Raw genomic sequence first — 66,892 nt, 5'->3', positions numbered from 1 at the left:
CCCCATATTAAGAGGGAGCCCCCAGCACCCCCATATTAAGAAGGAGCCTCCCCAGCACCCCACATTAAGAGGGAGCCCCCCCAGCATCCCCATATTAAAAAGGAGCCCCCCAGCACCCCGATATTAAGAGGGAGCCCCCCAGCACCCCCATATTAAAAAGGAGCCCCCCAGCACCCCCATATTAAAAAGGAGCCCCCCAGCACCCCCATATTAAGAGGGAGCCCCCCAGCACCCCCATATTAAGAGGGAGCCCCCTCAGCATCCCCATATTAAAAAGGAGCCCCCCCATCATCCCCATATTAAGAGGGAGCCCCCCCAGCACCCCCATATTAAGAAGGAGCCCCCCAGCACCCCGACATTAAGAGGCAGCCCCCCCGCACTGCGCAGCACTCACCTGACGCAGCACAGGTACACGGAGTGCAGGACAACGGCCGAAGCACAGAAATAATCCAGTTTCTATGGGACGGGACAAGATGGGAAGGGATGGATGGGATGGGATAGGATGGGACCGGATGGGATGGGATGGGACGGATGGGATGCGACAGGATAGGATGGAACAGGATAGGATGGGATGGGACGGGACGGGATGGATGGGATGGGGTAGGACGGGATGGGATGGATGGGATGGATGGGATGGGACAGGGCAGGATGGGATGGGATGGATGGGATGGGATAGGGCAGGATGGGATGGGGTAGGACGAGATGGGATGGGATGGATGGGATGGGACAGGGCAGGATGGGATGGGGTAGGACGGGATGGGATGGATGGGATGGGATGGGGCAGGATGGGATGGATAAGACGGGATGGGATGGGATGGGACGGGGCAGGATGGGATGGATAGGACAGGACGGGATGGGATGGGATGGGACGGATGGGATGGGGCAGGGCAGGATGGGATGGATAGGACAGGATGGGACGGATGGGATGGGACGGGATGGATGGAATGGGACAGGGCAGGATGGGATGCATAGGACGGGATGGGATGGGATGGAATGGGATAGGGCAGGATGGGATGGGACGGGGCAGGATGGGATGGATAGGACAGGATGGGATGGGATGAGCCCCGCGCCCAGCCCCTGCCCGGAGCAGCGCTGGCCACCAGCACCCAGCCCAGCTCTGGGGACAGGAGGGGCCGTTCCCCCCCCGGGGGCGCCGCTCACCTCCGTCAGCGCCGTGTCCCTGGTGTGGAAAACCGTGGACCAGAACCAGGCGTTTAAGGAGACCTGGGGGAAAGGGGGGGGGGGGTGAGAGCTGGGAACCCGGAGCTGCTGCCAACCCCCCCCCCCCCGAGCAACCCCGGGGCTGCTGCGCCAGCCCAGGCTGTGCCCCCCAGCCCTGCCTTCAGCCAGAGGACCCCGCTCAGTTCAGGGGTTTAAGAGAGAGCCCCCCCCCAGCATCCTTATTTTAAGAGGGGACCCCCAGCACCCCCATATTAAGAGAGAGCCCCTGGCACCCCCATTTTAAAAGGAAGCCCCCCCCCCAGCATCCTCCTTTTAAGATGAAGACCCCCATAACCCCCCATTTTAAGAGGAAGCCCCCAGCACCCCCATTTCAAGAGAGAGCCCCCCACACCCCCATTTTAAAAGGAAGCCCCCCCCAGCATCCTCATTTTAAGATGAAGCCCCCCATAACCTCACATTTCAAGAGGGAGTCCCCAGCACCCCCATATTAAGAAGGAGCCCCCCACACCCCATATTAAGAAGGAGCCCCCCACACCCCCATATTAAGAGGGAGCCCCCCGGCACCCACCCTTAACCCCCTATTTTAAGAGGCAGCCGCCCCATTTAAAGAGAGAGCCCCCCAGCATCCTCATTTTAAGAGGGAGCCCCCCATTTCAAGAGGAAACCCCCAGCATCCCCATTGTAAGAGGCAGCCCCCAGCCCCCCTCACCCCCCCCCTTTCAAGCGATGCTGTGGGGCAGGGATGGAGGTCGGGGGGGGGGGTCCCCATCTCACCCAGGCGAAGGCGACGCAGGTGGGGTACATGGGGGAGGCGGGGGGGACGGTGGCTTTGTAGCGCAGCAGCATGAGGAAGCTGGCCAGGCCATTGAGGAAGGAGGCGAAGGCAGAGGCCGGCTCCTGGAAGAACAGGAACCTGGAGAAGGGCCACTGCAATGGAGAGCAAAAAGATGGGGGGGGGGTCAGGGGGTAAAAGTGGGGACCCCCCACCCCTCCATCATCTGCCCTCCCCTCCTCACCTTGCCATGGAACTGGGGGACCCGGTGGCCCCGCTGCAGGTAGAGCCGCACCGTCAGCCACATGCACTCGTACTTGCAGTCGTCGCGGCAGGTCCAGCCTATGGGCATGGGGGGGTAAGGGGGGGGGGTCCCTGGTACTGGGTCCTTCCCAGTCCCTCCCAGTATGGGCCATGGTGGGTACTGGGAGGGCCAGGAGCCAGCTCAGAGGAGGCTGGGGAGGGGGGAATTCATCCCTGTGCGGTGCTGGGCAGAGGGAGGGCACCCAAGCGGGTGCCAGTGGCTCCCAGTGGGTGCCGGAATGGTCCAATAGAGGCCCCCAGTATGGGTCAGGGTCTTCCCTCCAGTATGGCCCAGTGAGCCCCAGCACCTCCCAGCACGACTCCAGCACAGCCCTGAAGCCACCAGTATGGCCCAGTGCCTCCCAATATAGCCTGAGTGACCCCCAGCTCGGTCTAATACCCCCCAGCACTGAACCACAATACCCCAGTGCCTCCCAGCACGGCCCAGCAGGCTCCAGTATGGACCAGTGCCCACCAATACAGCCCGAGTGCCCCTCAGCATAGGCCAAGCACTGCCCAGTACAGAACCAGCATGGCCCAGTGATCCCCAGTATGGTCCGGTGCCTCCTGGTCCAGCCCAGCAGCCTCCCAGTGAGGCCTCAGGACAACTCAGTGCTTCCCAATGCATCCCAGCGCTTCCTAATCCATCCCAGCTCTTCCCAACCCATCCCAGCTCTTCCCAATCCATCCCAGGGCTTCCCAATCCGTCCCAGCTCTTCCCAGTCCATCCCAGCGCTTCCCAGTCCATCCCAGCGCTACCCAATCCATCCCAGCGCTTCCCAGTCCATCCCAGCGCTTCCCAATCCATCCCAGCTCTTCCCAGTCCATCCCAGCGCTTCCCAACCCATCCCAGCTCTTCCCAATCCATCCCAGGGCTTCCCAATCCATCCCAGCGCTTCCCAGTCCATCCCAGCTCTTCCCAGTCCATCCCAGGGCTTCCCAATCCATCCCAGGGCTTCCCAGTCCATCCCAGCTCTTCCCAATCCATCCCAGGGCTTCCCAGTCCATCCCAGGGCTTCCCAATCCATCCCAGGGCTTCCCAGTCCATCCCAGCTCTTCCCAATCCATCCCAGCTCTTCCCAGTCCATCCCAGGGCTTCCCAATCCATCCCAGGGCTTCCCAGTCCATCCCAGCTCTTCCCAATCCATCCCAGCTCTTCCCAGTCCATCCCAGGGCTTCCCAATCCATCCCAGGGCTTCCCAGTCCATCCCAGCTCTTCCCAATCCATCCCAGCTCTTCCCAGTCCATCCCAGCGCCTCCCAGCGCTCCGCCCTCCACGCCAGCCCCTCCCAATCACCCGCCCCGAAGAGAGGGGGGCGTGGCCTCCCATCAACCCCGCCCCCCGTGGGCGTGTCCCGCGGTCGCGGGCCGCGGCAGCCAATGGGCGCGGGGGGGCGGTACCTGTCAGCCCCATGTAGAGCGGCTGCCGGTTGCGGAACCCGCGCAGCGCCGCCCCGGAGCAGTTGTGGCGCTCGCAGCGGCTCAGGCACTCCCGGTACAGCGGCTCCCGGTCCCCCTGCGAGCCCCGCACCGGGGCCGGGGCCGCCGCCGCTCCCAGCAGCAGCAGCAGCGCGGCCCGAGCCGCGCTACAGGCCGCCATCGCCCCGCACCGGCCGCTTCCGGCACCGCCCGGAAACGGGGGCGGCGCGGGGCATGGTGGGATACAGTGTCCCAACGGGGCGGAGGATCATGGGATATATCCCCCCCACAAGACACCTTCCGCAGGGGATCATGGGATATGTCCCGTTCTCCACCCCCTTATGGCCGATGGGGGGCTCGGGGTCCCCTATGGCTGATGGGGGCTATGGGGTCCCCTATGGCTGATGGGGTCTGTGGGGTCCCCTATGGCTGATGGGGGCTATGGGGTCCCCTATGGCCGATGGGGGGCTCGGGGTCCCCTATGGCTGATGGGGGCTATGGGGTCCCCTATGGCCGATGGGGGCTCGGGGTCCCCTATGGCCGATGGGGGCTGTGGGGTCCCCTATGGCCGATGGGGGCTATGGGGTCCTCTATGGCCGATGGGGGCTGTGGGGTCCTCTATGGCCGATGGGGGCTGTGGGGTCCCCTATGGCTGATGGGGGCTGTGGGGTCCCCTATGGCCGATGGGGTCTGTGGGGTCCCCTGTGGCTGATGGGGGCTGTGGGGTCCCCTATGGCCGATGGGGGGCTTGGGGTCCCCTATGGCCGATGGGGGGCTCGGGGTCCCCTATGGCTGATGGGGGCTATGGGGTCCCCTATGGCTGATGGGGTCTGTGGGGTCCCCTATGGCTGATGGGGGCTGTGGGGTCCCCTATGGCCGATGGGGGGCTCGGGGTCCCCTATGGCTGATGGGGGCTGTGGGGTCCCCTATGGCCGATGGGGGCTATGGGGTCCCCTATGGCCGATGGGGGCTATCGGGTCCCCTATGGCCGATGGGGGCTATCGGGTCCCTTATGGCTGATGGGGCTCAGGGTCCCCTATGGCCGATGGGGGGCTCGGGGCCCGGCCGTGGCCATGGGGCTCGGACCCCGAGGTGGCTGCTTGGGTTCCAAAGCGGGGGGTCCCCGGCCCCGCTGTGCCACCCCCTTGGCTCCTGCTCGCACTCCCCCCTGGGGGCTGCGGGTGGTCCTTGGGGATGAGGTGGGAGAACCGTGCCCGTGCGCACCCTGCTCTGCCTGGCCGGGGGGGGCTGGATGGGGCTGGGCACATGCGGGGTCCCCGTCGTGACCCCACGTGCTCACCGGGAGCAGCGGCTGAGGGAGCACCGATGGCTTGTGCCCATGGTGGGGGGCAAGCACCGGCTCCGGCCACCTCACTGGGGGCTCATGGGGTGATGCTGGAGTGGCCCCATGGCCCTGTCCCCTAGAACTGGCCCGGTCCGTGAGGATTGTCCCTGGATCCCAAGAGTGTCCCCCCATGCCCCGGACTCCCTGTACCCCAGGAGTGCCCCCATGTCCCTGTCCCTTAGGAGTGTCCTCATGTCCCTGTATCCCAGGATTGTCCCTGGATCCCAAGAGTGTCCCCATGCCCAGGACTCCCTGTACCCCAGGATTGTCCCTGTACCCCAGGAGTGCCCCCATGTCCCTGTACCCCAGGACTGTCGCTGTACCCCAGGAGTGCCCCCATATCCCTGTCCCTTAGGACTGTCCCCATGCCCACGACTGTCCCCGTACCCCAGCGCTGTGCCCCCCATCCCCACACCCCACAGGGGCAGCATCACCGCCCCTGCCCCGGTGACCGTCACCCCGAAACGGGCCCATTGAGCGCTCAGGGACCGAGCTCTTGTGTGTGCGTGTGTGTCCCAAAGCCTCCGCACCCCGGTCTCTGCAGCCGGTGCAGCCCCCGCCGGGGGTTACGGGGACGAGCACCCCATGGTGGTGTTGGTTGGGGGGGGGGGGGGTCCGGTGCAGCGGGAGCGCGCACGGAGGAGCTGGCAGCGGGTGCCGGGCCCGGGACGCGCCCTCGCCCGGGGCCGGGAGCGCGGCGCGGCCCCGTGAGGCGGAGCCGGGAGCGGCGGGAGGCGGCGGCTCCGCTCCGCAAACTTTCCCGGAGCGGCCGGCGGGGGCCATGGGCCGCGGCCCGCGCTGAGCACCATGATCCCCGCCGGGGGCTGCCTCCGCGCCGCGCTGCTGCTGCTGCTGCTCCTGCTCCTCGCCGCGCTCTGCCCCCCCGCCGCCGCCGAAGGTGGGTCCGGACCGAGCGGGACCGCGACGGGGGCGGAACGGGGCATGGAGGGGGGGGGGACGGGACCGGGAGGACTTTGAGCAAAGTTTTGCACGGGGGGGGGGGGGCACGCACAGACACAGACACCGGGTCCGGTGCTCCCGAGGGTCTCTCGGTTGGGAGGGACCGGACCGCCCCCTCCCCGCTTCTCCCCGCCTCGGGCCCCCCCTCCCGCGCCGAACGGGACGAGTCCCGGTCCGCTCCCCCGGGCGGAGTTTGGGAGTCCCGGTGCCGCCCAGAGCGGGGACCCCCCCCCCCCCCACCGCTGTCCCGGTAGCACCGGGGGAAACGGGTTCCGGGGGGACCCCAAGTTCTCGGGGTTCCCTTCCCGCAGCCCCGGGGGGGGGGTTCGGTGCGGGCGCGGTGCCCACGGAGCGCGGGTGGGTGGCGGTGGGTGCGTCCCCGTCGCTCCCATCCACATTCTCGACGTGCCGCACCCTGCCCTGCCCGGCCCGGAGCGAGCGGTGGAGCCGGGGCAGGAGCGGGGGGCCCCGGAACGGGCGTTAACAACGCCTCCCCCCACAAAAAGCGACCGTCGGGGTTTGACGCCGCAGCCCCGTGTTGGGGGGCAGGTCCCGCACTGGGGGGGGGGGGGTGTCACTGGGTGCTCTGTGCTCCCGGCACCCCACAGCTCGCCCCGCTCTGAGGGTCTGCGCTTGGGGAAGCGCCCAGCTCCGTGTTGGGAGCGCACCAGGGTGCTCGCACAGACCCAGCCCCATCCCTGCGGCTGGATCCATGCGTTGGGAATGAGCGGCGGCACCAGCTCGGGGAGCACCGGGGCAGCCCCATGGGCATGTGGCTTTGCTGGATGCTCTGGTGGTTGCCCTTGAGCGGACAGGGTCATCCATGGAGATCGGGGTCCAGGCAGCGTGGATCACTGACCTGCCTGGGTCAGTGAGCCTCAATGGAGGAGCAGCCAGGCCCGAAGCCCATGGGATGGAGCCGGGATCCCACCAGGATCCGGCCCTGCCACCGTCCCGCCTGCCCTTCTCCCTGGGGAAGCCCTGGCATCCCCAAGCCGCGCTGCGGGGCCGGTGCAGCGCAGACCTGGAGCTTCGGCTGCCGGCTCCGACAGCTCAGAGCCCCCCCCGGTGCCATGGGGCGAGAGCTGAACCCCAGCCCCGGGGGGGCTCCCCCTTCCTGGCCATGCCAAGGGGGTGTTTTCCTTGGCTCGGCCGCCCTGGAGGCGGCTCCATGCGCAGCTGCCCGCACCGGGGGCTGTCACTCAGCCGTGGCGCAGCCGCCAGCCCCCGGGGGACACCGGCCCCGAGGACACCGGGCACGGTGGCGGCACACGGGGACCGCTGGCGCTGGGCTCCGCACCGGAGCCGCTCCGTGGGCTCCGCACGGTGCCGGGGGCCGCGGGTGTGCCCGGGGCTGCGCCGTGCCCTGCGTCACCGCTGCTCCCCAAACACGCCCGACCTGAAAAGGCGGTTCCTGCCGGGGCCCGGTGCCACCCGCGGCCGTGACTCACCGGGCCCGGGCCGCCCGCCCCGACGCCGCGGGGATGGTCGCGCTCCGGCGGCCATCGCCGCTCAACAACAATCAGGGCTTGTCTCTTCCACACGCCCCCCCCCCTTCCCTTCCCTCCCCTCCCCTCCCTCCGAGCAGCGTGGGCAGAGCAATTCCTGCCCCCCGGCCCCCGCTCCGCATGGCCGGGGTTATGGGTCCCTTCCCCATAACCCAGCGTGGGCACCGGGGTGATGTTGGCCCCCGCTTGTCCCTGGCATGGGGCCGGTTGCCAAAGCCGGAGCAGCCTCGCCGCGTGCCGGGGTGGAAGCAGCCATCCAGGAAGCCCATCGGAAGCTGTTGGGAGCAGCCCCGGAGATAAACGGCGGCCGGCAGAGCCGTGGCATTTCCTGCGGAGGCCGGGGCCGCTTTCCCGCAGGGATGAGGACGGGATGGGGGCGAGGGGAACCCCACTGAGCTCCTGCTCCTTGCCCGCAGTGTGCACGGGGACCGACATGAAGCTGCTGCGTCCCTCCAGCCCCGAGAGCCACTACGAGACCCTGCGGCACCTGTACCAGGGCTGCCAAGTGGTGCAGGGCAACCTGGAGCTCACCTACCTGCCCGCCGACGCCGACACCGCCTTCCTCAAGGTGCGCAGGGGGGAGAACACCCCATGGGGGGCACGCAGCGGGGTCCATCCGGCTCCTCACCCCTGTCCCCGCATCCTTAGGACATCAAGGAGGTGCAGGGCTACGTGCTCATCGCTGAGAACCAAGTGACGGGCCTGGAGCTGCAGAACCTGCGCATCATCCGGGGCACGCAGCTCTTCCAGGACCGCTTTGCCTTGACCGTGGTGGGCAACGCCGGCCCCGGCGGCGCGCAGGGGCTGCGCCAGCTCGGCATGCGGCACCTCACGGGTCAGGGCCCCTTCCCTGGGCTTGGATGATGCTCCCCTTGGGGTCGGCAGGGCCGTGGCCGTGCTGACCCCGCCGTCGCCGCGCGTCCCTGCACAGAGATCCTGAAGGGAGGCGTGCGCATCGAGGGGAACCCGCAGCTCTGCTTCCAGGAGACCATCCTGTGGGCAGACATCTTCCACCGGCACAACGAGCTCCGGGGCGAGATCCGCGTGGAGAGCACCCGCAGCCGAACCTGTGAGCCCCGTGGCTGGGGGTGGTACCCGGGGAGCGGGGTGCAGGGGCTGCCGTCCCCCCCCCATGGCATCACCCGCTCACGGCATTCCCGGCGCAGGTCCCGACTGCCGGGCGCTGTGTGCCGAGGGGCACTGCTGGGGCGAGGGGCCGCGGGACTGCCAGACACGTGAGTACGGAGCCTGCAGCCCCCCCCGGGACCCCCGAAACCCTTGGGAAGCCTTTCCCTTTGCGTGCTCCTGCCTCGTTGATCCTATGGGATCAATGGTCCTGCTTGGTCCTGGACTTCCTCCTTGGTTGTCCCTGTCCCACTCGCCCCTATTTGGCCCCCTGCCTGCGCATCCCCACTTGTCCCCTCAATCCCTGCCCCACCACCGCCACCCCCCCATAGATCCGTGCCTTGGAAACCCACCTCCTCACACAGGGCACCCCCACATCCCCTTATCGGGGTCCCCATCCCCACCAGCTCCCTCTTTCCCCCCCCCCGCCCCATCCCAGTGACCAACAGCATCTGCCACGGGTGCCCGCGCTGCAAGGGCACAAAGCCGACCGACTGCTGCCACGAGCAATGCGCCGCCGGCTGCACCGGCCCCAAGCACTCCGACTGCCTGGTGCGCACCGGGACGGGGCGGGCACACCGGGACCGGGCCGGGATGCCGGGATCTCACAGCAGCCATTGTGCATCTCCCCCCCTCCAGGCGTGCCTGAACTTCAACCGGAGCGGGATCTGCGAGCTGCACTGCCCCCCCCTCGTCATCTACAACTCGGACACCTTCGAGTCGGTGCCCAACCGCGATGGACGTTACACGTTCGGAGCCAGCTGCGTGAGCCAATGTCCCTGTGAGCGCCGTGCCAACGGGGACGGGGGGGGGGGGGCCGGTGCTCACCGTGGCCCTGACCCCCTCTTTGCCCCCCCCCCCAGACAATTACCTCGCCACCGAGGTGGGCTCCTGCACCCTCGTGTGCCCCCACAACAGCCAGGAGGTGACGGTCAACAACGTGCAGAAGTGTGAGAAGTGCAGCAAGCCCTGCCCCGAGGGTGAGCAGCACCCAGAGCCGTGCGCAGGGCGTGCATGGGGGCTGTGGGGCAGGAGGAGCAGGGCTTTGGGGGGTCCCGATGCAGCGCCCCAGCCCTGCCGTTTCCCCCCCCCCCCCCCCAACAGTGTGCTATGGGCTCGGAGTGGATTTCCTCAAGGGCGTCCGTGCTGTGAACGCGTCCAACATCCAGCACTTCACCGGATGCACCAAGATCTTCGGCAGCTTGGCCTTCCTCCCCGAGACCTTCGCTGGGTAACGCCTGGTCCCCCCCCTCCTCGGGCCCATGGTGGGGACCCCCTCCCAACCTCCCTCCCTCCTTCCCGTCCTGGCAGGGACCCCAGCACCAACACAGCGCCCCTGGACCCCAAACTGCTGCGCATCTTCGAGAGCCTGGAGGAGCTCACGGGTGAGAACCGGGCGCTGCGGGGGGGGCTTTGCATGTGGAAAGGGGGGGGACACGACGGCGCGGTGACACTCGGCTCCCCACAGGCTACCTGTACATCGCTGCCTGGCCGCCCGGCTGGCAGGACCTGGGGGTCTTCCAAAACCTGCGCATCATCCGGGGCAGGGTGCTGCACAAGTGAGCGGGGATGGGGACATGGGGGATGTGGGGATGCAGGGGGGGATGTGGGGAGTGGGGGGATGTGGGGACCAGGGGGATGTGGGGACATGGGGCGGATGTGAGGACCAGGGGGGATGTGGGGAGCACGGGGATGTGGGGACCAAGGGGATGTGGGGACCAGGGGGATGTGGGGAGTGGGGGGGATATGGAGTGATGTGGGGACCACAGGGATGTGGGGACATGGCGGGGATGTGTGGACCAGGGGGATGTGGGGAGTGGGGGGGATATGGGGACACAGGGCGGGATGTGGGGACATGGGGGGGGGATGTGGGGACCAGGGGAATGTAGGGACACGAGGGGGGATGTGGGGATGCAAGGGGGGGATATGGGGACATGGGGGGGATGTGGGGACGCAGGGCCACGCATGGACACACGGCGGGGATGCGGGGGCACGCACGTGCCGCACACACGTGCCCACCGGCGCTGTCCCCGCAGCGGTGCCTACTCGCTGACGCTGCGGGACCTGCCGGTGCGGGCGCTGGGGCTGCGGTCCCTGCAGGAGATCAGCAGCGGGATGGTGCTGGTGCACCACAACCCCCAGCTCTGCTTCCTCCAGAAGGTGCCGTGGGGCAGCATCTTCCGCAACCCCCGGCAGCGCCTCTTCCAGACCCACAACAAGCCCCCCGAGCAGTGCGGTCAGTGGCACCCATGGGATGGCGGGGATGGGGTTGGGGGGGGAGCTGGAGGAACCCCCCCTTGATGCTCATTGTGTCCTGCAGAGAGCGAGGGGCTGGTCTGCTTCCACCTCTGCGCCCACGGGCACTGCTGGGGCCCCGGCCCTACCCAGTGCGTGGCCTGCGAGCGGTTCCTGCGGGGCCAGGAGTGCGTCGCCTCCTGCAACCTCTTGGATGGGTGAGGACTGAGCCCAGGGCACAGCGCTTTGGGGGCCCGGGACCCCCATCCCATGGTCCCTTCTCCCTGCAGAGCCATCCGGGAGCACGCCAACGGGACGCGGTGCCTGCCCTGCCACCCCGAGTGCCAGCCCCAGAACGGCACCGAGACCTGCTTCGGACCGGTGAGATGGGGACACCCAGAGAGGGGGTGTCCCGGAATTCCCTGCTCCCTCCAACCTCCCCATTCCCGCAGGAAGCGGACCAGTGCGTGGCTTGTGCCCACTACAAGGATGCGCAGCAGTGCGTGCGCCGGTGCCCCAGCGGGGTGAAGGCGGACGCCTCCTTCGTTCCCGTTTGGAAGTATCCGGATGAAGACGGCGTTTGCCAGCTCTGCCCCACCAACTGCACCCACTCGTGAGTTGGGGGGGGGGTCCCAGCACAGACAGGGGGCTGTGGGGGGCTGCTGACGGTGGGAGTGCTGCCCGCTGTGTCCCTAGGTGCACGATCCGGGATGAGGACGGCTGTCCCGTGGACCAGAAACCAGGTACGAGCGTGGGTGCCCTGTGCCACCCTGACCCCCATCACTGTGGGTGCCGGCGGCTCCTCCAGCCTGACCCCCCCCCCCCCCCCATCACCATCTCCCCCCTGCTGGGCTGCCCTGCAGCCAGGTCACGTCCATCATCGCTGGCGTGGTTGGGGCTCTGTTGGTCGTGGTCCTCCTGCTCATCACCGTTGTCTGCGTCAAGCGCCGGCGGCAGCAGGAGCGGAAGCACACCATGCGGCGCCTGCTGCAGGAGACCGAGGTGGGGATGCTGGGACCCGCGTGGGATGGACCCCGCAGCACCCAGGGGTGCCGGGAGCGTGGTCCCCCCCTCATCCATCTGCACCCCGCAGCTGGTGGAGCCGCTGACGCCCAGCGGGGCCCTCCCCAACCAGGCCCAGATGCGGATCCTCAAGGAGACGGAGCTCAAGAAAGTCAAGGTCTTGGGCTCCGGCGCTTTCGGCACCGTCTACAAGGTGAGGGGTGGTGGGTGCCGCCGGTGGGCTGCGACCGTCCCCGCTCCGCACCCCTCACCCCTGTGTGTGTCCCCTCGCAGGGCATCTGGATCCCCGATGGGGAGAGCGTGAAGATCCCGGTGGCCATCAAGGTCTTGCGGGAGAACACATCCCCCAAAGCCAACAAGGAGATCCTGGACGTGAGTGTGGCCGCGGCGCCGGCGGGCGAGCGGTGGCCAGCGGCGGCCCCTGCCCATCCTGACCCCCCTCTTTGCTGCCCGCAGGAGGCCTATGTGATGGCAGGGGTGGGCAGCCCCTACGTGTCCCGGCTGCTGGGCATCTGCCTGACCTCCACGGTGCAGTTGGTGACACAACTGATGCCCTACGGCTGCCTCCTGGACTACGTGCGAGAGAACAAGGACCACATCGGCTCCCAGGACCTGCTCAACTGGTGTGTGCAGATCGCCAAGGTGAGGCGGGGAGGCTTGGGGTGCTCTTGGAAGGGGGGGGGGGATCATGGACCCAGCCTGACCCATGGTGCCCCCCCCAGGGGATGAGTTACCTGGAGGAGGTGCGGTTGGTGCACCGGGACCTGGCCGCTCGCAACGTCCTTGTCAAGAGCCCCAACCACGTCAAGATCACCGACTTCGGGCTGGCGCGGCTGCTCGACATCGATGAGACCGAGTACCACGCCGACGGCGGCAAGGTGGGAGCTGGGGGTGCAGCGATGGGGAGCACAGTGCCCCCTCCACGTCCCGCTCACCTCTGCCTCCTCCCTGTCCCAGGTCCCCATCAAGTGGATGGCGCTGGAGTCCATCCTCCGCCGGCGCTTCACGCACCAGAGCGATGTCTGGAGCTATGGTACATCGGGGCGGCCCCACATTGGTACTGGTGGGGGGGGTCAGGGGCATCGCTGACCCATGTCCCCATCCCTGCAGGCGTCACCGTATGGGAGCTGATGACGTTTGGGGCGAAGCCCTACGAGGGGATCCCTGCCCGGGAGATCCCGGACCTGCTGGAGAAGGGCGAGAGGCTGCCGCAGCCGCCCATCTGCACCATCGACGTCTACATGATCATGGTGAAATGTACGGGACGGGGACACGGGATGGGGCCAGGAGCGCCGCGGTGGCACCTGGCTCCTGGTCCTGATGGCGCTGGGCTCTGCCCGCAGGCTGGATGATCGACTCCGAAAGCCGGCCCAAGTTTCGGGAGCTGGTCACCGAGTTCTCCCGCATGGCCCGGGACCCGCAGCGCTTCGTGGTCATCCAGGTACCCGGGTCCCCCGGGGTCCTGTGTCCCCCCCCCCCAATTCAGCACCCCAATGTGGGCACTGAGCCCTCTGCTCCCACCCAGAACGACCTGGCCGGGCTGCCCGGCTCCATCGACAGCACCTTCTACCGGGCCCTGCTGGAGGAGGAGGACATGGAGGACCTGGTGGATGCTGAGGAGTACCTGGTCCCTCACCACGGCTTCTTCAGCGCCGAGACCTCCACCACCTACCGCAGCTGCATCTCCTCCACGCGGGTGAGAGGGTTTGGGGTGACCCCGCGCCACGCGGGGCTGGTACCCACGCTGCCGGTGCCCTCGGTCCCGGCTGCCGGCACCCAACCGCGTCCTCTCCTCACCCAGAGCACAGCAGAGACCCCGGTGGATGCAGAGGAGGGGGGCGAGGCTCGGCCCCCTTCCCCTTCCCGGCGCAGGGCCCGGTGGAGGGGCCGGAGGGCCCCGTGCTGGCGGCCGCAGAGGGGGATGCCGGGGTGAAGGCTGCCCTGCAGAGCCCGCTGGCGGTTCGGGAGCCCATCCCCGTGCCGCCGCGCTACAGCGAGGATCCCACCGCGCCGGCGGCCGAGGACATTGAGGAGCCCCAGGGCTTCAGCCCGGCGCCCCGCGGCTCCATGCCAGGTAGGGAGGGGACGATGGGGCCGTGCAGGAGCCGCTGCCCCGTCGGCAGCCTCCATCGCCCCTAATGCAAGCCCTTGTTCCCCGCAGAGTACGTCAATCAGGCCGAGGAGCGGCGGTCGCCACCGCGGCACCCCCGTGCCCCCCCGTCCCCCCCGGACAAGCTCAAGGGGCACCAGGGCTTGAAGAACGGGCTCATCAAGGAAGCCAAGCACCCCTTTGGGCACGCCGTGGAGAACCCCGAGTACCTGGCACCCCCCGGGGCCCCCTTCAGCCAGGCCTTCGACAACCCCTACTACTGGAACCAGGACCCCCCCAAGGCTGCGGCCCCGAGGGGGCGCCTGGCACGACACCCACGGCCGAGAACCCCGAGTACCTCGCCTGGCCGGCCCCGACAGCGCAGCAGCGTAGGGCCACGGAGCCCCCCATCACTTCACAGAGGCAGCTTGGGGAGGGCCAGCACGAGGCGAGACACGGACGCGGGGCCGGCGGCTGTCCCCACCGCTGTGGGGTGACACTGGGCACGGATGCTGTGGGGCAGCAAGCGTGGGGGACAAAGAGGGGTCATCCCCCCCCAGTTGGTGTGACCCGCAAGCTGCATGGTGCTGGGATTGCAACCGGGAGCAGCTCGGCCTGGAGCAGGAGACGCTGTCAGCATCACCCCAATGGCTCCTCTGGCACCAGCGCTCAATCCTGTGACTGCCACCGCTGCCCTCCTTCCCCGGTGCGCAGCAGCACCGGGACACACGGACTTGCACTGAGGCGGGCGCCGGCGCGTGTCCCGGTCCCCCCCCCCGGGTTCTTTGGAAGCCGAGATGTATATTTGATACCTGTACATTGGGTTTTTCTACTCCCTGGTCTCTGTGGTTCCTGGCCAGCTCCCAAGCGTGTCCATCCATCCCTGCCCGCTGCCGGCACCCCTGGGGCAGCGCAGGGCAGGACCCACCGCACCTGCAGGGGTACGAGCCTTGATCTCCCCTTTCCCCCCGCCAAGGCAGGAGCCAGGAGCTGCTCTGACCCCCCGCTTCCAAGCCTTGGTGCCCGTGTCCCCCCCCCCCCCCGGCTCAGGGACACAAGAGGGGCCACGTTCTCCTCCATCCTTTATTGAGCGCCGGGCCGCTGCCTTTATACCCGGTATAGAATAAACAGGGGCCCCTCGTGGCAAAGGGCAGAGTCATTCCAGGCAGCAAGGGAGAGCCAGGAGCCAGAGAACGGGCAAGGGAGGGGGGAGCTGGGGGGGGGGGGCATTAATTAAACCTCTTGCCGTGGGGCCGGGGCTCCCATGCCCTCGCCCTGGTTTAAACAGTGACAGGAGAGGCTTTAATCATTAACAAAGCCCAGCCAGCGCCTGCCCCTCAGCAGGAACCCTGCAAGCACCCAGCCTGGCTCCTCCTGACCCCCACATCCCCCCCCAGCCCTGCTGGGTGCTGCAGGGGAACCACGCTTACACCCCACAGCAGGGACGGGGCCCCCCGGCACAGCCGGTACCGCAGCTCTCAGCCCCGGGGCCCCGCCGGCACTCCCAGGCAGGCTCCTTAAGCTCCCGATGTCCTTCCCAGCCGCGCAGGGAGCCGGGGAAGGCGTCGAGGCCGAAGCAAGGGGGGGGCCCCGAGGCCGCCGCGAGGTCCCCGCTGGCTGCGGGCTACAGGAGGGTGCAGGGGGGGCGGCTGTTGGTGATCTTCTCCAGGGGTTCCCCATTCCTCGCCCTGCGAATCGCTTCGATGAGCTGAGGAGGCAAAGGGGAAGGGGTCAGGCTCTGGGCTGGCCCCACCGCGAGGGTGAGAAGCCCTTGGAGAGGGGGGGTACGCAGAGGCTGGGATGCAGCACGGGCTCAGATCACGGCCACGCTGGGGCCCACGAGCAGCACAGCACCGAGCACCCGGGACCCCATCGCTGAGCACCCCGGACCCCATCCCCGAGCACCCCGGGACCCCATCCCTGAGCACCGGACCCCATCCCCGAGCACCCGGGACCCCCATCCCCGAGCACCCGGACCCCATCCCCGAGCACCCGGACCCCATCCCCGAGCACCCGGACCCCATCCCCGAGCACCCAGGACCCCCTCCCCGAGCACCAGGGACCCCATCCCCAAGCACCCCAAGCCCCATCCCCCGAGCACCCCGGACCCATCCCCGAGCACCAGGGACCCCATCCCCAAGCACCCCAAACCCCATCCCCAAGCACCCAAGACCCCATCCCCGAGCACCAGGGACCCCATCCCGAGCACCCGGACCCCATCCCTGAGCAGCCTGGACCCCATCCCGAGCACCCCGGACCCCACCCATAGCCCGCAGCCCGCAGCGCCGGGCACTCACGTCCTTCTCATAGGGGAAGCCGCCGTTCTCCAGCTTGGAGAACACGAGCTGCCCGTTGATCTCGATCTCGAAGGCACCTTGGGGGCAGACGGGCTGTGACCACGGCCCCGGTGTCCCCCCCCCAAACCCCTGCACCCCCCCCGCCCCGAGCCCTCACCGGTGCCCCCCAGCCGGGACTCGATCTCGATGTCTGGATACTCCTCCCGCACGGCGCTCGCCCAGCTCCTGGTACGTGGGCTCGAACCCGCAGGGCTCGCTTTGGGGGGGAAGCGGAGGGGGGGGGCAGCGCCGGCACCACCCCCCCCCCCCGTATCCCATTCACCCCCCAACTCCCCCCACCCACATCCCCCCGTTCACACCCCTCCTGCCCACACCCCCCATCCAGCTCCCCCCTTCCCCACCTCCCTCATCCCCCCACGGCCCCTTCGCCCCCCAAGTGCCCCTCTCCCCCCCCTCGCCCCCCAAGTGCCCCTATCCCCCCAAGTGCCCCTATCCCCCCCTCGCCCCCCAAGTGCCCCTATCCCCCCCTCGCCCCCCAAGTGCCCCTCTCCCCCCTCGCCCCCCAAGTGCCCCTATCCCCCCCTCGCCCCCCACGTGCCCCTATCCCCCCCTCACCCCCCACGTGACCCTATCCCCCCCTGACCCCCAAGTGCCCCTATCCCCCCCTCACACCCCGAAGTGCCCCTATCCCCTCCCTCACCCCCAAGTGCTCCTATCCCCCCCTGACCCCCCAAGTGCCCCTCTCCCCCAAGTGCCCGTATCTCCCCCTCACCCCCCAAGTGCCCCTATCCCCCCCTCGCCCCCAAGTGCCCCTATCCCCCCCTCACCCCCCTTAAGTGCCCCTATCCCCCCTCGCCCCCAAGTGCCCCTATCCCCCCAAGTGCCCCTCTCCCCCCCTCGCCCCCCAAGTGCCCCTATCCCCCCCTCACCCCCTTAAGTGCCCCTATCCCCCCTCACCCCCCAAGTGCCCCTATCCCCCCCTCGCCCCCAAGTGCCCCTATCCCCCCCTCACCCCCTTAAGTGCCCTATCCCCCCTCGCCCCCCAAGTGCCCCTATCCCCCCAAGTGCCCCTCTCCCCCCCTCGCCCCCCAAGTGCCCCTCTCCCCCCCTCCCCCCCCAAGTGCCCCTCTCCCCCCCTCGCCCCCCAAGTGCCCCTATCCCCGGTACCGGAGCTCACCAATACTCCACCACGATGCGGACCGGCCGCTCGGCCCCCTCCCCGCTCTCGCTCCCGTCGCCCATCGCCGCCGGTCCCGTTGCTTCCGGGTGCCGGCGCCCTGCGCGGAGAGTCCCGACGCGCTGCACCGCGCCCCCTGCTGGCGGGGAGGACCGCCCAGCGCCGGGACCCCCATCGCCCCCCGTAGGACCCGCATCGACCCCATGGGACGTGCTGGATGTGGTGCCATGGGCATCACCCACAGACCCATAGGACCCCCGCTGACCCCCCCCTCAACATCCCCCTGGGAGTCCCATAGCGCCTTGGGCACCCCACAGCCTGCGGGGACAGACCCACGGACCCATAGGACCCACATGGGGTCCTCAGCATCCCCACTGGACCCCCTGAACCATCCATGGGGACACCCGTGGGGGTCTTTGGCCCCATGGCGACCCCAAGCACCCCATGGAGACAGCAACCTCCCATAGGAACATATGGGGGGTCCCAAGGGATCTCAAACCCAAACCCCACAACCTGGGGGTCCGGTGACCCACAGTGGGGACAGGTTGGGGCGAGCCAGACCCACACCCCCAAAACAGCCAGGGTCCTCTGTGTGTGTCGTCGTCGTTGTCCCCCCGCAGTTTGGCCACTTAAAAGGGGTCACCCCAGTGCATTGTGGGAAACTCCCCATCACCACCATGGGGTGGTGGGATGGGGCTTTGTGGGGCTGGCCCCATCGGGGCTGGCACGAGGCCGTGCTGGATGCCCCATCCCAAGGCCGGGAGGGGCTGGGGGGGGGCACGGCTGGGTGCTGGCGGGCGGCCTGGGGCAGCAATGATGTCAGGCAGGGGCGGGAGCTGGCGCAGGTAGATAAAGCCGTGGAGAACAGGAATCCCCGTCCTGCGGGAGGGTGCCGGGACACGGCGGGCGCCTGCAGGTAGGAACGGGGCCGGGCCGGGCCCCCCCCACCTCGCCGTGGGGCTGCGGGGACAGCCCCGGATATCGGCCCCATCCCAGCGGCACGACCCCGGCCCCCCCCCGACCCTTGCTGCGCCTCCAACCTCTTCCCTCCCACCTTCCTCCCGGCTCTTCCTCCTCCTCTGCCCGCCCCGGCACGGCCCCGCTGCTGCTGCCCCACAGCCTCGGCAACCTCAGCCCTGACCACAGCTGGGGGCCCTGGCTCCCCATCCCAGAGCCCTGCTGGCCCCAAGCCTCCTGCCCTATAGCCCCGCTGGCCCTGGGACCCTGTCTCCTAATCCTGGTGGCCCTGGGAGCTTGCCCTATAGCCCTGGTGGCCCTGGGACCCCATCCCTTAGCCTGAACATCCTCCAGGCCCCCTGCCCCACAGTTCTGCTGGTCCTGGGAGCTCATCACTCAGTTTTGGTGGCCCTGGGACCCTGTCCCCTAAAGCCGGTGGCCCTGGTTCCCCCGGCTCCATAACCCTGGTGGCCTTGGTCCCCTTGATCCACAGCCTCTGGTCCCCCCCCTGTTTGTCCCAGCCCCTGTGGTCAGCTTATGGTCCCCCATCATCATCACATCCCCTCAGAGCCCTGTGTCACCGCCACCAGGACAAGGGCTGGCATTGGGGTGACCTGAGGCCACGGTGATGGGCTGGCGGGTTGGTGGCAGGGCTGTGCCACTGACCCAGCACCCTGTGGGCTCCCCTGTCTGTCACATCCCCATCAACCGCTCCGGTGTCCCCTGCGTGGCCTTCTACCACATCCCCCCTCAGGCAGCATCACCCCACATGACCCCATCTGTCCCCTGTGTCCCTGTGCTCACCCTGGGGCCTGGCCAGGCAGGGACACCCGAGCCCGCGCCTGCAGCACAGCCAGGGCTGAGGGTCTGTGCCGGTGGGAGCAGCCGGGGCAAGGATGGGGACGTGGCGGGGACAGGGATGGGGATGATGGTGGCAACCGCGTGATGGCATCGGTCCTGCCCGGGCCTGGACTTGGACCCTGAGCAGGCCAGGGAGCAGGGAACGGGCACGGGGACAGGCACGGGGATGGGGATGGGGACGGGTGAATGTTCAACCTGGTCCCGTGCGTCATCCTGGGAACAATGGGACCTGGTGTCTGCGTTCCTGCAGCTGGTGGCCCTGGGACCTTTGGTTGGGTGGCCCGGGACCCCATCCCTTTGGTTGGGTGGCCCTGGGACCCCATCCCTTTGGTTCGGTGGCCCCGGGACCCCATCCCTTTGGGTTGGGTGGCCCTGGGACCCCATCCCGTAGGTTCGGTGGCCCTGGGACCCCATCCCTTTGGCTCGGCGGCCCTGGTCCCCTGCCCCGTGCCCAGCTGGGTGCCGGTCGTGCTGGCGGGCGCCGCGCGTGTGTTACGTGTGCCACGTGCGGACGAGCGGTGCCGTGGGGATCCCCATGGCGGGGACATCGCTGCGGGGCCGGAGCCGGTGTCCGTGCCCCCCGTCCCGTCCCCCTCCGAGCACCGCGTGGGCACCGGCACCGGGCGGCACCGGGGTGGGGGGGAGCCGGGGCCGGCGGCTGAGCTCGGGGCCGTTCCCCCCGCGGCGCCCGGCCCGGATGCCAGCGCGGGGAGGTGCGGCCGGGAGCGGCCTCCAGAACTGGTTTGGCCGGACCCGAGGAGGGGCCGGGGCTGGGTCCCCGCCGCGCTCCGCTTCCTGCTCCCGTGGCGCAGCCCCGCGCTGCTGCTGCTCCCGTCTCGTTTCGGCTCGACCCATCCGGCCTCCATCGCCCTCGGTCGGTGGCTCCGCTGTCACCGAGGCCCCCAGCGGTGCCCCGGGGGTGATTCTCTGCTGTCTCGCAGGGGCTGTGCTCCCGGCTGCTGCCTTGGGATGGGGCTGGAAGGACGGGGACTCCCCAGCCCTGGGCAGCCCCTCGGGGCTTGGCCCGAGCCGGTTCTCGGCACCGCAGGCTGAGTCACGGCGTGTCTGGGCGCCGGCAAAACACAAGCCGGGGGGGGCCCTGGGTGTTGTCCCATGGGGGGGCTGCCATAGGGACGAGGACCCAGAGCCTGGTGTGGTGCGAGAGCGGCTCTCTCCATCCCCTCCAGATAATGCCATGGATGGGGGGGCTCAGCAGAGCAGCATCCGGGAGCCCCCCGGGCCGGGAAGCGCGGAGCAGGAAGAGCGCGATGGGGGCGAGGGACCCCCCGAGCTCAAGCGCTCCCAGCCCCTCTTCATCCATGGCAGCAGGTAGGTGGGGGGGTCCCCTGTGGGTGCCGGGGGGGGTCAGCGCGTTGAGATGCGGTGCACAGCGCTCAGCCCCTCTCTGCCCGCAGCCGGCAGCCTCTAGAAGAGGAGCCGCGGGCCTCGTCGCTCCCCAGCATTCCCAACCCCTTCCCCGAGCTCTGCAGCCCCTCCAACTCCCCCATCCTCAGCAGCCCGGCCCTGGGGCAGGGCCCCCCCCGCGAAGGAGCCTCGCACGTGAGTTGTGGGGTACAGAGAGGGCAGGGGATGGGGATGGGGATGGGGATGTGGATGGGGATGGGAATGGGGATGGGGATGGGGATGGGGATGGGAATGGGGATGGGGATGGGGATGGGAATGGGGATGGGAATGGGGATGGGGATGGGAATGGGGATGGGGATGGGGATGGGAATGGGATGGGGATGGGGATGGGGATGGGGATGGGGAATGGGGATGGGGATGGGGATGAGGATGGGGATAGGAATGGGATGGGGATGGGGATGTGGATGGGGATGGGATGGGGATGGGGAAGGGGATGCGGATGGGATGAGGATAGGGATAGGAATGGGGATGGGGATGTGGATGGGGATGGGAATGGGGATGGGGATGCGGATGGGGATGGGAATGGGGATGGGAATGGGGATGGGAATGGGGATGGGGATGGGGACGGGGATGGGATGGGAATGGGGATGGGGATGGTGATGGGGATGCGGATGTGGATGGGGATGCGGGTGGGGATGCTCCTGACCCCGGTCAGGGTCCTGATGCCGTGGCCGTGCAGGTGGTGAAGGTGTTTGGGGAGGACGGTGCCTGCCGCTCGCTGGAGGCGGCGGCGGGGACCACGGCGCGGCAGCTCTGCGAGACGCTGGTGCGGAGGACACGGGCGCTGCAGGACCACAGCTGGGCTCTGGTTGAGCTGCACCAGCACCTGGGCCTGGGTGAGTGGCTGGGATGGTGCTGAGCGTGGTGCTGGGGTCCTCGGGGTGAGGATGTGGAGCTGTTGGAGAGAGGCCAGAGGAGGCCATGGGGATGCTGGGAGGGCTGGAGCAGCTCTGCTCTGGAGCCAGGCTGAGAGAGCTGGGCTGGGGCAGCCTGGAGAAGAGAAGGCTCCTGAAGGGGAGACCTGAGAGCAGCTCCAGGGCCTAAAGGGGCTGCAGGAAACCTGGAGAGGGGCTTGGGACAAGGGCCTGTAGGGGCAGGCCAAGGGGAATGGCTTGAACCTGCCCGAGGGGAGACTGAGCTGAGCTCTTAGGCAGAAGCTCTTCCCTGTGAGGGTGCTGAGGCGCTGGCACAGGGTGCCCAGAGAAGCTGTGGCTGCCCCATCCCTGGCAGTGCTCAAGGCCAGGTTGGACACAGGGGCTTGGAGCAAGCTGCTCCAGTGGAAGGGGTCCCTGCCCGTGGCAGGGGTTGGAGCTGGAGGAGCTTTAAGCTCCCTTCAACCCGAACCAGGCTGCGGTTCCATGATTCCATAGCACTGCGTGGTGCTGGGATCCCCCCCGGCTGCCCCACTGAGCCCTGTGCCCCACAGAGCGGTGCCTGGAGGACCACGAGTTGGTGGTGGAGGTGCAGAGTTCTTGGCCCCCCGGCGCTGACGCCCGCTTCGTCTTCCGCAAGAACTTCGCCAAGTACGAGCTCTTCAAGAGCCCCGCGGTAGGTGCCTGCGCCCAGGGGACCCCGGCACCCCAGGAGCACCCCGAGCACCTCATGGCTCAACCCTGACCCCCTTTGCGCCCCCCAGCAGTCCCTATTCCCCGAGGTGATGGTGTCCAGCTGCCTGGAGGCGAACAAGAGCATGGCACACTCCGAGCTCATCCAGGTATGGAGCCAGCGTGCCCGGATGCGCTGCGTCCCATCATTGCGTGGAGGGAACCCATTCGTGCCATGGGGCCCCCACTGTGCCATGGGGCCCCCCCCACCTCCCCGTGCCCCTCAGCCCTCTTCTCCCCCCAGAACTTCCTCAACTCCGGGAGCTGCCCCGAGGTCCAGGGCTTCCTGCAGCTGCGGGAGCCGGGCCGCAAGGTCTGGAAGCGTTTCTACTTCTCGCTGCGCCGCTCGGGGCTCTATTACTCCACCAAAGGCACCTCCAAGGTGAGGATGAGGCTGGGAGCACCACGGGGGGCAGGGGCGGTTGCAGTGGGGCCCAGCCCTGACCCCCTGTCCCCATCCCAGGACCCCCGGCACCTCCAGCTTACTTCGCTGACCTCTCCGAGTCCAACATCTACTACGTGACGCAGGGGCAAGAAGCACTACGGGACGCCCACCGAGTTTGGCTTCTGCATCAAGGTGGGGATGTCCCTCCTGCCCTGCGGGGGCCTGGGCCTTCTCTGTCCCCTCCCTTGCCAAGGGGTCTCTGCTCCCCACCAAGAGCCGTCCGGGGCTGCTCCGTGACGGCTTCAGCCTCTCCCCGCAGCCCCACAAGGTGCGGAGCGGGGCAAAGGGCCTGAAGCTGCTCTGCAGTGAGGATGAGCAGAGCCGGAGCTGCTGGATGGCGGCTTTCCGCCTCTTCAAGGTGAGCCCCGGGCACAAGGGGGTGTGTTACTGGTCCCATGCTGGGGGGGGGATAGCAATGGGGATGCTGGGGAGATGCTGGAGGGATACTGGGGAGATACCAACGGGATGCTGGGGGGATGCTGGGGAGATACCAGTGGGGTGCTGGGGGGATGCTGGAGGGGTGCTGGGGAGATACCAATGGGATGCTGGGGGAATGCTGGAGGAGTGATGGGGAAACGCTGGAGAGATGCTGAGGGGATACCAATGGATGCTGGCGGGGATGTTGGGGGGATGTTGGGGAGATACCAGTGGGAAGCTGGAGGGATGTTGGGGGGATGCTGGGGAGATACCAGTAGGATGCTGGGGGGAATGCTAGGGAGACACCAGTGGGATGCTGGGGGGATGTTGGGGGGATGTTGGGGAGATACCAGTGGGATGCTGGAGGGATGTTGGGGGGATGCTGGGGAGATACCAGTAGGATGCTGGGGGAATGCTAGGGAGATAGCAATGGGATGCTGGAGGGATGTTGGAGGGATGCTGGGGAGATACCAATGGTGTGCTGGGGGAATGCTGGAGGGGTGATGGGGAAATGCTGGAGGGATGCTGAGGGGATACCAATGGGATGCTGGGGGGATGTTGGGGGGATGCTGGGGAGATACCAGTAGGATGCTGGGGGAATGCTAGGGAGATACCAGTGGGATGCTGGAGGGATGCTAGGGGGATGTTGGGGAGATAGCAATGGGATGCTGGAGGGATGTTGGGGGGATGCTGGGGAGATACCAATGGTATGCTGGGGGAATGCTGGAGGGATGCTGAGGGGATACCAATGGGATGCTGGGGGGATACTGGAAGGATGCTGGGGGGATGTCCCCATCGCTGTGGTACAAGAGATGCAGGATGGGTGTCCCCATCCCCACACGGGGTGGGTGTGGAGGTCCCTGTCCCCCCACGCTGTGGGGCATTCCCCCTCACGGGGCTGCCCCCCAGTACGGCATGCAGCTCTACCGCAACTACCAGCAAGCCCAGGCGCGGCTGAGCCAGCCCCATTGGATTGGCCCCACACCCCTGGTGAGTGCCAGTGACCCCCCCCCCCCTTACCCTGCAGCCCCCATCCCATGGGGGACCCCTCCATCACCCCCCGGTCCCTCGCAGCGAAGCGTCTCGGACAATGCACTGGTGGCCATGGACTTCTCGGGGTGCACGGGCCGGGTGATCGAGAACCCCAGCGAGGTGCTGAGCGTGGCCCTGGAGGAGGCGCAGGCCTGGAGGGTGAGGTTTGGGGTGCAGGATGGGGGTCGGACCCCAACCACCCCCCCACCACCCCCCCAAACCCACCCTAACGCCTTGCTCCTTGCTTTGCACGGCCAGAAGAAGACGACGCACCGGTACAGCCTGCCGGCAGCGTGCCACAGCTCCCCGCTCAGCGCCGGTGAGCAGCACCGTGTGCCATAGCGGGGGTCCCTGCCTGGGGTTGGGGTCCCCGTGCCCCCCAGCCTCACACCCGTGTCCCCGCAGCGATCCATCGCACCCAGCCCTGGTTCCATGGGCGCATCTCCCGGGAGGACACGCAGCAGCTCATCGGCCGGCAGGGCTTGGTGGATGGGTACGGGACCATGGCGGGGCTCTGGGGACCACGGCGGGGACACGATTCCATGAATGAGGAATCGTACCCCTGGGCACCGCAGGGATGTGGGGAGCTGTGGGATCTGGGCCCCCCCCGGAGTTTACATGGGGTCTACAGCCCCTGGGGGCTTGGGAAATGGGATATGGGGGGGGGGTGATGGGGGGAGAGGACCCATGGGTTTTGGGGGGGTCCAGTGACCACCCCCCCCCCCCCCCTTCCGGTGCTCGCAGCGTGTTCCTGGTGCGGGAGAGCCAGCGCAACCCCAAGGGCTTCGTCCTGTCCCTGTGCCACCTGCAGCGGGTCAAACACTATCTCATCCTGCCGGTGAGTGCCGCAGCAGGGCCGGGGGGGCCGGAGTTGGTGTGTGGGGGGTCCTGACCCTGCTTCCCCCCCCCCCCACTCAGAGCGAGGAAGAGGGGCGGCTTTACTTCACCATGGACGATGGGCAGACGCGCTTCGCCGACCTCATCCAGCTCGTGGAGTTCCACCAGATCAACCGCGGCATCCTGCCCTGCAAGCTGCGGCACTACTGCACCTGCGTGGCCCTCTGAGCCCGGCACCGCCGCAGCACCGGCACAGCACCGCCACGGCACGGCCCGGCACCCCCGGCATGGCTCGGGTGTGGGGGGCAGCAGGATGGGGCCAGCTCGGTGCAGGGAATACGATGGCTCCCTCCCCATCACCACCGGTGCTGGCTTTGCCCGTGGGGTCCTGGGGTGCCACCGCCACCGGGTCCCCCCCAACTCAAGCACTTTGTCCACCCCCCATCCCCACAGCACCAGCCCCGAGTGTCCCCAGGAGCGAGGGGGGGGGGGGGCCCTGGAGCTCCTCACTCGCAGGCCAGGCGGGTTTGGGGGTCCCAGGGGAAGGGGGTGTGGGGGGCACCCAGCGCCCGGTGTCCCCCCCGTCCCCACAAGGCCAGTTCAACTGTGACGTGTTTTATACCACTGAGAATAAAGGTTATTTTTGCAGAGCTCCAGCCTCAAAACGGGGGTGCTTTGGAGGAGGGGGGGGTCCCCCCTGTGTCCTCACAGGGCCCCAGGTCCTACACAAAGACCCCTCTGTGCACCACGTGCGGCTCGGCCACGCGGCCGCAGGCAAATCCCAGGATGGGGATTAACGGGAGAGGATTAAGGGCCTGGATCGGGGGGGGGGGGGGGGGGGGGGGGGGGGGGCCGGGGTTGGAGAAGCTGCTATTAAAGGTTGGGGGGCCGGGAGCAGGGCTGTGACCCCCCCTCAATGGCTCCCAAGACGGTGCTGATCACCGGCTGCTCCTCCGGCATCGGGCTGGCGCTGGCGGCGCGGCTGGCGCGGGACAAGCAGCGCCGCTTCCGAGGTGAGCGGGGCGCAAGGGGGGACCCCCCCACCCCCCCATTGCCAAAGGGGGGATCCTGCGTGGGGCTGAGCCGCCTCTGCCGCAGTCATTGCCACCATGCGGGACACGGGCAGGAGCGCGGCGCTGGTGGCCGCCGCGGGGCCGGCGTTGGGTACCACGCTGCACATCAAGCAGCTGGATGTGTGTGATGAAGGCTCCATCCGCGCCTGCATCGACAGCATCCCCGGCAGGCACATCGATGTCCTGGGTGAGCCCCGGACACCCCCTGCCACCGCCGCACCGCGCGCCCCATGTGCCCCAGGCCCTAGGGACTGTCCGTGCCATGCAAGTCCCATGCTGGGGACCCTCTGTGTCAGGGAGTCCCCATGCCAAGGGCATCCCGCACGGGGAAAACCCTGACCCCGTGCATCAGGGACCCCCATTCTGGGGACGTCCTGCACCAGGGACCCCTATTCTGGGGACATCCTGCACCAGGGACCCCCTTTCTGGGGATGTCCTGCACCCTGATCCTCTTTCTGGGGATGTCCTGCACCAGGGACCCCCATTCTGGGGACGTCCTGCACCAGGGACCCCCATTCTGGGGACGTCCTGCACCAGGGACCCCCTTTCTGGGGACGTCCTGCACCAGGGACCCTCTGTGCATTGGGGACACCCTGTGCTAAGGCCCCCCCAGTGCCCTGGGTCTGTCCATGCCAAGCGTGTCCCACACAGTGGTGGGGATGCTCCACCTCAGGGATCCCCAGTGCCAGGGGCATCTTGCACCAGGGACCCTCAGTGCACTGGGGACCTTCTGTGCAGGGTGCCAGGGACCCCCCAGACCCAGGGCATCCCATACTGGGCACCCTTTGGGCACTGGGGCCAGGACCCCTGATGTCCCGTGCCCCCAGTCAGCAACGCTGGGGTGGGCATGGTGGGGCCGCTGGAGTGCCAGAGCCTGGCGGCCATGCAGAGCCTCATGGACACCAACTTCTTCGGCCTCGTCCGCCTGGTCAAGGAGGTGCTGCCCGACATGAAGCGGCGCCGCGGGGGGCACATCGTGGTCATCAGCAGCATCATGGGCCTGCAGGGTAAAGGGGGGGGCAATGGGGCATCCCCAATGGGACTAAACCCCCCCCCCAGCCCCTGAGCGGGACCCTCCACCCCATCCAGGCATCGTCTTCAATGACATCTACGCAGCCTCCAAGTTTGCGGTGGAGGGATTCTGCGAGAGCCTGGTGGTGCAGGCGCGGCGCTTCGACGTGGCGTGAGTGCGGGGGGCCAGCAGCCCCCCCAAACCCCCCCAACCCACCCCCCCCCCCGGGGCAGGGAAGGGTTTGGGGGTACCGGGGGTCCCCAGTGCCCCGTCCCTGGGCAGGATCAGCCTCGTGGAGCCGGGGCCGGTGACGACGGAGTTCGAGACGAAGCTGTACCAAGAAGCCGAACGCGCCGACTACTCCCAGACCGACCCTGAGACGGCCGAGATCTTCACCCAGCTCTACCTGAGGAACTCCAGGGACGTCTTCGCCAGCCTGGGGCAGAGCCCTGAGGACATCGCGGAGGTGACCAAGGACCAAGGGCTGTCCCCTGCCCACGCTGGGCTGTTTAGGGGGGGCTCAATTAGTCCTAATGAGGAGCAGTGGGGCTGGGGTCCCACCCTGAGAGCTTCTTCCTCTTGAGCTCCATCCTGATAGGGCTGAGCCCAGCTGGGAATGGGGCTGGGCTGGGATGGGGCTGGGATGGGGATAGGACTGGAAGGGGTTGAGGATGGGGGTAGGAGGTGGCAAGGCAATGGGAATGGAAATAGGGATGGGGATAGGATGGGATCAGAATGGGATTGGGGATGGGGATGTGGTGCAAATAGGATGGAGAAGGGGTGGGGATGGGAATGGGATAGGATTGGGAAGGGGAATGGAAGTCGGAATGGGGATAGAATGGGATCAGAATGAGGTTGGGGATGGAGACGAATTGAGATGCAGTGCAGGTAGGATGGAAAGGGGAAGAGGATGAGAATGGGATGAGAATGGGGATGGGGTGGGATGAAACGCGATGGACATAGGGATGGAATGGGAAGAAGCTGGAGATGGGGATAGGATGGGAATAAGAAGGGGATGGAGGTGGGGCGCTGATGGGATGGCAAAGGGCTGGAGGTGCGTGGCGATGGGCACAGCCCCGTCCCCACGCACAGCACACGCTGCGGGTGATCGCGGCGCCGCGGCCGCCCTTCCGGCACCGGACCAACGCGGCGTTCACGCCGATGGCGGCACTGAAACACGCGGACCCCGGCGGCACCCTCGTCACCGGCGCCTTCTACCAGCTGGTGTTCAGGCACGACGCGGTGCTGCGGCTCGGCCTCCGCGCCATCCGCCTGCTGCGCTGGAACATCCGCAAGGTGAAGGAGGGCGCCCGGCTCCTGGGCCTCAGATAGACCCGGGCACACCGGGCACTGGGGATGGGGGCAGCTCGGAGGTGGGGGGCCGGGACCCGTGTGGGGTTTCACTTCCTGCTCCCAGCCCCGAATCGCGCCGCATTAAAGCCGGGAGTGGTGTTTTTAAGCAGCACCGGTGAGCAGCAGAGAGCAGCGGCTGTGACGGTGCTGGGAAGGGCACCCAGCACCCCACATCCATGGGTACATGGCGCCCTGAGGCCCTTGGGTTCGTCATCATCCCCCGATGGCTGCATCCTCTGTCCCCATGGACACTGCTGCGGGATTGGCAATGCCCCTGGTGGGGGGTTCCGGTGTCACCCCCCCCATCAGCACAGAGCCCTACAGCACTGGGGCCGCAGGGAAATGGGTGCAGGGGGTGTGTGGTGTGTTCAAGGTGCATGGAGGGTGCATGGTGGGTGCCAAGGGATACAGGATGGAGGTGGAGATCAGGATGGGATGTGTGCAGATAGGATGGAAAGGGGATGAGGATGAGATGGGATGGGCATAGGGATGGGATGGACGGAATGGGAACGGGGATGGAGGTGGAGCTGAGGTGCAGATAGGATGGAAAGGGGATGGGGATGAGATGGGTTGCACATAGGGGTGGGATGGGAAGAAGCTGCGGATAGGGATAGGATGGGAATGAGAAGGAGATGGAATGGGAACAGGGATGCAGGTGAAGCTGGTCCGCAGACAGGATGGAAAGGGGATGAGGACGGGAACGGGATGGGGATAGGGTGATGATGTGCACAGGAAGGGCAAAGCCCCGTCCCCACGTGCAGCACAGCGGGTGCGGGTTGCACGGTGCAGGGTGCTGGGTGCACGGTGCAGGGTGCTGGGTGCACGGTGGGTGCAGCACCAGGAGCAGACGTGCCAGGGCGCCCCAGCACTGCCGGGGGGGGGGGGTGTCCCTGCAGGGTGCTGCTGTGTGGGTGCTGCTGTGACTGCACCCGAGCAGTGAGAGCAAGGGGAAACCGCGCTCCCCAGAACCCATCCCAGCTCCCACCGCGCTCCCCAGTGCTCCCCCCTGCCCAGGAGGGAGGGTGGGCGCACGCGTGACGTGGCTGCAGCCCCTGAACCCCCACGTGCGATGGGATGGATGGTGCTGTGCACCAGCCCGTGCCATGCACGTGGCCCATCCGGGGACAGGATGGGTGGAGGGGGTGCAGGAGGACCCACGTTTTGCATGATCCCCCCCTTCTCGCACGAGCTCCATAGCCGCGGTGCCGGGGCTATGGCAATGGCGCAGCACCTGCGGGCCCTGCCGAGTGACACCAAAGCGGTGGCAGAGCCACAACCTCCCCCCCCCCCCCGGGCTGTGGTTTCTGCACATTTGAGTAACTTTCTCCGCTCCGGGGGGGGGGTTCACCCAGCCCCCGGCAGCAACAACCTGCGGGGGCCCCAAGTGCGGCTCAGCCCCCCCCAACACAGAGCCACAGCCGTGAGAAATGGGGTAAGGGAGGGCAGGACCCCCCAACACGTACCCCCAGTCCCCCAGTGTGCAGGGAAGCAGCAATGGGGCTGAGGCTGGGAGGGGACAGGATCATTCCCAATATTCCTGTGGTGGCTTTGGCTCCGCTCACAGCCTGCAGTGGGAAAAGCGAGGGGGAAAATGGAACTGGGTGAGGGGCTCCTCCATTGATGGGAGGCACCAGGGCCGAGCTTATGGCTGAGGAGCATCAGCTCCAGCCTGGGGGCATCCTCCCTGGTCATGGAGCACCACTGCAGAGCCCAGGAGCATCACCCAGGCCAGGCCGGACCCAGGGGCTTGGAGCAAGCTGCTCCAGTGGAAGGGGTCCCTGCCCATGGCAGGGGTTGGAGCTGGATGAGCTTTAAGGTCCCTTCCAACCCAAACCATTCCATGATTCCACGATCCCCATCCCACTGTGGGTGCAGCCCTGCTGGGGTGAAGGCTCTGCCCAAGGGCCTGAAGCTGTTCTTGTACAATCACATGCTGGGACTTTCCTGTCCCCGGCGAGGCCGCCTGTGACGCCCGTGTCGCTGCCCAGATGTGCCGCTTCGCTGCCATGCAAATGGGCAGCCAGATATAGCCCATGGAGGGAATGGCACCGGAGCAGGCGGCTCCCCAGGGGCTCAGCGAGGGGGGCACCAGGCGTGACATGAACCTGCTGGCCCTGGCGCGGTGACGCGGTGGCAGCCCGGCCCTGGCCCTGCTGCACACCCATGTCCCCCACACAGCGTCCTGGGGCTGCAAATCCACTCCTTGGTGGTGCCAGTGTTGGGCACCTGGCTCTGCATGGCGGCATGTGTGAGGCTCCCCTTCCATTCCATCCCCTTCCATCTCTTACCATCCCATCCCCATTCCCTCCTATCCCTTCTTACCCCATTAGATCCTCTCCCACCCCATCCCATCCCATCCCATTCTATTCCTCCCCTTCCCTTCCCGTTGTCACTCAGCCCCCAGGAGAAGCGCAAGGGTGTTCGCATGACCTTGGTTTGGGATCAGAGGATCCCAGCCCATGGCGAGGGTGCAGAACGGTGGCGGCTCCTCACCGGGCCGGCGCAGGGGAGAGTGACTCAGGCTGGAGCGTCAGGACACAGAGGAGGAGGAGGTGTCGGTGGTGACTCAAATCCTCCCTCTCCCGCTCTCCTCTTCCTGGCCCTGTGAGTCTTCAGGCTCTGGACCGCTCCCGAGGCGGCAGCAGGAGCCGGATGGGATGCTCCAGGGATGCAGCTCAGCACCTGGCAGCGTTTGACGGGAGTTTGGTGTGTGGCACAAAGCATGTTTCGACACGATGGTGGAAACGGGTTTCTCTCTGCTCTATCTTCATTACAGCATATCAGCAGATAAGGATCTCCCTGTCATAACACCAACGTCTTCATAAAGCCGGGGCTTTAAAAGCATTTTGATTCCAGAAGAGGGCTGGGGGAGGTGGGTGGTGGCATCAAACCAGCTCTTCTTCAGTGAAAAGCCAGGCTAGGGCAGCAGCACAACGCAGGGAAAATACCTCTTGGTTCTTGTGCTTCACCCAGGCAAGGGAGGATGTGAAGGTAAAAGGCAAAAAGGATCCTCTGGCTTGCTGCTTTTCCCCTTTTGTTTCTCCAGCCTGTCCAGCTTCTCATGGTAGGTGTCAGGAGAGCGTGCAATAAGTGTGAACGTCACCCTGCTAGAAGAGGTGCTGAGAAAGGGCTGTGGGAGGCTTGATGGGAGCCAGGATGTTTCCATCTCGCTCCAGCCTCACCTTATGGCAAAGCTGAGCCCACCCTGCAGTGGGTCCAGGCACGTGGGGCTGGGAACTGCCTTCACCCCATAGACCTGGCCCTGGGCAGGTTGCGGGGGATTGTGACACCCAGGGGTGCAGGATGGAGCTTGGTGACACGTCATGGCACAAGGAGCGTGTCATGAGGCTGGGAGCAGGGCAGGCAGTGAGGGCATCCCGTGGAAATAGCTTCCTGTAGCCCCCTTTAGGCACTGGAGCTGCTCTCAGCTCTCCCCTTCAGGAGCCTTCTCTTGTCCAGGCTGCCCCAGCCCAGCTCCCTCAGCCGGGCTCCAGAGCAGAGCTGCTCCAGCCCTCGCAGCATCCCCGTGGCCTCCTCTGGCCTCATCCAACAGCCACATCCCTCCGGTGCTGTTGCCCCAGAGCTGGACACAGAACTTCTGCTCTGCCAGGGAAATTTGGGCCATTCCCCTCCCTCAAACGCTCGTCCCGGGCTGGCTGGGGAGGCAAGGGAAGCCAGCAGCAGCCCCTGATCAGAGAAGGGGAAGAGGTTTCCTTCCTCATGTGCCAGCATTTTCCTCTAATTTTCCAGCTCTGAGCACTGCCATCACCTCTGCTTTCATAGAACCACACAATGGTTTGGGTTGGAAGAGACCTTAAAGCTCATCCAGTTCCAACCCACTGCCATGGGCAGGGCCACCTTCCACCAGACCAGGTTACTCCAAGTCCCATTCGAGCTGCCTTTAGTGCCTTCAGCTATGACGTACATGAGAGTTTACTGAAGTTTTGAAGAGCTTCAATCAACTCTGAAGCCCCCGAGGCTGCTTTCTTAGTGCTAAAAACCACTTCCCTGAGCTGCCTCCGCGCTCCCGCTCTCGGGCTCTAATTCATCAGTAAATGAAGAAACCACGTGAGACAAGACCAAGCAGTGGTCAAAGAGAACCATCCACACCAAAATTCGCTTTGTACCAGAATAACCAAAGCAGGAGCAGCACAAACCAGGCTCGCAACAAACACCGATGCTTTTTATCCCTCTGCTTTCCCAGATGCGGTGATTTGCAAAACTCCTTGGAGCCCAGATTCCTGCCCAGGATGGAGCAGAGCTCTTTGATGGATGGGTACGGTTCAATGGGCTTCCCTATGCCTTTCATCGGGGCTTGGCCACGGGGGAGGGCGCTCAGCTCGTGCAGCAGTGCAGTAGGATGGGGTTTGCCATGCTGGTGGCGTCCCCAGTGCGGAGGGAAGCGCATGGAGGGGGCTGATCCCGGCACGGCGCTGGTGAATCCTGCTCTGGGGACATGGCTCAGGCACCACACAGCAGCTAAACTCATAAAAACACAGAGATAGACTTTAATAAATGACTGGGTTGAAATTCCACACCAGGATTGCTCAACAGCAGAGCTGGAATGAGGCTCCAGGCAGCGCCGGGAATGGCTTCTGGTTCAGCCCATCTGGAAATCACGGCTCTGCCTGAGCAGCGGTGGGGAAACGGCGCCGCACGGGCCAGACGCTGCCGAAACCTCCCTCCTTCCTCTCCCAACCTGGCAGCGGTGCTCGGAGCTGCTGGTGGCAGCATGGTGGGTGTTGGTGGCTTACCTTAGCTGGGGAGGAAGGAGACGTGGCCTAAGCTCTGTCTGACGGGAAGGGAAGTGGCGGAGTTCATCTGAAGAGGGATTTCAAGGATTGGGCAACGGCGTGAGGAATCAGCCGCGGTGCTGCGTGACACATGCGGTGCTGTGAGGAGCTTCCTGTGCAAAGGACAAGTGATGCTTCACGGTGGGTGACCTTATTCATCTCTGTCAAACCATGAGGACTGCTGTCATCAGCCACGGTGTGTGAGTAGCTCAGCTTTCCCCAAGAACACCGCAGGAGGGATGGAGTTGTGGCAGGATTTACACCAGGAGAAGCAAGGAACTGGCCAAATGCTTCCCAAATCCAGGCTGCTGCCTGATGTCGATCCTTGGACGACTGTGGTGGAACTGCAGCCTCGCTCACAGAAGGATCTTTGTCATGACGACATTGGGAAGAGCCAAGATCCACTCGTTCACTGTGCCTCACTATGGGAAGCTGGTCACTGGGAAAAGATCCTAAACGTGTTTTATAACTACACATGTAACAGCACACAAGGTACAAACCAGTTCTCCTCACCCCCTGCAACAAGGTGGATCTAGGATCTAGCTCTTCCACAGCACTTGTGACCTTGAAATTCAGGGAGGGGGAAAGTATTTGAGCCCAAAGAGTGAGCCCAGGTCAGAGGGAGGAGGGGAATTCAGTAGTTCTCAACCCTCAGCACTCCACCCAGCTCTCTGCACCCGACCTTCCCTCACAGACCACCAGGGATATTGGCACAGCAACACTGAAGAAGTACAGAAGCGCTGCAGCTATCAAACCGTACAACGCAGAAAGTCCACCGGAACGCACCTGGCCCCATGCTATACAAAAATACTTTGCAAAGAACAAACATTCACTCAGCAAAACTGCTATCAAATTCCTATCTCCAGCGCAGTGAGTAATAAGACAGCTGCAGAGCAGTGATTAGATTAAAAGAGCTATTTTAAAACCCAGCTTCAAAGTCATGGTAAATAGTCATTTTGCAAAACAGCACATTTCACACCGAGGGACATCCCCACGTAAGAGCAGACGGAGCTGGCGGCACCCACACACCCCTGTGCAGGTTCTCCCGGCGCCGGTGACTCTGCCACGAGCCCAGCGCTGCCTCCTTGTTCTTGGCACCCATTGGGAAAGAGAACTTCAGGGGGTCCCCCCAAACACAGTGTCCTCCTCGTTCTTGGCACCCATTGGAAAGGAGGACTTTCCATCACTGAAAGTCAGGATTTCCCCCAGACTGCATGGATGAGCCAAGCAGGGACCTCACTGGGTACCCCAAAAAGGCGTGCTGTTAAAAACCCCCAACGCGGGTCTCATCTCTCACTTTGCTCTTACTAAGACACGTGTGGGAGTGACTTTAAAGCAGGTGAACAGAAGGGGAAATAAAATGAAAGTGTGGTGCGGCCACATGCTCTTTAAAACTTAGGGGAAAACCTTTGAAGAGGACTTAATAATCCCTCCCAGTGTGTTTTCCTTGTTCTAGTGATTTGAAGCCCATTGGGATTATAACAGCTAAAACAAAGCTCCTCCTATATTCCTGCTCCTACACATGGGACCAGCATCAGCAGGGCATAAAACCCTTTTGAGCTGAGTTAAAGCACACATTAGGAAACACAAATGTACATTAAAAAAAATAAAACCGTCTTAAATGGCTCTTAATTGGCACAAAAATAAACTTCATCTAAAAACTGGTCTCTGCCCCTGGGATTTCCTCAGTCCCACCCAGCACAGCAGCGAGGCAGAGATGCTACAGAACACTGACTGGTTTGCAAAGGAACGTGTAAAAATGTGTCACCTGCCCCATGACACTCATTTTAAAACTGGCATAGAAAAATATACTCAAGAGATTTCTTTCTGCTAACGAAAACCCAGCGAGCCTCCCCTCTGACCTGGTGAAACGGGTCCTTCTACTTAAGCACTACCCGGTGCTCTCCTCTTGCTATGTGGGATGAGAACTCGTAGCGGTCGTGGCTCCGGTACCCGCAGACGTTGCACTCGAAGGGGTCACGGAAGCCGTGGCAGCCCATGTGGATGGTGAACATCACATAATCCAAAAAGAGGACGTGGCAGTGGTCACACCGGTACACCCCGATGGCTTCCCCTTCCTTGTTGATGACCTTGAAGGCATCTCGTGGGCATATGGCAGGCGGTTTGATGATGTCGTATGGCCTTGGGAAGTCCTTCAAGGGCTGGAGGCCGTTGCGGGCCTGAGAGGGGAGCATCTGGCTTGGGTGGAAAGTGGGATTCTGCCGCTCCTCGTGGTTGCTGTCAGTGTCTGTGGAGTCTTGGCCACTGTTGTTGGGGGAGAGGCCTCTGTCTGAAGACAGGCTTTTGTCCCTTAGGTGAGGGTGGCTCTTCTCAGCATCCTGCAAGGTGCCGTTGGGCACCTCAGCGCGGGTCAGCGCAATGGGGTACAGGCTGCTGATGACAGGGACCATCTCGGAGGTGGGAGCTGGTGGTGTCTGCACAAGAGGGCGCAAGGCTTCAGCCCCCAGGTAGGTGATGGCATTGTTTATGGCCTGGTCCATCATACGTCCTTGCATCACATCGCTTTCCTTTTCATACATGAAACTTGAATTATAATTAACATCAAAAGTGTGACGTTTCTCACCTGCAAGAGAGGAGAGGCATGAAGTCACCTGGGTGGGTAAAGAAGCATTTAGACTCCATGAAGTCTGTTTTAAATGGCAGCAGTCTCTGGAAAGCAAAGAGGCATGAAATGTTCTCTGCTGAAAGAGGCTCTTCACACACCCAAGTAGCTTTTGGGGGTGAGGGTTGGGTTTCGTTCATTTTCTAAAGCTCAGGCTTGGAAGCAAAATAAATCTCATAGAGGAGGAGGTGAAGATGGTTACTGACTTGGAAACATCAGATCCACCAATCTTTGAGTTACGGTAACTCAGATAGTGCAGATGTTTATCAGTCACCTGTCAACACCATGACTCAATGGATATGAAACTCATGAGGTTTCACTGCAGAGGCAGAAACCCAGGAGCTCACGTTTCTCTTATAAAACACTCAAAAAGGTGAGTGAACCACAAGTGTGTAACTGCTTCCAGCCCTCACCAGGACTTCACACAGAAGGAAACCAGACCATAGAGCATGTTTGTATGAGTCAAACCCAGCTCCAAGAGAATGAAAAATGTGAACAAAAAGGCAACAGAAGTGAAAATAGACATTTGGAACTCCCTGTGAATTTGGGGTTCACTGTCATAAGAGACAAAAAACACAACATATGATCTCTGAGGCTCTCACGTGCTGTTATCCCACTATCCTGGTGGCTTTTGAAAGCCCTCACGACAGCCCATTCCATTGCCCTTCGATTCAAGGTTGTATCAAATGAAATGCAAACACCCAAAAGCTCTTCTGACACGATGACATTAATGTGTTGTGGTGCTGCACACCTTCAAAAGGCAACAACACATCAGATGCAGACTGGGCTCCCCAGTGTTCACTGGTCACACAGCCCCTGGTTAGCAGAACATCTTTCCCCGTTTTTGCTTGTCTCAGTAAGCAGTGCTAAAGCTTTCCCCTTCAACATCCACACATGAGCCATAGTGTGGCACATGTCCCCGTGTGCTGTTTGCTCAGTGGCTCTTCACTTACTCTAAACCACTTCGATTTTGCAGCCCGGTGAGGTGTGGACACTGGGAAGAGGGAGGGAACCTGCTTCCTGCCGCCCTGCTAACCGAAGCAGCCATTTCTCATGAGACTTCACACGCCAGGGGCCGGTGGTGTGTGGAACTGTGTCGGAGCTGCCCTGACACTTCTACCACCATCAGAAATAGATTTTTACTCTTGGTCTCTGGGAGAACTTGTTTTTAAAAGGAAGAAACAGAAGTCTGTAGGCTGAGATGCTCAGCTGCGGTACACTACAGAAGTGCCTTGACTGCAGCAGTTACTTTGGCTTGCACCGATTGAAGATAGAGCCCTATGAGTGCTCTAGAGAGCACTGAAACCACCAGCAGGTATCGAGCAGTTCTGCTGGGCTGTTTTCTTTATAAGTATCTGTTCATTAATCAAACCAGGAAGTACAAAAAGCCAAGGCTTGTACTTTGCTCCATGCACATGCAAAACAGATATCCACAGCAAAACAGGAAACACAGAACCATAAACTTCCATTTAAATCCTTGTTCCCTCAGCACTAAGGGAAAAACTGAGCACAAAATCTTTGTGGGAGAAGGCTTTGGAGAGGGGCGCAGTGCAGAGGTTAAGAGTCAAGTAGATGGTTTGCTGATCTGTGTCCTTATTTGAGACTTATGAAGCACACGAGGTAGCCCCTGCAGATGAAAATGGGAAAAATAAAGTGGGCAAAACTCCTGGTGCTTGTATGAACCTCTGCAGAGCCCTCAAATAATAATGCAGTTGAGTTTTATTTCCCAATCAATGGACTTCATTCACAGAACTGAGCCTAACAAAGATGCCTTGTTAGTACACATCGCTCTCCCTCCTCCCTGACAGCATGAAAAATCAGCACCCATTCCAACAACGCTGTTTCCCAAGAAATCCTAAAGCTGTCCTGTTAGATCTGCACTCCCACACGAGCAGTTCAGACACAGGAGTTACACTGGGGTCGGACAGACCCCTCTTCCCAAGGATAATCCACTTCCCAAGGCTGAAAGGGACTGAGCAATGTTTTCACATGTAACTTAACAAGAACCCCACAGGTTCAGGAAAATCACTTCAAGCTTCAGAAATCAGCTATTTTGTTCCTGGGTCCTCCAACTTCTCCACAAACTCCCTCCCCATGATGCAGCATGAGTGCATGCCGTCACCCCAGTGCATCACTGAGCTCCATCACAAATCAGAAAAGGATCTGTTCCATATGGTAACTGCTGAATTGGTAAAACAAACAAGAAACATGCTTCACTTGAAGTGAAGTGTGCTGCGTGTGTGATTAATAAAGTACATCAACATTGAAACGGTAGCAATTGTAGACCAAGGTAGGGTGAAGCTAATCTCTGTGCTAAGAAAAAGGAAGCTAAAAGATTTTCAAACCCATTTGCATTAGCATTACTTTTTGAATCACAGCAGGACATGTAGGGCCGAAGTCACACAGTCAACAGTTTCAGTATGAAGCACCCAAAGGCACTCACATGAAGTGTTACTTCACCCCTGTGTGAAGAAGTGACCTTTTTAAAGCCATACTAAGATATCTGAATAAAACCTAGCAGTTTTCATAGATGAAAGTCCAGTGCTACCCACCAAATCCACCCAGAGCTATGTTACCTTCAGAAACCACGCTGGGTTTATGTCTGTATGGATTCAGCAGCATTCCTGTACCTAGGCTTGGACCTCAGCCCCAGGCCTTCAGGCCAGGTCCTCAGCACATCCCCTGCTAAATGGGTCTGATCCCTGCCTGTGTGCTCAGCCCCATGCTTCTTCTCCCTGGTCATGTGTGTGGGCATCAGCCACTGCTCAGGCCTCTGCACCAACCATAAAGTTCATAGTAAGAAAAGCATCACTCAGTGCCTTATATACCCAAACAGAACATAAACAAAGCATTGCTAGTACCAGTCTCCTGTAACTGCTACGTCAGGTCTTTACTCGGGACACAAGAGTTGCATTTTACTTTCTTAAAAGGCGAGTTAATGAAAGCAGCCTAGCCAAGAGGATCAGGCGTTCACTGGAGCACAGAACCTGCCAAACTGGTATGTGAGATCCCCAGCATGTAAAACTCTGATCATAGGAAATTAAATGCAAAGAAAATACTATGGAAACATCCTGTTGCTTTAAATTACCACAAGAAAGGATTTGATATTTTCTGAATCGTATTCAAATTCAGCAGCAGGATGACTAACAGAAATCCAATACTTTTCTGTCTCTAGGCCTTATGCCACACATGCATCCTACAAGTATCTTCAGCTCCGGCTGACCAGACAGGGCACTTTGCTCCTAACAGCATGGAGCCTTCCTGTTCTCTTCCTGCAAAGAGCCTAGCAGAGAACATTTCAAACACACAGGTACAGAAAACAGCACATGGAAGCTCATCAGAGCTCTAAATTGCCTGCACAGACAGACACACAGCACAGCAGTAGCTTCCATCCAGTTTAAGTATCTATTCTTTTTATTTTAATCAGCCCCTTACAACAAATCACTAAAACCACATCAGAATCAGCTAAGTTACTTTATTTATGCTCTTTTGTATTAGCTTAGGTTATAAACTCGAGCAGGCAGCTTAAAAGAAGCAGAGGCATTGTACTAGAAGTAACCAGCTCGCACACATTAAACTGTTGCACATGAAAAGGTTTTTTGTTCTTACCAATAAATTTCTGAGGCATTGAGCTTTTTCTCTTTGCCACGTTGCTCGCTAGCCTGTCCAGCACAAGGGCTCTTTCACTCCCCATCTCTGCCTTGATGTGCCTTCCCTCCACGCTCGCTACTTCCGAAATGTGACAAGGAAGACAAGAAAAAACAAGAACACAACAAGTAGGTGAAAAGGGAAAAAAAAAGAAAGAAATTAAAACAATAAAGGAGGAGATGAATGGTTTAATCTCCGGAGTTTGCCACGCTAACTGGGAGGAAACAGTTTGGAGATCTGATGTCAGCTTGTTTTGCTGCTTCTGCTGTTCTTGCTCTTTGCATCTTGGGCACCAGTTGCGGTCAGTGGAACCAAGCACAGCAGCAGACACTGATCTTGCAGTCCTGAGCTCATGCAAAGGGAGCAGAAACCATAAGACCCAGTATCTTCATTAGCAAGAGGAAGTGCAAAATCAACTGGCTGGAAGGGCTGGTTACAAAGTGTAGCTGGAGATACAACCTCTGCTAGCCTGCCTTTTCTATTCTGAGTAAGACCAGGACACCTGCAGGCTGCCACCATGCTCCAGTGCTGCAGTAGGAAACATTCAGTCCTCTTGCCACACTGCTCTAGGTATCACTCACACTTAAGAGGTCTTCATTAACCACTAAGAAACTGGCACAAAATATAGCAAAAATGATTAAAATAATAAAACCTTGCAATAGTCACTTCCAGCTCATTTTTCCCCAGGTGTCTTTACCACGACTTTTTTTGCCCTAAACACCCTCAGAATGTCGCTCCCTGGCACGCTCCAAAGCATGAGGTGCTTTAAAGCTCATCACAACCTCCATAATTCCCACTTTTAGGAAAATATGCCCTACGATCAGTCCCTCGACACAGGGCCGCTGGCAGCTTTAAGGATCGTACCATTTTCCAGAGCCTCCTTGAGCCGTGCTCACCAGAGCTCACCAGCGCTCACTATTTCACAGAAATTACTGCTTGTTTTCACCTCAGGGAGGCTGCACAGGCTTTTGAGGTGGATCAGCCACCTCATATCACTACTACCAGACTAATACTGAGTGTAACTGCTGCGGCTTCCCCCTCCCCGAAAGCTCCCGCTCGCCTGCAGAACAAGTAGCAGTTGTGGTGTTTTTATATTAACAAGTAGCACAAAGAGTTTCAGTGTCAGGGAGCAAATGTGGTGAAACGGGACACATTGCAAGAGCTTGCCCATGCCTTTAAGAGCTGGTATCTAAGTAGAGGAAAGCAAAGGCAAGGCAGGGTAATTTACTTTCCCAAGGTAATACTAAAGGTCAGCTCTCACTGTGAAAGAATCCTGGTTACGTGTGCTTGTACTTTTGCACCTAAATGTATGAAGCATCATGTATGTAAGACGGAAGTAATGCCAGAGGAAAGTGATCCAAGTGCTCTGGTATCACTGCAGTCCTAATAAATGCACTTTCATTAAGTACTGGACTTAAATTGCAGTCTGCCCAGTACAAGAAGGCATAAAAATGCAGCATCTCCCTGGAAATGCCAAAGTCACCCCTGTTTATTAGTGCTGCTATTGATATCAGATGAGTTGCAGTCAGCACCAACCTCAGCCAGAAGCATTTGTTCATGTTTGTTCAGCATTTTAAACATGTAAAGTGCTTCAGAAGCACTCGATGCCACAAATACTGGCTTTGAGGTATGACTCAGGGTAGATGGAGAACAGGGTTCACTTCAGCCCTGTTTCATCAGGCTGTAACCCCATGATGTACGTGATAACCAGACCCACAAAGGGCATGCTCAGGGCCGTAAAGGTAATAACATCCTGCCTTCCTAGGCTGATTTTGATTCTAAATTACTCTAGGATGTTTAAAGACTTAGAATAAATATAACTCATATTATACTTGGAATGCATATATTCATTAGCTGCTAAAAGGCATCTGCTGCCAGCATGAAATACCAAGACACTATGTAATAGTTGACATAAAGTGAAGCTAAACATCAGATTAAGTCGAAACAGTAAAGGAAAGTGAGGCAGCAGAACATGATCATCCCTTTGGATTTTGGCCAGAAGCTCTAGTTAATTCTGGAGGATACTGTGATGGGATTTGTGATTTCAGAGCTTCTGTTTAACACTCATGCTCCAGAAAGAAGGACGATGCTTCCTGAGCTCCTTATATTGTCTGCAGACAACTGCAGTTTGAGGCTGGAACTATCCCCAAGGCAGAAAGCTGTCAACTTGTCAGATCACTGCACAAAGCAGCAGTAATTTGAACTTAAACCCCCCTACCAACCCACGACTGCCCTGAACAAGATAATACAAAGAGTGCTGTATATTCAAAAACACATAAAGAAAGGAAACACAATTCCTCCATGTCAGAAAGCAGCACCTTGCTCCCTACCATTCCTTCACGGTTCTTATTTTGTTCTTGTAGTTCCTCTTTTTCTCAGCCTTTAACTTCACCAGTTGCACTTATGTTCTACTCCAGCTTTAATTTCACATTTTCAGACTCTTTTTCTCTTGATAGTGAAGCTTCTGGAGCCTTATCAGCCAGCCCAGACACAGGCTGGAGTCTGGATGCAGTGTCAGTGACTGCTTGTCTTGTCAATGGTATTTTAAGTGCCACCAAGGGAACGTCATTAAATTAGTGTCAAGAGGGCAGGCAAGCAGCTTCCTGCAGAGGTAACAAGAGTCTTTACTCAGAGGAGATTGCTGAGGAGACAGTAACTACTGACCTACATACGATGTTCTGGGACATCTGTAATTATCAGTCTCCCAGCTTGATGTCTCTCTGCTGTTTTATTTAAAGGCTGAGAGTCTTTTCTTTCACATGAAGATTTCCTACTCCTTGTAACAGCCAGTTTTTTCCTCAAGAAAAAAAAAAATCATCTCCATTTATGGGCCACAAAAGGTCTTTGACAACATCTTCATAGAGCACCCTCAGGGAAGCAGTCTCTGCTCCCACTGACACACAGGTGGTTACGCTGGTTCCCTCCCACAACACTGCTCTCTACCCAAAAGTGAACTTAAAATTATCTCCCCCACCTCTTTCTTCTGGACTGTTTATTAAACAGCCCAAGAATAATATTTAGTATTTAGGAAACACTGGTTTTAATCACTCAAAATTCTCTGAAGACTTCTTGGAGAGAAATAATCAGGCCCTGTCTCCCTCTTTAATTACCTGACCCACTAATACCACAGTATTTCTTACGGTAGTAGGATGCGGTTTAGTTCCAATGTCCTGACTGCTTTTAAATCTGGGGCATTGCCTCCTACTCAGCTAACATTGATTACAGCCTCCCCTCACCGCCACCAGAGAGGTGTCTGTGGTGTTTCAGTGCACTGCTGCCCGCCCCAGTGCTGAGAACACTGCAGTTGTGAGCTTCTCTTTATAAAGCATTTCCAGAAGAAAATTTCTGTGCAGATGTGATTCAACATGAATCATAGAATCCCAGCCTGCTTTGGGTTGGAAGGGACCTTAAAGTTCATCCACTTCCAATCGGGACCCCTTCCACTGGAGCAGCTTGCTCCAAGCCCCTGTGTCCAACCTGGCCTTGAGCACTGCCAGGGATGGGGCAGCCACAGCTTCTCTGGGCACCCTGTGCCAGCGCCTCAGCACCCTCACAGGACAGGACTTCTGCTTAAGCGTTCATCTCAATCTCTCTTCCAATAATCTAATAATAATAATAATAATAATAATGTAATTAGATAATATCTAACCTAAATCTACATGAATGACTACTTATGTTTCCTTGTAAAGACTGGGGGACGAGCTACCTCTCTCAAACAGTGCTGTCACCTCACCATCCTGTCACTCTGCAGACATGCAGAGCGGATACTCTCCCTCCAGCCCAGGGCACGAACACACACACAATGATTTAACTTCTGCTGAACTGTTTCCATGGTGTGGTTTCTGTCACCCCAGAAATGTGAGTGTCATTTTTAGAACCTGTGGGCATTGCTAACAAACCCCTAAAGCACAAAGCAGAGCTCGAATTAGAGGCATTGCTTCCTGTAGCATTTCTATGTGGTCACTCAATACTGGAGAGTGGAACGGAGAGGTGGGTTCTTGTGCAATGAGAGCGATGCGACCAGAGATTGCTATCAGGGACTGAGCAACACTCTGACAATATTGTTACATAAAACTCTTTGTTCAGAGATATTTCCACATCTGGAACACGCAAACCCTGCACCACAAAGTGACTGGAATGGTTACTACTGGTGCTCTTTGATATTGCAATGAATTATTGGATGATGGTGTGGAGAGTGTGCTTGAGCTTCAACATGGGTCCATGTGAGAAGGCTGCGAGGACTTCAGGGAAGTTCGCAGATTCACAGTGATGTGGATAAGTAGGGGAATGGTCAGAAAGTAAAACAAATGCTCACTAAACACAAGCACAAAATGCTACATTTAGGGGAAAAAATCAACTCAAAAGCACTAACTGAGCTCCTGAGGCCCTATCCCGCCTTCCCACGCTCGGGCTCTGTCATCTAACAGAGTGCTGATAGCAGAGAATGGAATGGAAATGCCTCGGCAAGACGGGGGGTCCTGTTTGCCAGAAACCTCACTGCTCCACTAAAGCCAGGGCTGTATTTTTGAGATGCAAAGCCTCAAAGGCAGGGGGTACATCATGTCGTGCTGGAAATACACATTTCGCCCGTGTCACTGCAGCAAGTACACAGAACATATTCTGGATAAGTGAAATGTTGCTATTCTGAAATGAATATCAAGCATGAAGAACATTTCAAAGCATCAATCTGTAGTAGGTATCATGCTTTCCATTTTCACATGGTATGGACATCTCTGTGGGATTGCCATCATGGGAGTATGTGCAGTACCATCAAACCATGGGCTCTCATGAAACCCAGAACTTGCTGATGCTCTGATCATAATTCAATTTTACTACAGAAACGTGTCATTTGCTGAGAGGAAAATAGTCCATGGAAAACTATAAAACTCAAACTTCTTTAAATCGTTGTTTCTTTATGGAGGCTTGTGTGTATGCATGTGGCCTAAGGCCTGACACACCAACCTACTCACTCTGCACAGGGTAAGGACTCTTGTACCCACATGGTTACCATCGTGTATCAACAGGTCTTCACACCGGTTTTTAGACCTGGCTTGTGATGAGCCTGCACAATCCTTGCTTGATAGTCATCTCACTAAATGCAGTGTTTTAAGTTATTGTCATTATTCAAGGGCCTTAGTAAATGTTGTCATCTAAGTATATTTTTACATTCTAGCTTCCTTCTGTGAAAACTCAGTTTAACCTTTTCCTTGGAAAGAAAATTCAAACTCAAAACTAGGAGGCTCGAGTCCTTCAAGTTGTGGATGCTCCAAAGACTGGAGCAGCTCTGCTCTGGAACCAGGCTGAGAGAGCTGGGCTTGTTCAGCCTGGAGAAGAGAAGGCTCCAGGCAGACCACGGACTGAGACATGTGAGCAAGTATTGTCAACAGCCATAGGCATCAACTTAGCCAGTAAAATAAGCCAGAAAATAGCAGTAATGTAGGAATAATTTAACTTACTGTGTCACCTACAGAAATGCTGTGTGCGAGGTGTTTTAGATGTTTTATCCAAAGTAACTGTGAAATGAAAAAGTGATTACAATAAAAGCAATCTCTAACTAGTTGCCTGAGGGATGCATTAAACCAGACCCTTTCCAGAGACGTTACAGGCCTTTAGGTTCCTGAAAATGACTGGAGTAAAAACTGTTCTCAGGCTCTCCGTTAGCAGCTTAGCAGATGCCCTTTTCTAAAGCACTGTGATGTGCCACCCCCCAGAGCCACTGCAGTGTGACACACTCACCAGGCTCACACATGCCAGCGTTCTGCAGGTATGTACGGCACCGCTCCCGGTGCTCCTCCAACGAGCTCCTCTGCTTGTAGCTCCTCCCGCAGAACTCACACTTGTACGGCTTCTCCACTAGAAAAGGAAGAGTGCAGCATAAATAACCACCAGAGACTCCTGAAACACTGGCGTTCGAGTGTATCATCACTAATAGCATGCAGTCAGCTCTTGGAAAATGCTTTAAGCTTCTGTTAAGTTTATGAGGACTGTGATCATCAAAAAATGAGGGTTACACAAGGGTGCAACCCACCAGGCACAGGGTTCCTCTTCATCCCCTAAACTCAGCACCAGGAAAGAAGACGATTTACATTAGATCCTGTTCCTAGGAGCTCAGGTTCCTGGAGCTTTACTCTAGCTGATGGCTTTTCTTAGCCTAACTTCCTTAGGGAAGAGCAACTGTTCTGCTGTAAACCAGGGCTGCTGCTGTCCCAGTTGCCTCACCTAGCTCCGGTCTATACAGACTTTTTCAAGGATTTCATGAAACTGAAGAACTTAAACCAACCCAAAGCTATATGGGAGCTTCATTTAATATCCAAAGACACCTATTGTAAAGTGAATGATGTTCCTAATTCGTTTAAGCTAAAGCGAACCTGTTTGAAACTCAAGATACCCACACAGCCTTTCCCAGTGCCTCATAGACAAGGACTGGCAGCACCTTCTAAACTGTCTCATTACTGTTTTGTGAACAGACATCCTCTAACACACCCAAGCAAAATATCAGCCCCGTACAGCACAAATACAACCAGCCTTGCACTGGATACTGTGCTCCCTGCTGCTAATGCAATTGCTCACTTCTTGATGTGATACACTTGGAGAGATTTTCTTTCTCCCATTTGATAAGCCAGCTCTTGCAGACTTCAGTCATGACAACCACATGGCGTGTTTGAAGCATGATGGTTTTAGCGTTGTGCTGGTGGGGAACAGTGACCACCGCTGTGCTGGGGCTTGATTAAACCAGAACCCCATTTATTCATGTCAGATAATCTCATTTTTAACTTTGATTCTTTGTGAGGTTGAACTTTTTTGCCTGTAAAGGGCAGTGCAGAGATAACATCTATCATTTAGAATAACTGTTTTGTGTCTAGCTCCCTGTATAACACAGGATATACACAAAGCAAAGACGAAGCACAGCCTGGCTCTGGGGGAACTAGCATTAATCAGTTTATACCTGGATTGTTATTCAAGTCACCTCAAGTCTGTGCCTCTGTTTCTCCCATCTGGAAAATGGACAGAACATGCTACCAGTCTTGGGAAAAAAACCCTGGCATTTGTTGAGCATGTTAAGACATTCAGATGAAAGGCACTACACAACAGCAAAGTGTTAACTGCCAATAAGGTCATGCTGTCCTGGGTGATGCTCCTAGAGCTCTCCTACCAGCTCAGGATAGGAACAGAAGGAAGTCCCAGCAAAGCACTCCTCAAATACGGAGCTTGCTGGTGTAGCTGGCTCCACTCTGGAAACACCAAGGAGTTATTTTGCGCGAGGAGGCCTGGTTTGTCACAGCACACGGCTGTGATGCCCTCCTTGTGCATCAAGAGTGGAGCCGAGTCCTGAGACGGTTCCATCAGCACAGCAGGCAGGTGAGTGGTCACTGCTATTTGCTGACTCCTCAAAACCAGACCGGCTGAGCCGACTTTGCTGACGAACTCTCCATTTTCCACGCCTCGTGTCCTAGTGACACACATCTAAAACACATGAAGTGCCTTTGAAGTCACTTACCAGAATGTGTCCTTAAGTGACCTGTTAGCGCATCCCTCCTTTGGCAGGCATAACTGCAAAGATGACATTTAAAAGGTTTTTCCCCTGTGTGTAGTTTAATGTGGCGGAGGAGGTTTCCCTTCTGAGTAAAGGAAGCTCCGCACTGATTACACTGGAATGGCCGTTCACCTTAAAATGACATACAAAAAAGGACATTTAATGGTTATGTGGGTATCATGTTTATCCTCACACCCTTTCCTTTTTGGAAGGGGAAAGAATGAGATACTGGATCAATTTCTTTCTATAGAAACACACAGAGCCCTTCCGTTGACTTCAGTGGGAGTTACTGCAGCTCTGGTGTCAGAGCTTCTCGTAACATATGTAGACTATGGAAAACACTGTACAGTTTTTCCATGGAAATAAGTGTTCTGGAGGAGGCTGATTCCAACAAGCTAGCAACTTTTAGAAAAAAAAAGGGCTTATCTTACTGCACGTTGAAACCCAAGATGCTCACTGGTTTGTTGCCAAAGTATAGCACAAAGAGAAATACACACACAGACTGGAAACGGCAGCACAAAACCAATCTAACTTGTGTTTTGTGTCTAAAATACTTCAATTACGTAGTGCCTTTCATCCAAAATCTTTAAAATGCCCCACAAACACACTTTGACTGACATTTGATCCTGATAAGAAGAAAAGGGGGTAAAGTGAGGCACAGAAAAGTGAGTAACTTGCTACAGATCATGTGTGGCATCAAGGACAGAAGAAGGAAGTCCTGATTTTAGTATCTTTTGATAAAAATATATAGTCTAGATTACAAATAATTCAGTAGTCAGCTCTTACAAGAATAATAGAGAGATATTTACCAGTGTGGCTACGCTTATGAACCATCAAGACATTGAGGCTAATACATGCTAATCCACAGATATCACAAGTCATTTTTCCACTAGCTGGCCTGATGTTGTCATATGAACCCGAATGTCTTTCCAGTTTAATGCTTTCATATTCATTATATTCTCTGGGATAGGTGTAAGGCAGTTCAGATTCTTCAGGGGTTTCCATTGGCTCTGAATGTAAAGCACTCTCCTCTCTTTCACTGTATTCACCTTTCACTTTAACCACATCATCTGCAGGTAAAACAAAGCACAAAAGTGAAAAATGCTTATCTTTAGGCACAAGGAAGTATCTTGGGAAAAAAAACAAGTATTGCAGCAAATTACATCATCAACCTTCCTAAAAGTTTCATTTAAACCCGCATAGATGAAGAAATGCAGTTGAGACGTGAATCTTCATGGGTCACGTACGCTTCGTGATACTCACAGCAAGAGAACCTTTAAAAACACTGACCTGCCTGTTATTTACCATTGATGGATAACTTCCTTCTACTGTATAAAGTATATCACAATATGAACTCCTGCAGTGACAGGGCACTATCCAGGCTGTTCCTGTGAATTGGAAATCTAGAAAGACACAAATTAAAAAGGATATTTATATCTTCCCATGGAACCCCTGGTGCCTGAAAGGTGATTTCCTGGTAAATAAATGCATCCCAGGAACAGGAAAAGATTTGCCCAAGGTCATATCGCAAGTACATGGTGAAGAACCCAAGGACTCGTGAGGATCCGTGGCCTTCAGACAGGTTCCTGGTTCTGGACCCATGTCCAGAGGAAACAAAGCCATTGCCTTAAATGTTTATAATTTCATGACAAAGAGGCAAATGCAACACGTAGCCAGCAATTTGCTAACAGCAGTGCTCCATCTTGGTCCCACTATATGAACACCTGATGATTCCCAAGTTCTGTTGTTGAATTTCCTTGCCACAATTAACTCCAGCGTCACCCCCACTTGCATACAAATCCTTATTAAAAGCCAGGATAGCTTTTCCTTCTGCTTAAAGCTGACTTTTCCATCCAGACAAGAGCTGAAGGTTATGCCTCAAGCTACCAATTGAAGAAAAGCACCAAGAGATCAAATACAAAGCTTCCTGTTTGAAAGTTCTGTTCTCCTGGCCACCTGCTCCTTGCTCAGACTGAGGGTTAGACAGTTAAATCTGGCACTGAATCACTTGTCCTTTCTCCAAAGTACAGACCATGGACTGCTGAATATGTATTAACTCTAGTTCTGAGTAATAAACCACATCAAATGCAGAGAACAAACAATGGGTAACAGCGAAAATGAGGTGGCAACATGAAAGCAGCCCTGAAAAATAAAGATCTGGCAAGCCATGCTTTATGAAATCAACATTTGCAACTATATTTCAGTGGTAAATTCCCTCCTTGAGCCCAGCCAATCTCTTACTTTGGGTTGAAATGAGGCAGAAGAAACAGGCGAGTGGTAATTTCTTCAGCCTATGTGAGATTCCACAGTAGTGTGGAAACTTCAAGATTCCTCTCGGTGCTCTCCCTAGATGATGATATCCATCCACATCAGGGTGGTTTTTCCACCCATCCTGTGTGGGTTTATCCCCCTATATCAGATTGTTTTCAGAGTTTGGGTTCAGGACTGATCTTTGAGGTCCCTTCCAACCCAAACCGTTCCATGATTCTATGATTCTTGCTTCCAGTGAAACAGGGTTTCCTCTGCAGGTGCCTTTGCTGCCAACTTTATGTCCGAGGGTGCGAGAGTGATCCTGATTTGGAGACTCCTTCAAAATTAGTTTATACACCCATTTCCATTACTCTAAGGAAAAATTCCTACCAATTCCTGGAAGCAGCTTTCAGCAGAATCTCTTTCCCCCACAAAAACCCAAGGTTTGTTGGTTGTCTTTTTTCCCTCTCAAAAGGAGGCAGCTCCAAATTAATTTGCTACATCCTGCAGAGCATGGTGAAAGGAAGTGCACGTTGCAGCTGCACCTTGGTGGTACTTTCAGAAGCAATTTCAATTCCCACTTTCTACTTAACGTCTCACCTTTGGTCTGCATCAAACGCAGTTGCTTAGTGCTGGAGGACCAGAGAAGACTTCTCTACCGTTTTCTGCTGTTTCTCACCACAAGCTCACAGGTTTTCACTCTTTTACAGCCCTGCCAGTGTTCCTGCAGCGTGGCACGAGCACCAGTTTGAGTTCCTCATGGCAAGCACTTACTGACTGGCACAAACTGGGCAAACCATCCTACAGTTCCCTCATGGAAAATGAGTACCTCTGCATTTTCCGCATTGCCGACTGCTCACGATACTTGTGTGCTCTGACAGCAACAGAGAAGGATGCACCCCAGTTCTGATCAAGGCTTTCCCACCACTGCCGCCCCCAACAACCCTCACCCCCCACTTCAGCTGGCAGTGCTGTCCCACCCAAGCTCCATTGCTTTTCAGTTTCCATGTAGGCATTTGGAGAACCTCAATAGAAAAATCTCACCTTCTGTTGACTGAGAACAACGGAAAGAATGAGGGAAGAGGTGGGGTTTTAGAATCATAGGATAGTTTGGGTTGGAAAGGACCTCAAGATCATCCAGTTCCAACCCCCCTGCCGTGGGCAGGGACACCTCACACTAAACCAGGTCACCCACGGCTCTGTCCAACCTGGCCTTGAACACTGCCAGGGATGGAGTGAAATTATACCTATTTAACCAAATAGGTGTTACAAGGGTTGGGATTTTTCTCTCCTAACGCTCCTGTTATTCTTTAGAGTATGACAAAAGGAAGCTTTGGTACAAAGCACTCAGAAGAAAGGACAACTCAGTACAGGTCAGAGAACCAAGTAGCTGCAGAGGTCTGAAGCACCCTTTTGCAGCCCTGACTTTTGCTGTGTACTGGCAGCACAGGGAACCCTGGGAGATCAGGAGACCGGCAGCTGTGTGCAAAGGTTTGTATTCATCACTCAAAACTCATATTCCAAAGAGATCAGGGTCCACCTTCAGCCAGAGGAAAGTGGCTGTAACTTCAAGCAGAACAGGGAAATTTGACTGAGGAAAAACCCCTTTATCCCCAACAGCACACACAAAGCTCCCCCAGTTGAACAAAAGACGTGCTGTCATCTCTCCCCTGCTTAGGAAAGTAAAGAGCTTTTAAGAGGGAAAAAACATTCACGGTGTTCAAGCCCAGGTAACTATTTTTCTCGAGGCAGCTCAGGAAGGTAATAACAGTACAGCAAAGCGCTGTTGTGGATTTGACACAACAAAGCACCAGTGTGATGTGTTAAGGCTGATGCACATGGTTTCATTTCCTGGGGAGATGATTACAAGATGAAAGGCATTACTCCAGAGTAATATTTTTGTTTCACCTGAAACATTGTAAAAACAATGGGTTCTGGAAAAAATCCAAAATAAAGCTGTGGTGGCAACTGCAGACTGAGTCACCACATGAACAGTGCTTGTGTACGTTAGAAAATGCATGACTAAAGAAAGGAGGCACCAGCAGCAAACAGGACAGGCCAGAGCATTGTCTTGGCTATTCTCCCCAGGAGGAGGCCCTGGAAGGAAAACCCCCCAATTCCTGTATTTAATCCAACACCTTGGCATCAAACCTAGAGAAAAGAACATCAGTTTGGTCCTGTTGTTAAGCAAAGTTTACCAGCAGTGCTCTGAAAAGCACAAAGAATATAAAGCAGAAGCTATTAAAGACAACAGCACAAAAGGGTGATGTTACTCAAGTGTTTTACAAGGAGCGGGGTCATAATCGTGAAATCCTCAGCACATGCAAAAAAGTCAGCTGGATAACAAAGAAACTTCATCATCTTAATGTGGCACTTTAATGCTGCTGCTGATTTGCTGTGCCAATTCCGAGATAATGAGCCCCTAATGCTACAGATGTTCAGGCAGACTAAAGGGGGAAAAGAAAAAGGGAAAGCTTTTCTTGTATGCCATTTCCTAACTATGCAATTAAACAAATTGTGAAAGCACATAAATAGTTTACCAGGTTTTGACAGCTGTTAATAGGAGTCAGATGCCAAAGAACAAGAAGGGAGTTGATACAGGCACATATTGAAGGATTCTGGTGCCTACCTGGATTTGACAGGTATTAACTGCTGGATTCAGCACTGCTCCCTCCACAAATCATCCCCAGAAACAGCAGTATAAAGCCCAAACCCAGCGTAGTCCTGCTAGAGCTGCTCTCCTCCCAGGATGTGAGATTCCTGTACCTATGGCAGCTTGAAACACAACAGCCCTACGTGTGGAAACTGAAAAAGGCAGCAGAGTTTCCAGATTCGAGTCAGAATAAACACCTCTACCATGGAATCAACACACTGCGGGGGAAGATTTGCCATGAATTAAACCCAACCCTATATCCTCAATGGATATAGAGAGGTTTGCAGTTTGCATCAGAATGACAGACATCAAAATAAACAGCAATGCTGCATCTAAGGGGTTTTCCTTAAATAATAAGAAAACAAGGACACACACATACATGTGTATATTGAACATCTGGAGACTATAATGGGGAATTATAGCATGTGCAGTGACACAAGAGCAGTGTGAGACTGTTGGGGTTTTAATAGAGGCAACACAGAGATAAGGGAACTTTTCCCCATGTCTGGCTCACCCCACCGCAGAGTTCAATTCTAGGGAAGCAAAAGGAGTTCCAGGTTCCTTGGCCCAACCTGGCCTTGTTTCTCACACACTGACGCCGGTGATAAGCTGCCTTTTTACAACCGCAACAATGCTTTTATGAGATTGAAGCTTTTGTGAATCCCTGCTTGCCACCAAAGGAGGGAGTGATCACCGAGGAGCGCTATCAGCTTTCAGCTAGGCAGCAGTGGCCACAACAGTGGCAATATAGATATAGTGGCAATAACCATGTGCTCCCACACACGGGGAGTCCAGCACCAGGCCTGGCCTGCTCAGGTCTTTAGCATCAAAAATCCCAAGTGTGGCATCCACCGCCTCTGTTCTACTGAGGAAATCACTGGAAATCCACAGATTTCACTGCCTCCACTTACTAAAATTATTACTTGGACAAAGTAGGCACAAGCTCTTCCCTGGGAGGGTGCTGAGGCGCTGGCACAGGGTGCCCAGAGAAGCTGTGGCTGCCCCATCCCTGGCAGTGCTCAAGGCCAGGTTGGACACAGGGATTGGAGCAAGCTGCTCTATGGAAGGGGTCCCTGCCCGTGGCAGGGGTTGGAACTGGATGAGCTTTAAGGTCCCTTCCAACACAAACCAGTCTGGGATCCTATATTTGCTTTATTTTATCTTTGTGCCTTCCAGTACTGTTGTTCAGTCTCCGTTTTGCACAACACTCAAGCACTATGTTGCTTAGATACTGTATGAAGCACCCTTGGGTGGTAATTCCCAAATGAACCCATGTGGGACGCACCTGGTGGAAATTTCACTCTAAAAATACTCTGTGGTAATGGCTTTCTTTGGGTTTATTGTGACTTGAAACAAAAATAGAAACAAACAACATTGAAATGCAGCATGAGAATTGGAAAGGAAAAAAGAGAACCTGACCCAGGCATCATTTTCCAAGTGGTCGGGTGCATATTTTCTACTTCATTAATACTAGGGTCTCTCTAGCATTAAAACACAGAATAATTTCTCTAGTTGTACAGTTCATTACAAGCAAAACTCAATAAAACATAACCAAACAACACGCATCATCTCCAAGCTTATGTGAGCCAGGAAACTTGAATTGCGTAACTGGGTCTTAAAGCATCGTATTCAAAGACAAAGATTTTTCTTGTAATTATGTGTATTCTTCTATAAATCCATCATTTCACACCCAGTATTCCACATCTCTTCCCAATTTCTGCCCAATAATCACCTAGTGGGAATTATTTTACTTTCTTTCAAAATGTTGCTACAGGAACTGAAATTCTACTAACAGAAATAGGGAGAAATGAAACGTTCTCCAAAGGGAGCACTACCAAAGCTGGAGCTGAGCAGGACAACCCACAGCCCCAGGCCATGGTTCAGGGCATTTAACTGACACTACAAAATCTGCAGAGGCAGAGTGCCATCACTTGAGACAACGTGACCAGGGGCTGGATATGGTCAGTGCCATGCTGAAACTCCCATAGGATTTTATTTTGGGGTTTTGTTTTACTTACAAAAGGCAGACAGCTTGCTGGTTTTCCTCAACTGTCTATACTGGAACGCAGAGGATCGGGGGAATGCCGCCCCCCATCCCCAGGCCTCCAACACCCAGTTTTTCCGAAGGCCAGCTGAATCTTGGTTCATTTCTGACACCTGTTAACATCACCCTTTCAAATCTCAAGAGCTTGAAAGTCTCCCCCTTAAAAAAGCCACACGCAACAATATGAAACCGGACGAGTTCTTCCCTTCTGTCCCAGGGAAGAGAATCACACTGACAGAAAACACTTCTAAAATGACAATTCCTGAAGTCCAGAAAGCCACATACAACCACAACCGTTAAATCAGGCTGCAATTAGACACTTAATCAGCAAACATCTGGACCCAACAGTCAGACTGAGAAAGGCCACATGTTAAATTCAGATAATCACCTTCATTAGTTGTATCAGGGGACCTATTACTAACGCGACCACTCGGGTACGAGCCTCTCTGGTCAACTGCTCCTGCAAATGAACTTCAAAGCTGAGAAGCTGAAGAGTTTCATTCAGCCTTTTCTTATAATCCATCATCCTCTTGTGTGTGATACTAAAAAAGTATCATATGAAAAGAAAATACAGTCTAATAATATGAAGAACAGGGAAATCTGTGATCAGTCTCAGTGGAGTTTTATCTGAAGATTGGTTGGTTAAGAAGTTGTTCAAATTCCTTAAACAATGTAAACTTCACAAAACCAAGTGTAATGATTTGATTCAAACTATAAACTATTTGTCCGTAGTAAATAACTAGATTTCAAGACTCAAATTTGAGATTTCAAGGACATTCTCTCCAAATTTAGGGTTTCCTAATTAAATACTTGTGATTTACTTTTAGCCTGCTCTTCTCCAGGAGCACATGTGTCCACTCAGTGTTTCCTCAGTAATGTCCAGGCCTGTCCACCAAACCCAAACTCAGAGCAGAGGGGAAGGCTTGGAACCAGATGAGCTTTAAGGTCCCTTCCAACCCAAACCAGACTGGGATTCCATGATATCTCCCAGGCAAATCCCATTTTCTGCTGACAATGATGGGTTAATTGGAATAAGAAATGGCTGCATTTTCCTGGCTGTTTCAAGGCCAGCAGAGTATCTGAGTTCCTGGATCAGCTCTGGGCTTCCCATCGTGCAGGGTCGGCCAAGTTGATGTCAGTCACTTAAGCCCGTGGTGAGACAACCCACTGTTGATGTCACTGAATGTTCTTGGGTGCATTCCTGCTGCTGCTGGTACAGTACAGAGAGCTAAAACAAAGTCGAGAGGATCTTCTGGTGATAAGACTCAGACACAACTCCGGGTTCATGTGTGGCCACCAAAGCAGAGGCCTGACACAGTGGAACAGCACAGACTCCTTGCCTGGTTTTAACACTTACAGAAATCCCCTGTTAAGGGAACTTCTGCAGCACGGTACTGCTGATGTTGTGAGATAACCCCTGAGTCCCATGAGCAGCCAGGCTCGAGCTGGGCTTGGGAGATGTAATAGCTGATAAAAAACGGCACTTCCTTTTCGAGCAGATAAGTGCGTGTGTGTGAGCAGCACCACTGGAACCTCAGTGCACCAAGGCGAGGGCTTTTCATCCCCTCCTGGCTCCCTTCAGCCTTTTACCTCCCGTTTCACACACCTAAATGCAGCAGCAGTCAGCATCCAGAAACCACGAATGTGGCGTCTATTGCTTTTTAGTTCACAACCAGGAAAGCTCACTAACATTCAGAACACCCCCCAAAATCAGCAGCCTCAACAGATGAGGGAATTTAGACGTAATTAAACTTGACTCTGACTCCCATAAGGAAGAACGTGGCCTTTTTCTTTCATTTTTAAATGAAAGATGCTTCATCTATGGCCACCAAAGGTAACAGTGTTGGGGACACATAAAAAGACCAGAGAAAGTCAGCGCTTCCTCCCCTCTCTGGCTCAGGGTTTGCCTCTTCTCAGCCCAGACACAGGAAGCACCATGGGAACAGTGTATTTTTATGGTTGCAGGCAAGCGTGCACCATGTGCACCACAGCATGCAGCTTCATTCCCCTGAGGCAAAAAGAGGGGGGTTCTTTCTTTTTTTCCTCCTTGTTCTCCAGCAGGCTTTTAATTAACATATTACTCCAGCCTTCTGCCTAATTGTTTGCCCTGTACTTAGCACTCAGCATGGCTGAAGTCCTTTCAAAAGCAGGACAGGTTGAAGCCTCTACTATTACTGAGTGCCTTTATGAAATTTCTGTAGCCTTTTGAAAGGATCGGAGTACCATTTTCTGCAGCTTTAGCATAAAACCCCCACCAAACTAGAGTGAGACAACATCTAGATATGACCAGGCTCCAACTTATGCTTAAAGTCTCAGGGGTTGGAACTAGATGATCTTTAAGGTCCCTTCCAACCCAAACCATTCTATGGGTCTATAAAGCTCACAGTGTATTTAGAGCATCAGCCATTAATAATGGAAACTTCACAAAAAGTGTATAGTCCAAGGAATGGAAGATCACTACTGAATGGCTGGCAAAACATGGAAAAAACACATCACTGTGCTGAAGAAAAACACGTTACAGACATATTAAGGCAGTGGAAACCAGGTTATCAAATGCTTGATCTCTCTCTTAGTCAGTGGTCTCACCTTCAGCAGATGGAACAAAGCCTGTGGGCACAGCTCGTGCAGGGATTTGGGATTAAAGGGTTTGCAGGCTGTCATCTGCAATGAATTGCGAGGATGCTGAAGTGGAATTGCTTACTCACAAAGGGGATGGATCATGGATACCGGGATTAACATTTCTGAGAACCACACCAACATCTTTGCAAGACTTCTCTATAAATTTGACATGAGCATACTAGTGATCACATCTCGAAAAGGGACAAGTAAAGCTTTTAGGTTTTTCAAGAGACAGACTTTTCAGGTGCACACAGGACATAATCCATTTCACAAGAGCAATCACCCATCCTGCGATTTCTATCCTGTGATTCCGGAGAATACTCCATACTCATTTGTACCAGGGTTAGTGATCCTGAAAGATCACACTCTCACCTGGGCAGCACCACCAGAGCATGGCTCCGCTTATCCAGAAGCACAACGGATAGTTACTGAGCCACAAACACTGCTCCTAACGGAGCTGCTCCTGCTCTTGAGTAGGCATGACACGTAAACTAAGGTTATTTGGGAACTGTAGCATCCTGGCTTTGTCAGGAATTTAGACACAGCTACTGCTGCTCACACAGCCTCGAGGACTTCAGCACACGTAAAGGTATCATATTTATCGTGCTTCTGGTATCAGAATGACTGTGGAGAGCTGTATGTGAAGCAATGGAGTAAACACTACATGGATTTTAGTTTGTGCCATTTCACACTGAGATACTGCAGCTTTTCTGTGCATTTCCAGCAGTTTTCTCCCAGCAGTTGTGGCTTTATTCCTACAGTGAGAATCAAAGAATTGAGCACCACGGTACTAGGTTCACACTCGCTTTATAACGAAGGAATGCTCTCACGGTAAGGGAGGCAATCAGAGGGAAATGAGTTTTTATTGATATTTACAGTGTTATCTCTGAGATGTGAATTCTCAGTATTTGCACTCCAGAACAAATTGCAAAGGGAGTGCAAGAGATCAGCAGGGATGTAAAACAATGAATGGTGTACGAGAGCAGTGTCAGCATCGACATCCTCTCACAAGCGTCAAAGTTGCACCTGACATATGTGTGTGGAAAAGAGCCTGAGGAAAGGTGCTGAAGGTGACATAGGACAGTCAAGGAATGGAAAAAGAGACTTACTTGATGCCGTGATGCTGTGTGTGCGAGCAGTATAGACAGTGCTCCTGGAATGGGGAGGTGGGGAGAAGCTAAAGCAATTCCTCTTGGATGGTCAATATTCCCAGTTCCTGTTGGAGGGGGTTGTGAAAGAAACCCTTTCTTGGCTTCCTCCATGCACAGTTTAGGGGTGGAGGAAGGGGACAGGGAAGGGCAGGGACACTGGGGAAGCAGAGGTAGAAGTGAGTGAATGCGAGTGGGAATGGTATAAGGGATGGACAAATAGCTGGAACATGGCTGTGAAGATTTTATGTGCTGTGGGATCCGAAGGAGAGATCAGGTGCCTTGGATGTAGAAAAGGCTCAAACCCATCCACATTTTGTGGATAAAACCACTAAACTTCTCTTTTTGGGGTAAGCAGAGCAGAACTCACCTGCCCGAGCAAGATCCCACATAGCAGACACGTACACTAAGCTACCCTCCACTGACTATAAATGGAGTCCTGCCGAGAAGCAGCTGCTCTGGGGACAGGAGGCATTTCACCCTGTCACACAGCCAGATTTGGTGAGGAACCTGTGAGCTCCCACTGCACCAACTGCCAAGCAAGGCTAGGCACCAGTGCAGTTCACCTAGACAGCAGGGTCATAGATACCCAAGGGAGATAACTTCTCCCTCCTGATGGGCTCTTGCTAGTGCAGCACTTCCCTCGAGGGTTTCATGTTTTCTACTTTGTTAATAAATAGAAAAAGTTTCATCTTTAATAATGCCTTAATGCTTTAATAATGTTTAACCCTGAACATTTCATGTTATTCTAAAATAATCCCATTTCCATTGCAGGACACAACTCAAAGCTACTTGGGCATCCAAGACAGAGACAATTCCTCAGTGATACATAAATGCTACCTCAGAGCTGACCAAAGCCACAGCCACCATTTGTCCTGACAGAGCCACAGTGCTATGGCCATGCAGCACTTGAAAGGCCGCATGAACCTGCCTTTTCCCCAGGATACGGACACCACATCCTCCACCAGGCAGCATCTTTCACTGCTTGTGGTTGAGAACTGGCACAAATGAACACACTCAGCTAACTGGCAGGAAGGTTTATTCATGCTGTGATTTCACTTCAGCAGCTTCTACCTTGAGGAAGGGATTCAAAGTCTCTTGCTCTGCAGCTGTTATCTGCACAGCTCCTGAACCCTGAGGGGCTGCAAGACTGCTATATCCTGGAGCTGCTTCTTTTACCTTTTAGCTGTTAAATGAAGATGGGCTACTAGTTCTTAAAGCTACACATAAATATACACTTATGTACGACCTCCTCCATGAGAAATAGTACCTATTGGTTTAACAGTTTGCTCATCCCTGTGTCTTCTTTCAGAGCTGTATAGGAAGGGTTTACTGTTCAAATTGAACAACATGGTAAACTGGCCTTCTGTCCACCCACAGTTTAAAGCACAGGATTACTGCCACAGTTTGAAATGTTAAAGAGTTGGGTTGTCCTACAAATTTGAGGTAATTTATCCTTTCTTTAGTACAAAAAGCATGTTATTTTTCAGATATCAGAGTAGCTCAACAACATTAATAAAAAGTGCATTTGTCATATGCAAACTACTTTTAAGAACGTGTATGCTCCAGCACATCTTGAAGAGCTCACCCTATGCACAGGGTTTTATCTTGCTTCTGTAAAAGTGACCTTTAGGAAATGCACGTGAGGTTCCCTGGTGGGACACAGTTACTCCTCCTCCAGAGCATCTTGAAACACTCGAAAGTAATTGCATTGTACATCCTTTTACAGCCATACAGGAAAACCAGAGCCATGATCCACAGTAAACTTCCTAATCACTCTCACCGCATGACCAGATAACTCAAAAGGCAAAATATAACTGTTAGTTTTCAGAATTCAGTCTCCACTTTACCTTCTCCTTCTTCATTAGACTGATTGTGTTCCTTCATATCTTCTGCGTTACCCATCCTTTCCATTTCCTGGGATTTGTTCAGGTTACAGTCTGTCAAAACCTCTTGTCCTTCTGAAAAACACCCCAACACAACAATTAATTATTAATATTAAATAATAAATATTAATAGAAATATTAAATTAATATAAAATATTAATGCTCCAAGAGCATTTCCAAGTGATTCCCTCAAAGCATCTGCAAATTCCTGGTGCTGCTCATCATGGCCACGGTGTTCTGCCTGCAGAGGCATTAGCATGGTTTTGTTTCGCAAAGTCGTGGACAAACTCTCACGCAGGATCACATTATTCCTAACTTCCAAACTTCCAGCTTTCTCCTGAAACATTTTCTTCCCCACTCTACAGTCCTCCTTCAAGAGAGGGTGAAAGAACATGAAGCACTGTACCTGCAGCCAATGGCGGTTCCTGAGGATTACTTAGGTCCATACCTGCCTCTGAACCTGCAAAAAGACAAAAAAGCCACCGGATTTGTTTGATATTCAGAACCATTTGGGCCACAGTTGCTCTAATCCTATAAATTCCCATTTTCTTGCTTGAAAGCAAAAGCGAAAAAGCAAAACATTCCCAGAAATAAATACCAAGTCATGGTTCTGTTTCGTTGGACAACCTTGAGCACTGGCTCAGAAAAGGGATGAAATGTTATTTTCTAACTTTGAACTGGTGCAGAACAGAGTAACTTACCCTTGCAATGTACCATCCTGCAAGTACAGCGGAGTGGAAGTAACTCTGTAGGAAGTGAATTTCTATAAAGCACAAAGGTGTTTTTCACATTCTTTTTCCAACACAAAGGAAAAACCTATCTATCTTCATGACGCCTACTTCCCATGATATCTAATTCCCATTTAGAGATTCTGATAGGGATTTTTGAAGGAATTTAGAGGGCCGCATGTGTGGTTTCCAAAAGCTCTGAGCCCTCGGAAGAACGTCTGAAGACAAGCTGCAGGTCCTTCCATCTCCCACTGCAGTGCCTGAATGCAGGGTGGTGAGGTGAACTGCAGGCAGCTCTGGCCTGTCCGGTGAAGGCTTTACTCAGCACCTTGATGTCTTGAGATGTCATCGATGTAAGGGTTGATTTTCTTCACAGTGCCACAGCTACCTGCTCCCTTCCTCCCTTCTCTATTTTTATATACCATTACATCTTTTCTCGTCTTTGGCCATATCAAATAGTAGCTCCCAGCCTGGCAGAATTCCTTCCTGATAGTTGCATAACTGCAGTGCACTCACAGTGGCTGTGAGGTGTTAACCACCACTGACATTTACCCGGAGCTATCTCTCTTTACCGCCGCTGCCTATGGAACATTTTTGTGGTCTCTGCAACGTCAAAATACAAAGCTCTGTTACCTACAGCAAAGCAGCCTGGTAGCAGGTAGGAGGCTTTCCAAAAACCTGCACCAGCAGAGGAGGGGCTGATGCCTACAATAAAATAAAGGCAAACTCCAAGACAACAGAACTCTCCAAAGGGGTTTTTGCCTTGTTTGGGTCATTGTTTTCTAACTGAAAGCACTCAGCTCCCACCTCTCAGTAATGGGCCTCAGGGTTACCTTATGCAGTAGCTTCCATTACTCTTAACTGGCTGCTACCAAAGAACAGAAAGGAAAACCAAACACTGTTAATGACTAGAGCTGGCCTGAGCTCTTCAGGGTGGGACTCCTGACTGGAGACAAGTGGTTTAAGCCATTAGCACTTATGAAATGCATCCTAAAATGAAACCAGAGCTCCTCTCCTTCCACTAAATACAGCATGAGTGGGAGCTTTTCATCAAGTGGCTTTTATTAGAGCTAAGAACATTGCTTTGTGGCCTAAAGATAGGAATGGAATTGAATGACAGAAAGCTCAAATATTGACTAAATTTGTACTTTTAAAATCAACACATTAGATGAAGGAAGTCCATGGTTAGAGCTCCTAGTTTGTCCTTGTTTCATTTATCATCACACCAGTAGAAGTGAAGTCCAAAGCAACAAACAGACCAATTTATACCGAACACCGATGGGGAAACATCAGTAAATGCACAACCAAAATCCTCTCTAGCATTGATTTTAACTTTACTTTGCAAGAATACAGACATTTCAATTGCAGAAACCCTTGGAACTGTGCAAACAATTGAGCTTTGGGCAAGACAATTCCCCATCTCTCTGGAATACTTGAGCTGGGGTTTAGTTGCACTCTGAAATCCTCGGCTGAGAAAATCCTGAACTGGCCAAAGCCAAAGTTAAGCCAAAAAGGTGCCAGCCAGGGAAGGGGGAGGTGTGGGTGAGAAAGCATAGCAATTCTGCCTTGCCCTGGGCTGCAGGAGGTCCTGAAAGGCAGAGTGAGAGCCGCTAAATGGCGGTTCAAAGGGGATAGTTCTGCACATGTTCCTGTGTAACTCTGTTGATTTAGAAACCATGGGATCCCCCAGGACATCACAGGCACTCCACCAAGAAGGCTGTATTGCTAAATCACACCACACAAGCCTCTGTGTGCCCTAAACAGTCCAACCACCATCCTGCTCTGAGCAACTCTGACTTGCAGCTGCAGGAAAACCTGCTAGAGATCAGCACTGTGCGACCCATGCAACTGCTGAGCTGGACCGGCTCAGTCCTCAGCTTCCCATCTGCTTCCTAGTGGGATGGTCTCTGGGTTTATTATTGAATGTAACAGGCTCCTGCCCGTGGTGGGCTGTTGGACAGCACAGTCACACGATTGTTTAGGTTGGAAAAGACCTTTGAGTGCATCTGAGTCCAACCGTTAACTCAGCACTGCCCAGTCCACCACTAAACCATGTCCCCAGGTGCCACATCTACACACCTTTCAAATCCCTTTAGGGATGGTGGCTCTACCACTGCCCTGGGCAGCCTGTTCCAACACTTAACAACTCTTTCAGTGAATGATTTGTTCCCAATATCCAATCCAAACCTCCTTTTGATGAGCTAAGAACAACCATATGACAGCTCTCTTTTCTGTTGAGAAATAAACCAGCCTTTCCTTCACTTTCAAGCCTCCAACATCCACCCATCAGAATCTGCTTTCTTTATATTAGTCCCAAGCAGCTTCTTAAAGCCCTAGTGACCTTTTCCTATTCAGGCTCAGGTCTCTTTCCTGAATAAAGTATTTTAAGCCAGATCCTTCACTATGTCACATAAGCATGCTGGAGGGAGGTCTAGAAAGCTTCCAGCCCTGACACCGTACAAATAAGACCATGTTCCTACCCAGCGTTCAGAGGAGAACGATGCAGATCACTTACAGAGCACATTAAGCCTTCTTGAACTTCGAAGGGATGCACTGACCCGGGTGCACGGGGAGGAGACGTGTGCCTGTGAGTGCTGCAGCGGGCGCCCGATGTGCATTTACAAAGCAGAAGTAAAATCCGTGTGCTTTTGAGAGCAATCCTCAGGCATCCTGTATCCCCCCAGCAGCCAAAGTGAGCACAGATATTCAAATCGCTCACTAAAAAAGCACTGGGGGATTTTAAGACGGAACTGGACTCACACTTTGTCCTGGTATTTGACCAGTTAATAGGAGCAACAAAACCTACCTGTATTTTAACCCCCCTAAACTGGATGTTTTTCAAATAAAGGATAACACTGGTACCCCTCCATCACCAGTGCAGCCATCGAAATGGAAGGGATGCCTAACCTTACCTGTTTGCCTCCAAAGTGAAACCCAGAACGTTGCCTTTTTACTGCCAGCTGCAGGTTTCAACCCAACAGCATCACGAAGGGGACTTCTTTTCAAATCCTGTACGCTCTCAGTTCTTCTAGCACAGCACGTGGAACAAACACAGCTCATTTCCTTGTTCGTGCCATCTTCAGAAGCACAAGCAAGGCAAAATAAAACACACACCAAACCCTGGCGTCTGCCCTACAGGTAGACCCCCTCCAGCCTTACCCCTAAATGCTCACAGCAGAGCCAGCACCTTTGTGATGTGCGGCACTCAACTGCTCTCACCCAATGTGGTTTTCACCTTCAAGCCACACAGAGGGAAAACCAAATTTCCCCACTGAAAGGCCTTCTCCAGCGCTTCCACTCTCAATGGCTTTCTGAAGAAGGCACCTGGACCAAAGAAACTCTTTACATGGTCTCTAACACTTTGCCGTTCTTAAGCACCATGTAATGCTCGAAGTGACAAGGGCATTTTAAGCGCACGTGTCATTTTGGGAAGAAATCCTGACCAGCAGTAACTAAAGATAACGTTTTTTTCACATTGTAGCATGCGACCTTCTGAACCCAGCAGAATAACTCTGACATCCAGATCAACACATTCACCCCAGCGCAGCAAATCCCTCAACACGACCAAGCCGATCACAGGTTTTGGCCTCCTGGCCCCAGGTCTCAAATAGCTTCTCCTGCTGGTGCCTGTGTCCTGGGCAGTGACCATACGGGGCCTCCTCACACTGACAATCCAGGACAAAAGTGTTGTCCTTTTTTCCTCAACGGAAAATTCCCCTTCATCCAGTGGAATTCAGGTTTCCCCAAGACCCACGGAAACAGAAACACTGCTCAGTTACTGTAGCCCGAGATACACAGAACAGCACTTTCACCTTCTGGATGAAGTTAACGTAACAAGCTCAGGCACATTAACTGGTCCTCTGATCCTCATAATCCCCACGGACAGAACCAAAACCTGAAGGGTTATTTGCATGTTAACTTTAAGCATACAAGAAACAGGAACACAGAAAAGACTTCAATAACCTCGGCTGGAATGGCAGAAACATGCTCCCTTTCTAACCAAACTCCACTGACACACCTAAAGAGCTTCCTTCTCCCATAGACACACAGTGGACCCAGCTGGACCAAGAAAATGAAGCTGCATTTTGAAGGGCCCCACTGGCACCAGATCCATTCTTTCTCAACGCCAGTTATGTCTCTCGATTCAGTGAGATTCCAGGAGACGAATTCTTTAAATACAAACATTTTTAAAGCTTTTAGCAAAGGAGAATACACTTTTTAAACAGGCAACTGCATCTAACTGACAATAACCAAAGACCTCAAGTCACTGAAACAGAAAAGAACCTAAACTCGAGTCCTTCAAATGATGAGTTGAAATAAAACCATCCAACTCTGTCACAACAAATCGAGTGATGCTTTGCCAGGCTTGTTACAAATTCTGCTAACGCTCCTTTTCTCCCAAATCGAATTACACTGCAGCCCAAGATTAACTCACAAGTTGGGTTTTGCTGGCTCTGAAAGTTACCTGCGCGCTTTACAAGCAAAAATAAACCAACACCCCCTTTAATTCGTTAAAACCTACAATATGAACAGCAGGTAAAGTAGGCTCTAAAGCCCAACTTTATCCTACACGTTGTGACGGTGCTGAAATTAAACAGAGATGGGGGAAAGAGCCCCGTTCGTTTCCTGTTTAATTGCACCACGCGATGAGGTTTCTCCTCACGGCTGCAGAAGGAGCCTCCGCGAGCACCGGGAGGTGGAGCCCGGGGCGAGCCCCCGAGCGGCGCCGCTTCCCTCGCCTCGGGCCCGGGGAACGAGCGGGGATCGTTTCTCACCTTCCATGCTCCGGCCGCGGTCCTGGCTCCACCTGCCCGCCTGGGCTCGGGACTGTCAGAGCGCAGCGGCCTCGCCTCCCGCGGGCACCGCGACATCCGGCCCGGCGGCGGCGCTGGGCGGGCGGAGAGCGGCGCCGGGCGGCGGCCGGAGGAGGCGACCCGGCCCCGGGGGCTTTGCCCTCCCTTGGAGCCCGCTGCTGGTGCTTCGGCGATGACACAGGCAGAAGCAGCCCCTCGGGAGGGGGAGAAGCGGGGCACAGGGGGGTGAGGGAGCATCTCCGAAACCGGAGGCCAACAGCGGTGCAAAGCGCCGGGCTCTCCACAGCAGCATCACCTCCAGCCTTCACCCCGCCATCCCCCAGAGGCTGGAAGATGGGCAGAGGGTGAACGCCGGGCGCAGCCCTGCTCCCACACAGCACACGACGGAGCAGAAAGAAAAGCCTGGAAGCCCTGTGCTTTAGAGGAAACCTCCCTCAGCGTCACCGGCGATAAGCTCTGTCTGCACCATCAGAGGTGGCTCCATCAGTGAGAAAGCCATGGCCAGTCCCTGAGCAGGGATACAGGCAGGAATGGGATTGAGGGGAGCAGTTCCAGGGGAAATAAACCAACAAGACAAGAGTAACCTCACCCTGAGGGCTTACACATGCTCCTATGACACCCAGCTAGCTCAGGGTCTCCTTCAACCCACAGTTCCACTCGGAAGCGGGTCTAACAAGAAGCTGCTCTGTTTCCTGCAGTGCTGCCAGGTTGCGTGCACAAATCCACAGCCCATCATGGGCAGCTAACCCAAAATACTTATTTTAGGGAGCCTTTCATCTTTAAAGCCTGCAGCAAGCGCCTATACCCCAAAATAGCACTGGAAATCTTGCAACGGCTTGGGTTAGGTCACTCAAGGGACACCAGCTATTCATATGGAGAGCGTAGCAGGGTGACATGGAGCTATTTTGCGTTGGCAGAGTCCTGACTCATTTCATTTCACACTGCAGAGCCAAGCAGGCTGAGCCTGGATTAGAACTGGTGCACTGCGGTGCCCACGCACGTGAAAGAGTAACTTCTGTTCTACAAACTCCATTTTCCTTTGTGCTCAATCTGTCCTGGCTCTGTCTACACATCCCATAAACATGGCAAGGCAGCCTTAGCTGTTCAACAAGTGCTGCTTTCATGGCATTACTCTTTCAGGGGTCACACTCCTCGGATTGTACATTAAATGACTGAGATAAGCAAACCAAAACTCAAGTTAGCAAAGTCACATTGCTATTTAGAAGAAAATCAAGTTACAAAGTTGTTTAATAAGTTAAAGCGAATTAAAGCCAGGCCAACACAGTCTTGACTTCATGTGCAAGCTGAGCGCTTGTCATCATGGCATCTTGCTTCACCCACCACCCAGAGCTACTCACCAAGGAAAGGCCTAAAAACGTAAGAGCTGTTCTGATCTCAGGTCAGCCCTGAACTCAGCTGTGCTTGAACACTGAGAAATCAACGTTTGATAAGAAGGTGGATGGAGGCTTAATGCATTTTTTTGTTCTGTTACTGGTAACACTCCCACAACCTGATCGTCTAGAAGTTAACAAAGTGGCAAATCAAACTGCGATCTGACCTGATCGCTTGGATGCAAAGCCTAAGACAGTGAGTGCGAATTGCCATAGCTCAGGTGTGTGAGAACGTGACATGGAGCCAGGATTCTCCTCCTTTCCGTGGAATGTCAATGACTGCTTCTTCAATCGAGGCTTTTCCATCACT

General features: G+C 56.3%; 6 protein-coding genes and 1 long non-coding RNA gene across 16 annotated transcripts in view; 3 read left to right on the top strand and 4 right to left on the bottom strand.

Annotated features, from left to right (window-relative positions):
• PGAP3 (post-GPI attachment to proteins phospholipase 3) overlaps positions 1–3,904 on the bottom strand; it is a 5,969-nt gene extending 2,065 nt beyond the window's left edge. Inside the window, exons 1-5 of the mRNA XM_065699345.1 lie at positions 3,659–3,904; positions 2,199–2,296; positions 1,957–2,109; positions 1,162–1,224; positions 395–456 (exon numbers count right to left, since the gene is read on the bottom strand). Of these exons, the coding sequence (XP_065555417.1) occupies positions 395–456; positions 1,162–1,224; positions 1,957–2,109; positions 2,199–2,296; positions 3,659–3,857 (575 nt within the window). The 5' untranslated portion in view covers positions 3,858–3,904. The remainder of the gene's footprint in view (positions 1–394; positions 457–1,161; positions 1,225–1,956; positions 2,110–2,198; positions 2,297–3,658) is intronic.
• Positions 3,905–5,714: 1,810 nt separating this feature from the next.
• Positions 5,715–14,439, top strand: ERBB2 (erb-b2 receptor tyrosine kinase 2). Its single transcript, XM_065699352.1, is given in 30 exon segments — positions 5,715–5,919; positions 7,906–8,057; positions 8,138–8,324; positions 8,421–8,558; positions 8,656–8,724; positions 9,054–9,166; positions 9,254–9,395; positions 9,478–9,594; positions 9,719–9,845; positions 9,926–9,999; positions 10,083–10,173; positions 10,651–10,850; positions 10,935–11,067; positions 11,140–11,230; positions 11,302–11,462; positions 11,546–11,600; positions 11,717–11,851; positions 11,943–12,065; positions 12,146–12,244; positions 12,329–12,514; positions 12,595–12,750; positions 12,830–12,905; positions 12,983–13,129; positions 13,216–13,313; positions 13,398–13,568; positions 13,674–13,706; positions 13,709–13,946; positions 14,034–14,264; positions 14,267–14,320; positions 14,323–14,439. Coding segments are annotated over 30 exon segments (3,720 nt in total). The 5' UTR covers positions 5,715–5,828; the 3' UTR covers positions 14,355–14,439.
• Positions 14,440–15,026: 587 nt separating this feature from the next.
• MIEN1 (migration and invasion enhancer 1) lies at positions 15,027–17,582 on the bottom strand. The gene is given in 5 exon segments (XM_065699351.1): positions 15,027–15,669; positions 16,259–16,335; positions 16,416–16,476; positions 16,478–16,514; positions 17,436–17,582. Coding segments are annotated over 5 exon segments (324 nt in total). The 5' UTR covers positions 17,501–17,582; the 3' UTR covers positions 15,027–15,585.
• A 782-nt stretch (positions 17,583–18,364) lies between these two features.
• GRB7 (growth factor receptor bound protein 7) lies at positions 18,365–25,342 on the top strand. The gene is given in 17 exon segments (XM_065699329.1): positions 18,365–20,127; positions 20,441–20,582; positions 20,669–20,813; positions 21,358–21,514; positions 22,105–22,226; positions 22,315–22,392; positions 22,527–22,664; positions 22,746–22,763; positions 22,766–22,810; positions 22,812–22,859; positions 22,987–23,085; positions 24,054–24,134; positions 24,219–24,335; positions 24,435–24,495; positions 24,582–24,669; positions 24,921–25,014; positions 25,095–25,342. Coding segments are annotated over 17 exon segments (2,268 nt in total). The 5' UTR covers positions 18,365–19,439; the 3' UTR covers positions 25,242–25,342.
• A 587-nt stretch (positions 25,343–25,929) lies between these two features.
• RDH8 (retinol dehydrogenase 8) lies at positions 25,930–28,498 on the top strand. Its single transcript, XM_065699354.1, has 6 exons — positions 25,930–26,026; positions 26,112–26,273; positions 26,914–27,093; positions 27,176–27,269; positions 27,381–27,564; positions 28,191–28,498. The coding sequence occupies exons 1-6, from the start codon at positions 25,930–25,932 to the stop codon at positions 28,428–28,430; spliced, it is 957 nt and encodes a 318-aa protein (XP_065555426.1). The 3' UTR covers positions 28,431–28,498.
• A 4,441-nt stretch (positions 28,499–32,939) lies between these two features.
• IKZF3 (IKAROS family zinc finger 3) lies at positions 32,940–65,312 on the bottom strand. Of its 10 annotated transcripts, none has more exons than XR_010616765.1 (9): positions 63,290–63,718; positions 60,056–60,109; positions 59,614–59,724; positions 47,859–48,119; positions 47,014–47,181; positions 45,252–45,368; positions 39,477–39,596; positions 33,206–35,828; positions 32,940–33,060 (listed from the first exon to the last, which is right to left on the bottom strand). XR_010616765.1 is itself a non-coding variant. In XM_065699332.1 (9 exons), exons 1-8 carry the CDS (start codon positions 63,435–63,437, stop codon positions 35,125–35,127), a joined length of 1,683 nt encoding a protein of 560 aa, XP_065555404.1. In that variant the 5' UTR covers positions 63,438–63,720; the 3' UTR covers positions 32,940–33,683; positions 35,107–35,124. The 10 variants fall into 10 exon arrangements, 9 of the variants coding, with proteins under 9 accessions (XP_065555404.1, XP_065555409.1, XP_065555403.1 ...); XM_065699332.1 differs by having other exon boundaries at positions 32,940–33,683; positions 35,107–35,828; positions 63,290–63,720; XM_065699337.1 differs by lacking the exon at positions 63,290–63,718 and adding an exon at positions 65,153–65,312 and having other exon boundaries at positions 32,940–35,828.
• Positions 57,460–59,605, bottom strand: LOC136024177 (uncharacterized). The gene is made up of 2 exons (XR_010616766.1): positions 57,725–59,605; positions 57,460–57,641 (listed from the first exon to the last, which is right to left on the bottom strand). It is a non-coding gene; the product is annotated as an uncharacterized LOC136024177 (long non-coding RNA).
• Positions 65,313–66,892: the final 1,580 nt, after the last annotated feature.

This window comes from Lathamus discolor, chromosome 20 (genome assembly GCF_037157495.1).
Source record: "Lathamus discolor isolate bLatDis1 chromosome 20, bLatDis1.hap1, whole genome shotgun sequence".
NCBI classification, from domain to species: domain Eukaryota; kingdom Metazoa; phylum Chordata; class Aves; order Psittaciformes; family Psittacidae; genus Lathamus; species Lathamus discolor.
This window is presented reverse-complemented; position numbering and strand designations above follow the sequence as displayed.

What these genes read in the sequence shown, in the direction of transcription:
- RDH8 (XM_065699354.1), top strand. Translation starts at nt 25,930, where the DNA reads ATGGCTCCCAAGACGGTGCTGATCACCGGCTGCTCCTCCGGCATCGGG. An exon ending in CAAGCAGCGCCGCTTCCGAG is followed by an intron (nt 26,027 to 26,111) that starts GTGAGCGGGGCG and finishes CCTCTGCCGCAG; the next exon opens with TCATTGCCACCATGCGGGAC. An exon ending in CAGGCACATCGATGTCCTGG is followed by an intron (nt 26,274 to 26,913) that starts GTGAGCCCCGGA and finishes CCGTGCCCCCAG; the next exon opens with TCAGCAACGCTGGGGTGGGC.
- IKZF3 (XM_065699332.1), bottom strand. Translation starts at nt 63,437, where the DNA reads ATGAGCTGTGTTTGTTCCACGTGCTGTGCTAGAAGAACTGAGAGCGTA. An exon ending in GGAACCGCCATTGGCTGCAG is followed by an intron (nt 59,725 to 60,055) that starts GTACAGTGCTTC and finishes GGTGTTTTTCAG; the next exon opens with AAGGACAAGAGGTTTTGACA. An exon ending in GTCTAATGAAGAAGGAGAAG is followed by an intron (nt 48,120 to 59,613) that starts GTAAAGTGGAGA and finishes TTTTACCTGCAG; the next exon opens with ATGATGTGGTTAAAGTGAAA.